This window comes from Lampetra planeri, chromosome 45, assembly GCF_965212315.1.
Source record: "Lampetra planeri chromosome 45, kcLamPlan1.2.h2, whole genome shotgun sequence".
NCBI classification, from domain to species: Eukaryota; Metazoa; Chordata; class Hyperoartia; order Petromyzontiformes; family Petromyzontidae; genus Lampetra; species Lampetra planeri.
The window spans coordinates 1,098,656-1,170,027 of record NC_136151.1 but is presented as its reverse complement, the minus strand read 5'-3'; the positions used below and the strand labels follow the sequence as shown (position 1 = coordinate 1,170,027).

Sequence of the window (71,372 nt, the reverse complement as noted above, 5' to 3'; positions counted from 1 at the left end):
AGGCGTCCGCCACCGCCGCAGCCGACTGGTTGGCGAGCGGCCATGCCATAGGCCATCGGGTGAAGTATTCCACGCCAACCAGCAGGAACCTATTTCCCCTTGGTGTAGCCGGAAAGGGCCCCAAGATGTCCAACGCTACCAATTCGTTTATACGCGAAACCTGAATGGATTGCAGCGGTGGATTAGCTGCCAATGGTGGCGGTTTCCTTTTGGCGCACCCTACGCATCCCTTAAGAATATTCGCCACGTCGTTACCCATCCCCGGCCAATAATAGTCTCGCTGGATTAGGGCGAGCGTTTTGTGAAAACCCAGATGCATGAGCCGTTCGTGAGCTGCCAGAACAACCCTACCCCGCATAGCAACAGGCACAACGAGCACGTGACGCCGGGACATGTTGTCCCACTTCATCAAAAGGCCCTGTCTGCACACCCAGGAACCGACCCGCGCCTCCCCTTCTTCGGGAGCGCCGACTTTCCGACGTAGCGTAAGTAGGGAGCTGTCGGACATCTGGAGGCGGCCCCACTCAATGAGGGGCAACGACAACAGCGAATCCCTCCCCGTGGGGGCGTCCTCTCCCGGGGTGTCAGTGGCGGCGAGCGCAACTCCCGGGGTGCCGGCGACCGGGGGTTAGCACCGCGCCTATCCCAACAAACATGTGCAGTCCATGCACGGCGGCAACCGCGACAAGGCGTCCGCATTTGAGTGTCGCAACCCCTTGCGGTAAATCGTCGTGAATTGGTAGTCTTGAAGGACCTCCAACCATCGGGACAATTGGCCCGATGGCTGTGCCACGCGCATAGCGTATTGTAGAGCCGCATGGTCCGTCCGGACCGTAAAATGACGGTCGTAAAGATACGGCCTGAATTGCTGTGTAAAAAACACAATGGCTAACAATTCACGACGAGTTACGCAATAGCGTTGTTCGGCGGGGGAAAGAACCCTACTACCGTAGGCGACCACCCGTTCAACCCCCCCGACCACCTGTGAGAGCACCCCCCCGATACCCGTATTGCTGGCGTCCGTGTCAAGCAAAAACGGTTGTGTGAAATCGGGGTAACACAAGGGGGGAGCCTGCACCAAGGCGTCACGGAGGGAGCAGAACGCAGCCTCCTCTTCCGCCCCCCAGTGAAACCTCACACCCTTAGCCGTCAAAGCGTGCAGGGGCCTGGCTATGGTGGCAAATTGCTTGACAAAACGACGGTAATAGGAGGCGAAACCAATGAAACTACGAACCTCCGTGACCGAGGTTGGCGTTGGCCATGAGCTGACGCAATGCGTCTTAGCAGGGTCCGTCGAGATCCCTGAACGACTCACGATATGGCCCAAATACCTGACCGATTCCCGAAGCAGAAAACATTTAGCCGGTTTAAATTTAAGCTTAGCGGAACGCATCCTGAGGAACACCGCTCTCAGTCGCTGGAGGTGCTCCTCGAAAGTCCGACTAAAGACGATGATATCGTCGAGATAAATCAAACAGGTATCCCATTGGAGGCCTGACAAAACCAATTCCATGAGTCTCTGGAACGTGGCGGGAGCGGAATGTAAGCCCATGGGCAAACGGTTGAATTCAAATAGGCCCCCAGGTGTCCGGAAAGCAGTTTTAGGTTTTGACTCGTTATCGAGTGGCAATTGCCAAAATCCAGAAAGCAGATCGAGTGTGGAAAAAAACTGCGCTCCCGCCAAGGCATCCAGCGACTCATCCATCCTGGGGAGCGGATACGCATCCGCCATCGAGATTTTGTTTAAGCGGCGGAAATCGACACAAAACCGCAAGGACCCGTCCTGTTTCTTTACTAGGACAATAGGAGCACCCCACGGACTAGAAGAGGGCGAAATGATATCGGCCGCCAACATATCATTAACCGCCGATTGCACATGTTCCTTCTCGGCTGGGCTGAGCCGGAAGGGATTCTGACGAATAGGGGCCGCGTCCCCTGTAGCTATGTGGTGGCGCAACAGGTCAGTGCAGCCGATATCGTACTTATGTTTGCTGAACACGTCAGCAAACTCGATTAGCAAACCCCTCAATGCTCCCAATTGCACCCCGGACAAGTTAGCAGAACCGGCACACAGCGAGTCCAACCACTCAGTCCCCTCATCACTTTGAGGATGCGACTTAACAGTGAAATCTGCTTGAGCCACGAGCCGTTCCTCAACGGGTAGCGGCGCGGCGTGAGCCAGCACCGTTCCCTGCGCAATTACGGCCAGCCGCGACCCCGTATTCAGGACCATTACGAACGGCTCACTGTCCCCTCTCACCATGGTTTGAGCCACCGCTAAGTCGAGGCCCTTACTGGCTCTGTTTGACGGCCCCAACAGCACCCCCTGTGCCTCCGCACCCACCTCGAGTGGCTTCCTGAACCGAAGGGGTACTAACATTTGCGATCCCGGGGGCACCCGTACAGTGTGAGTCGCCAGCGCCTGCACCGTCGCACAAACCGTGCGCACTTTGGTAGGGCTCGACAAGAACGCAACCCTCCGACCTGACGGAAGCTCTATGCAGGCCTGATCTATAAGAATTTTGATGGGCATTTTGGACAAAAAGTCCGTACCTAGCAAACAGGGAACGGCCAGCGATGATGATACAAAAATAGGGCCCGCCAATTTAATGTCACCAATGCAAATAGTCGCCCGAATCTGGCCGATGATCCCCAGGGATCCCCCATTCGCCGCATAAAATGGCACGTCTACTGGCAGAAGGGGTCTACTTTGGACGGGAAGAATGTTATAAATAAGGTCCGAGATGATGGTGGCCGACGCACCCGTGTCAACAAGCACCCGGACCTCAACCCCGTCAATGAACCCCGTTACCACGGACGACCCGGCCGACGCAGCCACGATCCTGTGGGCCAATTCGGACCACTCGACTGCTTGCGGGCCGCGTACGGACCCCCCTCGCCGAATTGAACCCCCGGCACCCAGCCGCGAACCCCCCACCGCGAAGCGGCGACCCGAATGTGCCGTGGTTGTGGACCGAACGTGTGAGGTGCCGCGACTTGCCGGGTTTTGTTGGGATGACTTGTGGCCCTGGTCGTCGTCCCGACGTGGTCCTGTGGCGCGCTGACGCGGGGCCCGGCACCCGGCTGCGACGTGACCCCGAAGGTTGCAGTTGTAGCAGACGACGGACGTCGTAGGTTTCGGTTGCTCCAGCTTGCGGGGCGAACGTGTGGGCGAACGACCTCCCGTTCTCCACTCCCCCGGACGCGATGCAGCGAAGGCCTGCTCCTGCACCGCAGCTGGCTGAGGTTCGGCGATCGTGGCGGCCAGTGCCGCGTTCCCCGCCCATTTGCAGACGACCCCCGGCTTGCGTTTGAGGACCTCGTACGCGTGAATGCTCGTGGCGATCGCCAGGGAGCAGATATCCATCTCGTCCGCCACGTTGATGGGGACCCCCAACTCGTGGGCCAACACCAGCAGCTGCTCCGTCACCATGGCGTCCTTCCCCTCCTTATCCATGCGGGGAAAAGCTGCGTCCGCCAAGGCGAGTAGTGCCGTGCGGTAGGCGAGCGTCGTTTCTCCAGCCACCTTCCGCCGATCGTAGAACTGGTGGCGACACGTGGAGGGCGGCCGAACACCTTCGCCATCAGGTGTAGTGCGGCCTGGAGCGTAGAGCGGGACGACCTTGCAGCAGATGTGAAGGCTGCAAGCGCGTCGTCGTCAAGCATCGCTGGCAACGCACGCAGGGCAGTGGTGTCGGACCACCCCGACATCTCCTGATGAGCGAGGAACCTTCGTTGGAAGGCTCCCCAGTCGCCCCCATCCGCCTTGAACGCCGACAGCGCGGGCAATCTTTGCTGGAGGACCCGATCGTCGTCGACGTCGGAGAGATTTTCCCGCGCTCCGCTGTAGTTGTGTAAAATGTCGGCTCGGTTGTCAGGCGCAAAATGGAGGGCTCCGGCGCGCGCTGATGACGTGGGCTGCGCTGCGCGGAGGTGTCCGGCCACGTGGCGTCCGTCTTTCCCGCCAATCGGTGGCGGCCCCCCAAAAACGGCGGCAACTTCCAGACTTTTGGCGCGAAGCGCCTTTTGGCGGGAATCCTCCACCGTCGCTTCCTCCACGACCCCCGCAGCCGTTTTTCCGCTCGCCGGAACGGAGATGTCGGCCAAGACAGCGGCGGCGGCGAGTAGCAACTCCGCCAACCGGGCGTGCGCGTCCTGGAGGCTGGTGTCGGAGGCAAGCGGAGCGTCGGCCATCACCGCGAAGTGCTGCATCGGCGGCAACTCCTCGTCCTCTACTCCCGAGGTCGGTGTCCCCGGTACGCCGTCGTCGTCCCGACCTCGCTCGTGGGTACGGGTAGTCTTCCTCGTGTCCATACTCCTTGAAGACAGGTTTACTTCTGACGCCAGTTGTAATGTAGTAACTCGGCGGGAGACGACTTCACGGGTAACACACTCTTTATTTTATCAAACTCGTTCACAGGTGACTAACACCTACTTTGTATCTCGGGTGACAAACACCCACTTAGTATCTCGGGTGACAAACACCCACTTAGTATCTCGGGTGACAACCACCCACTTAGCTACTTGGCGACTAACGCCCACTGAGCTACTCGGATGACCAACATCCACTTAGTACTTCGGGTGACAAACACCCACTTAGCTACTCGGCGACTAACGCCACTGAGCTACTCGGATGACCAACATCCACTTAGCTACTCGGCGACTAACGCCACTGAGCTACTCGGGACACTCCCTGCCCGGGGTATCCGTCTCGACTGTGGGTCCCCAGCCCGACCCACGGGGGCGTCGGACCCCGGGTCCCACAGCCTCGCCTCCGAGCCACACAGGGCCCCGGTCCCCACAAGGACGGCGGGACTAGGGGTCTCGGGGCACTAGGTCTTCAGCTCCGTCTTCGGGTCTTCAACTGGGTAACTCTCCCCGAGTGCTCCCGCGCGTCCCCCTTTATACCCCACCTGCGGACGTCGCTGCGAGCACCCACTTATTCGACCAATCGCCGGGCGCTGGCTACGATCCTCTTTTCCCACATCTCATCGTGCCTCACCACCCACGCCGCGCCGCCCCGTCATCTGTCACTCCCGGCGCGCGCGTCCACACCACGCCCACAACGCGTGCCCAACCCCGCACCCCGCGCCGCCCCGTGATCCATCACTGTCACAGTCGGCGCACGTCAATACCACCACTACACATGTAATAGGCAATTGTCTATGTTTAAGATATGGGTCCTAGTTCGATGCAAAATTATATAACGTATAGCTGAAAATAATTTGTTGTGTTAGATAAAAAAAACACAACTAATGTTATTTGCATTATGTACTGAATATTTTTATATGTAGTGAGTTCAACGGAGTTGCAGATGTACTCCTTGGAGGCACCACATTTATTTACACCAACACATGGGATAACTACCCCTTTACAAAATAACAACCTATGGTGGTGACCACAAGGCTAACTACACTAATTACACCGTAAATAGCGACAACGGACCGGACCACAGCTTGGGTCCTGGTCCACGTGTTGGTGACTCTGTAGGATGTAGAACGTAGAACGTATATTTTTTTCAGGATAACAACAGCAGCCAGTCCCTCTGGGGGACCCGGCTTATATCCTCTGTCGTGTGGCTGGTTCTGCCCTTGGCCACGACCACCTTCTAGAATCATCAAGCAGGATCTCGACCCTGACACATGACCACCCCTAGCCCCCACTTGGGGACCCTGTGTAGACTTAACCGGTCACGTGTCATCTGGGGTCAACCAGAGTGCCACGGCCTATAGTAACCCCATTTCCGTGGCCGGCACTCTCACACCCTATCCTGTAGGGATCGGCACTGTACGCCAAGCGTGGTGCCATCCAACGCTATCGATCAACGCTCACCGAGCCCCTCTAGGGCCGGTACTGCACCCTCATTCTAGTGGTGCCAGTGGTTTCAATACACCGCACGCCGTGCCTCTCGAGGGCCGGCATTACACAGTGACATCCGCGATGTCACTACATATACATTGTGTTGAAATAAGATCCATATCTCATAAATAATACCATCAAATAGAAATTGTACTTTAATTTGGTGTTATTATAATATTTAGATATTTTACATAAGTACAATGCATTTACTTATGCAAGAAACATTGATAATTTACTGCATAATTCACATACATCGATTCAAGTATAGTACTGATGACACATTGTATGTCAATATCAATGCAGAATTTGCTTATATTATCACTGCTACTGAAATGTGACTCTCCAGGCGGTAATGGGCCTGACGAGTTGTATAAAAAATATATATGCAGGATTCGTGGTGACTGTTTATCGATATTGTTATTTAAATCTCCACAACGATTCATGATTATTCGTGTGAAAATAATGTTATCAACTGAGGTGAGGAGTATGGTGTCGTCTGCGTAGCAATGGCATTTCACGCCGAAGCTCGTAATGAGGTGTTCAATAGGAGACGTGTAGGCGTGAACAGCACGAGGCCGAGAACCGAATCGTGAGAGACTCTGCATGGGAACTCGGTTTCCGCAAATGAAGAATCCCCGCTTTGACCGAAAAACTCCAGCAGCATGGGCAGTCGGACATCATCTACCGTAGGGCTGGACTGTTGATAATGAAGTGACATTCCAGAAGGCCAATAAAGGGAAGAGAGTGGATAACAGTGTAGATGGTGAAGAGATGTCAAAGATAATCTGGTGATATGAGTTCAATATCTGGCCACGTTTAACATCATTGGCGAGTTGATTATTAAATGGTCCTCGACCTCATTTCACCAACCCGGATTGTATTTTTATGCTTCTATTGTATGTTCATGAAAAATAAACTTGTGCATTTTCTTCAGTTAGGTTGCACGTTGATGAGCGTGCTGCTGACATCTTAAGGAGTCACAATATAAGTAGCTTTACATTCCGGATTGAACTCCTGTAAATGCCCACTTTGGCACCTGGAGAATGCTTGAGAGACATAATGGTCAACACGCAGCCCGACCCAGATAACCACACGTGGGATATATGAGTTTGATGGGGCGTAATGTACCTCATTCTTCCAGTAGACGATAACAAAAACTTCTGGAAATTCAGTAACATTTCAAAAATATCAGGCAGACTTCAAGAAATATCAGACAAGATGCATGGATAATATGTATGTATGTAAAAATTGTTGAACTATTTGAGGTTTTAGGCAGTCTCGATTACTTTGAAGATGATTGACTGTACCCTCATTTTGTCCCCCAATAGCCTGAAAAATGTCATGTGATTTGTTTGCTTTCGTTCCGAGTGTACAATGGAATGCTAACTCGTGCTACAACTATTTGCACTGTAGCTGTTCAAGAGATAAACACCCTTGTGCCAGTGTCTGCTCAATCATACAACTTCTAGTTGGTCGCAGGTATTTTTACCTTAAGCTGGCTGTAAGTCATCAAAGTAAAACAAAGCACTTAAATTACGTGTAGATTTAGAATTATTATTTAATGATACAGCGTTGGCAGTTGTGCACAATCATAGATAACAAACCCTAAACACATTCCTCAATAACAGCCAGAAATAGAAAAAGCATAACTGGTGACGTTTCAGGCAATGGTTCTTCTTCAAAGCACATAAAAAATGGGTTTAATAAGAATGCCAATGATATGAACGTCACGCATTGTATGTGAAGTACCGTTGATGACTCTTGGACACCGTTGGTGAGGCACACGTATTTATTTTGTACAAGTAGTCACAACTGTGGACATACAATACTAGAGGGGGTATCGGCCCCCTCACCCGGATAGCTGGGGATACTCTGCTAGCTACCCCTGACCTACCTCCTAGTCCTCCACTAACGGGCTAGGGGAGGCTTCCTGGCCCGACACTGGTCAGTCGGGCTACGGTACCCGGAGTCCCAGAGTACTATCTCTGGTTCACGGGACCACGCCGCTGGCTCGGTCCTGCGCGGCCCTGACAAGGGCGGCGTCCCAGGGGAGTCCAGGGCTCTAGCTAGACGATCTTCGGTCTTCCCTCCTTAGCTAATACTGAGCCCCGAGCTCTCCGGCTCATCCCAATTTATACCCCCCGGAGGATCACAACTCCGGGCAACCCCCCAGGCTGCCCGGTGCAGACGTCGTTGCGGGCACCTCCCCGTGCACTCACGGAGCCCCGCCCACTGTGCTTGTTTCCCGTGTGATCCTATGCATATGTAATGTAGTAACTCGGCGGGAGACGACTTCACGGGTAACACACTCTTTATTTTATCAAACTCGTTCACAGGTGACTAACACCTACTTTGTATCTCGGGTGACAAACACCCACTTAGTATCTCGGGTGACAAACACCCACTTAGTATCTCGGGTGACAAACACCCACTTAGCTACTTGGCGACTAACGCCCACTGAGCTACTCGGATGACCAACATCCACTTAGTATCTCGGGTGACAAACACCCACTTAGCTACTCGGCGACTAACGCCACTGAGCTACTCGGATGACCAACATCCACTTAGCTACTCGGCGACTAACGCCACTGAGCTACTCGGGACACTCCCTGCCCGGGGTATCCGTCTCGACTGTGGGTCCCCAGCCCGACCCACGGGGGCGTCGGACCCCGGGTCCCACAGCCTCGCCTCCGAGCCACACAGGGCCCCGGTCCCCACAAGGACGGCGGGACTAGGGGTCTCGGGGCACTAGGTCTTCAGCTCCGTCTTCGGGTCTTCAACTGGGTAACTCTCCCCGAGTGCTCTCGCGCGTCCCCCTTTATACCCCACCTGCGGACGTCGCTGCGAGCACCCACTTATTCGACCAATCGCTGGGCGCTGGCTACGATCCTCTTTTCCCACATCTCATCGTGCCTCACCACCCACGCCGCGCCGCCCCGTCATCTGTCACTCCCGGCGCGCGCGTCCACACCACGCCCACAACGCGTGCCCAACCCCGCACCCCGCGCCGCCCCGTGATCCATCACTGTCACAGTCGGCGCACGTCAATACCACCACTACACATACAGCCCTACACATACAGCCCCTCCGTAACAGCCCTACATCACCCCCCCCTGCACAGCTCGCAGCCGTCCCGGCTGCAACAATTCCAATAAAGGTTTATTTACCCCTTGAGCCCCGCGTGTGCCTCAATTTTTTCAACCATAACGCGAAGAGAATAACAACAAGAACCAGAAAACCCCGAAGGGAAAATAACCCGACGCACCCCCCCCGAATAAATACGAATTCCGTAAAAGCAACGTATATACAAATCGCAAGGAACCCCCAACACACACACAACACAACACAATGTGCCAGGAGCACACCACTGACGCAGCGCACAGTAACCATACACGTGAAAATTAAAAAAAAATTCTTCTTTTTGTGCATCACAAGAGTCTGCGCATTCTTGCGCGCGTCCTTGCCGCAGGCCCGTCACACGGGGCAACCCCGGATGGCGGACCATCCGGTGGCAGCTGTCCATTTCGAAGTGAGTCTGCGCTTGATGTCGCGAGACCCTCGGCATCCCCCGTAGGGGTTGTTGGGCGGGAGCCCGTCATTCCTGGTGCACCTGGGGGCGGGACAGCCGGCAACACGTCAGGCGAGAGCAGCAGAGACGGACCCTTTGAGTCGGCCGACCCCCCACATGTTTGGCCACGCGTGTGTGGAGTGGGGCCTCGCACCGCAACGAAGGGTTTCAGTCTAGAGGGGTGCACAAACCACCGGCGCTTCCCCCATTTGATGCGAACGCACTGAGGCCGCAAAACCTCGACCACCTCGACGGGGCCCCGCCACGGCCGCACCAGTTTTGAGGAGGTCGCGAGTGGTACCTGGGGACAGTGCAGCCATGCCCTGTCCCCCGGCTTCCACTGTAGCACGTGCGCGCGACCCAGTCTGAGGCGCTCATTCGCTTTCTGACGCCTGTCGGAATTTAGCATGGCAGCATCCCGTGCCTCAGTCAATTTCGCAAGCTTAAATTTAACATTGTCGGCCAATTTAGTTTTTCCCAGCGGCGCGGGGATCTGCAGCTGTGCCCGAACAGGTGGGTCAGGTTCGCGGCCATACATGAGGAAGAAGGGTGAAAATCCCGTCGCAGCATGGGGGGCCAATCTGTATGCTGCCAGGACGCCTTGAATTTGCAAGTCCCAATCGGTCTGTGAGTCCGAAACCTGCTGCGACAACATAGACGTGATGGTTCGATGCAGACGCTCGACCATCCCGTCAGTTTGCGGGTGATAGGGAGATGTACGAATTTTTTTCGTTCCCAGGAGCTCACAGACCTGTTGGAGGAGTTTGCCGGAAAAAAATTTTCCCTGGTCGGTCAGCAGCCGCTCCGGAGCACCTTTGTCCATGACGTAACCTTGGACAAAGGCCTCCACGATGGCTGCTGCCGACTGGTTGGCCAGGGGCCAGGCCATAGGCCAGCGCGTAAAGTATTCCACCCCGGTCAAAAAATATCTATTGCCCCTAGGGGTGGCGGGAAATGGGCCCAGAATATCCAGCGCGACAAGTTCGTTCACTCTGGAGACTCTGATAGACTGCAAAGGCGGGTTTGACTCCCGTGCTGGTGGTTTTCGCTGCGCACACCGAGGGCATGATGCCAACAGATCTGCGACATCCCTCGTCATGCCTGGCCAAAAAAAATCAAGCTGGAGCAAGGCGAGGGTCTTTTGGGTACCCAGGTGGAGGAGGCGCTCATGAGCAGCCCACACCACCCTACCCCGTAACCCAGAATGGACCACCAGCCGGTGTCGATGGGATTTCCCGTCCCAATGCATCAGCAACCCCGCGTGCATTTCCCATGCGTCGGCATCACCCGTCCCCCGCCCCGCCTCCCCGGCGCGACGACGCGACGCGAGGAGGGAGGTATCCTCCATCTGGAGGCGCCCCCATTCATTAACGGGCAAACCCAGCAGGGAATCTTTTCCCTGTTGTGCGATAGAATCTGGAAGCAATGTTTCGTCGTCGGCGGCGGCCGCCAGGACCGGAACCGGCATGTCCCCTGCTGGCTTGCAACGTCCTGACCCCAGGAGGCATGCACATTCGGAGGTGGTTGGCATGCGCGACAGAGCGTCCGCGTTGGTGTGGTGAACGCCCTTACGGTAGGTGGTTTCGAAATCAAAATCCTGGAGGATCTCCAACCATCGGGACAATTGTCCCGATGGCTGTTGAACTCGCAGGGCGTACTGCAGTGCTGCATGATCTGTGCGGACGGTGAAATGCCGACCGTACAGATATGGGCGATACTGTTGGATGAAATAGACAATTGCCAACAGTTCCCTACGGGTGACACAATATCTTTGCTCCGCTGGAGACAACACCCGACTGCCGTACGCAACCACCCGTTCCACGCCGTCAACCACCTGGGAAAGCACGCCCCCAATACCCGTGTTGCTCGCATCGGTGTCGAGCAAAAATGGTTCCGAAAAATCGGGGTAAATCAAGGGAGGAGCTTTTACCAGGGCGTCCCGAAGGGAGCAGAAAGCAGCCTCCTCCTCCTGACCCCAGTGGAACCGAACCCCTTTTGATGTTAAAGCGTGTAGGGTTTTGGCAATCGTCGCAAAATCAGCGACGAACCGTCGGTAATACGACGCGAAGCCAATTAAACTCCTGACCTCTCCCACCGAGGTGGGAGTCGGCCAGGAGCTGACACACTGCGTTTTGGCGGGATCGGTAGCAATACCTGAGCGCCCCACGATGTGCCCCAAATAACGCACCGAATCGCGTAACAAATGACATTTTTGGGGTTTGAATTTCAAATTAGCAGCCCGCATCTTTAGGAAAACCGCCCGCAACCTCTGGAGATGTTCGTCAAAAGTTTTACTAAAGACGATAACGTCATCCAAATAAATCAGGCAAGACTCCCATTGCAATCCAGCCAAAACCAATTCCATCAAACGCTGGAAAGTTGCCGGCGCTGAGTGTAAGCCCATCGGCAACCGGTTGAATTGGAACAGGCTGTGCGGTGTACGGAAAGCAGTTTTAGGCTTTGAATCATCGTCCAGAGGAAGCTGCCAGAATCCAGAAAGTAAATCCAGTGTGGAGAAGAATCGCGCTCCCGCCAAGGCGTCCAGCGATTCGTCCATCCGTGGGAGCGGGTATGCGTCGGCAACCGAAATTTTGTTAAGGCGCCGAAAATCAACGCAAAACCGCAACGAGTCGTCCTGCTTTTTAACCAGGACGATCGGCGCTCCCCAAGGGCTGGTGGAAGGAGAAATGATGTCGGCGGCTAACATGTCATCAATAGCCGATTTGACATGGTCCTTTTCGGCGGGACTTAACCGAAACGGATTCTGGCGTATTGGCGCGCTGTCACCCGTGTCAATATGGTGACGCAGCAGATGAGTGCAACCCAAATCGTATTTGTCCTGACTGAAAACGTCGGAAAATTCCCGCAGTAGCGTTCTAAGCTGTTGGCGCTCTGAATTTGACAGGTCCGTCGATCCCACACAAAGCGCATCGAGCCACCCTCCACCGCTGTCCGAATGTGGGTGCGGCCGGGGAGCAGTGCCGACGTGATTCGCAACAGGTTCCTCGCAGGGCACCGGCGTCGCGTGAGCAAGCACCGTCCCTTGAGGAACTACCACTGTCTGCGACCCCACATTGAGGACCGTGATGAAAGGGTCCCCTCTTACGACGGTCTGGGCCGGAATCAAATGAGGTCCACTAACCCCGGCCCTAGATGGTCCCAGCAGAATTCCCTGGTCCCCAATGCCCTCAGCGAAGGGCCGATGAAGTTTTAGAGGCACCAACATTTGAGCTCCCGGCGGCACACGACCTGTTTTAACGACGAACGCTGGTACTGTTACGAACGCCGTCCGAGCCGCAGTAGGGGAAGGCAGGAACGCCATGCGTCGTCCCGACGGGAGCTCAATGCATCCCTGGTCTATTAAAATACGAATCGGCATTTTGCCCAAGAAGTCCGCCCCCAGCAGGCACGGAACAGCCAGCGAGGAGGAAACAAAAATCGGGCACGACAATTTGATATCCCCGATACAAATTTGCGCTCGAATCTGTCCAATGATGCCAAGAGAGCCCCCGTTAGCAGCATAGAATGGGACGTTAACCGGCAGTAAAGGACGGCTCTGGACAGGTAGAATATTGTAAATGAGTTCGGAAATGATGGTCGCCGATGCCCCCGTATCGACCAGGATGCGTACCTCAACCCCGTCAATGTGTCCCACCACGGCCGACGACCCCGACGACGCGGCCACAACGCGATGGGCCAACACGGACCACTGCCTGGGTTCGATTTGAGTCCCCATAGTGGTGCGTGTTGGCCCGTCGCAGCGCAATGTCGGCCCCCCGTTCGTTGCGGTGTGCGAGTGTGTGACGAGTGTGTGCTTGGGCCAAACATTAGGGGTGCCGCGACTCGCCGGATTATGTTGATGGAGCTTGGGAGGAGGAGGGCCGGCGTCCTGTCGAGGCGTCGTCCCGCGCTGCCGAGGAGAGCGGCACCCCGAGGCGACATGGCCCCGGACGCCGCAGTTGAAGCAACGCGGGAGCGCCGGCGGCAATGACGGACGGTCGAAGCGGCTCGACCCATCCCGGCCCGACCGTGCTCCCGTCCCCTGCTGCCGTCGACGGTCGACGGCGCAAACCTCCTCCGCCGGGAGGGTGGCTGCAGCCACCGCACGCCCGGCCGCTGCCCTGCTGGCTTTCCGATGCTGTGACAGCAGGTTGGCGTGGAGGAGCCGCGCAGCCTGGAGGAAACTCATCTCCGTGTCCTCCTGTGCAACGACGGCGATGTCCAGGTCGTCTGCCAGCAGGAGGATTTTTTCTGTGACCATGGCGTCCACGCCGTCGTCATCCATTCGAGGGAAGGCCGTCTTCGCCAGTGCCAGGAGACTCGTCCTGTACGCCAAGGGCGACTCCTTTGCACCCCGCTGGCGATCGTAAAACTGCTGCCTGCATTCCGCTGAAGGTCGTAGACCCCGGCCAGCAACTGCAGCGCCATCTGTAGCGTGGAGCGCTTCTCCCTCGGCGCCGATGTAAGGGCGGCGAGTGCGTCGCTGTCGAGGAGCGCCGGCAGCGCGCAGAGAGCCTCAGCATCCGACCACCGTGCCATTTCTTGGTGGGCGAGGAAGCGTCGCTGGAAGCCGCCCCAGTCGCCCTCCGCGCCAACAAACTCTTTGAGCGGAGGCAGCCGTTGGTGCAGCGCAGCGGTCGCCATGGAAGCTCGCAGGCTGCTGTCCCCGTAACTCGGCTGCGCTTCGGCGCGAACGGCAGATGGTATCGCCTGTCGCAGCCGTGATGACGCTCCCTCCGCTGGCGGTGACGCGGCAGCCCCAGCGAGAGCGATGTTGGACCCGAGGTTCAGGCCGGCCACGCCCTCAGCAGCTGCTGCGGCGATGGCGGGAGATTCAAAGTTTGAATCCGTTGAGATGGCGGGAAGGCGCATCGGACGTCGGTTCTCCTCGCCCCGTGGTGGTCCACCAGCCCCCAGCCACGTGATGTGTTCGAGTGTGGCGGCAGCGGCGTAAAGCAGCTCCGCCAGCCTCGCGTGAGTCAGCCTCAGCCCTTCTGATGGCGGCTCCTCTTCATCCTGATGCCCCGGTAAGAATGCGTCCGGCCCCGGCTGCACGATGTCTTGTTGAGCCGTCTCTGGCTCGACAATTTCAGCGGTGTCCTCCACCTGCGGTACTCCGGCTCGAGCTGTCCGGCGCGTGTCCATGTTCGTAGTTGTTCTGACACCAGATGAAGTACCGTTGATGACTCTTGGACACCGTTGGTGAGGCACACGTATTTATTCCGTACAAGTAGTCACAACTGTGGACATACAATACTAGAGGGGGTATCGGCCCCCTCACCCGGATAGCTGGGGATACTCTGCTAGCTACCCCTGACCTACCTCCTAGTCCTCCACTAACGGGCTAGGGGAGGCTTCCTGGCCCGACACTGGTCAGTCGGGCTACGGTACCCGGAGTCCCAGAGTACTATCTCTGGTTCACGGGACCACGCCGCTGGCTCGGTCCTGCGCGGCCCTGACAAGGGCGGCGTCCCAGGGGAGTCCAGGGCTCTAGCTAGACGATCTTCAGTCTTCCCTCCTTAGCTAATACTGAGCCCCGAGCTCTCCGGCTCATCCCCATTTATACCCCCCGGAGGATCACAACTCCGGGCAACCCCCCAGGCTGCCCGGTGCGGACGTCGTTGCGGGCACCTCCCCGTTCACTCACGGAGCCCCGCCACTGTGCTTGTTTCCCGTGTGATCCTATGCATACAGCCCTACACATACAGCCCCTCCGTAACAGCCCTACATATGTATAGATGCATTTCCTTTTATGGCAGTGTTATTTATGAATGTGTTGATTTGTTTGAAACATGATGAAGAAGATTACAATTCGTAAAGCATAGCATTGGCAGTATGACGCTTACAAATTGCAAAGGCTTCACCACCATCTTAATTAGCATCACTCGGCGGAACCCACCTGTCTGGAAGCCTTTTGAGGGGGCGGGGGGGTGTTGTATATATGCCTTTTCCAAAAATGTATATTAAAAGTGAAATAGCCTATTTTTTACTTAATATATTTTCTTACATATATGTAGTGGCTTCACTGGAGAAACACAAGCGTGGTCAAATAATATCTCTCCAATGTGTTCACGGGTTGTATCACGTGTTGTGGAGACGCAGAACTAAATTCCCTATATCCACTGCACCCACTTTCGTTGTTGATGCCAGAGAGCGCACCACGACTCATCAGCGATGTCTCTTTTATGAATGGCCTCTACTCGAGGGCTTGTTTCTAATTCAGAAAACCCCCAATGGCGGGAAGCCAGAATATAAAAATATTATTTTCAGAATATGTATTTATACTGGAGGAAAAATCCGATTAGCTATAAAGCTCTTATTCACAGATGTCCAGTAGTGCGGGGTGGGCTGGGGAGCGGGTGAGGAAGGAGGGGGGAGGGAGAGAGGTGTGGGCTGGGAGAGGCGGTTGAGAATGCCTCGACTGAACAGTTGAGGGGTGATGTCACCGTGACAGGGGTCGGGTATAAGCTGAGCAACCATTGGAAAGACATGATTAACCAGCGCAGCGACCAGCTCCACAAACTGGTCTGACCAGTCTTCCTCCCGCCGCCGGCCCCCGCCGCCGGCCCCCGCCGCCGGCCCCCGCCGCCGGCCCCCGCCGCCGGCCCCCGCCGCCGGCCCCCGCCGCCGGCCCCCGCCGCCGGCCCCCGCCGCCGGCCCCCGCCGCCGGCCCCCGCCGCCGGCCCCCGCCGCCGGCCCCCGCCGCCGGCCCCCGCCGCCGGCCCCCGCCGCCGGCCCCCGCCGCCGGCCCCCGCCGCCGGCCCCCGCCGCCGGCCCCCGCCGCCGGCCCCCGCCGCCGGCCCCCGCCGCCGGCCCCCGCCGCCGGCCCCCGCCGCCGGCCCCCGCCGCCGGCCCCCGCCGCCGGCTCCAGCAGCTGAGCAACCATTGATTAACCAGCGCAGCGACCAGCTCCACAACCTGGTCTGACCAGTCTTCCTCCCGCCGCCGGCTCCAGCAGCAGCTGGCCTCACAGTAGCGAGCTCCACAATAGGAGCGAGCTCCGCACCCTAACACGTTAGCACGGCCATCTTTTGGATCACTAACACAGCTGCTTTTGTCACACATGGACATGCAACCACCGGCATGACTGCATCGACTTGCTCATCTCTCATTGACTTTAACATGCTATTCTCATTAACTTCGCTCATTGACTTTAACATGCTTTTCTCATTAACTTTAACATGCTTTTCTTGGTTACACATAGACTGACATTAACTTCAATCTTGATTTGAAGCTTTCGGGACAGCAGGAATCCATACTCTTTGTTTCTTTCTTTGATTATTTCGGTAAAGTCACTTACGTGATCATCATGAGGCCTCCTTTGCCAGTACCAAAATATACTAATAGGGTTTTTCCCCTTTTTTATGGCAACAAAACTGACACCTTTTGCAAGGAATCATGTTAACATTAACCACAATACTTGCAGTCAAATGCAAACAAAAAACAATACTATGATAATTTATGCATTATCCTTGAAACTGATTGGTCCACACCAGAGACAACTTTTCTTAGAGCCTAGTCTCATATGGTGTTCGACCAGATGACGTCAAAAAGCGCAAAAAAGAACCAAATAGTATGACATTAACTTGCTAATTTTTGTTTCTTTAAATTTTACATGCTTCTCTCATCAAAATACATATGCCAATACTACATGCTAATCTGAGCTCTTATGCACTAAGGAAGCTCATTAACTTTGCACTATAATCCAACATGCAAGTCTAAGTTCATTTCCTTTAACATGCCACGCTATTTATTACCTTTACACTATAATACCCCAATAACACTACTTCGGCTACCTTTGTTCTCAAAAACTTTTATATACTCTTGCTGGTAACAGCTTCTCTTCACAAGGCAGCATACATCATGCTGCTCGCAGCAGACATCGCGGCTATCGAGATTTTCACCTGAAGACGGGCGCTTGTGTTGCGTTCGAAACGTCGTGATTTATTTTGTTTTACTATATCGAAAGAACCAAAGAGTATGGATTCCTGCAGTCACGAAAGCTTAGAATCAAGATTACTACTAGAGTCAGTAGATACTACTGTAGAGACAGTTGATACTACTGTAGAGTCAGTTGATACTACTGTAGAGTCAGCAGATACTACTATAGATCAGTAGTTTCTACTGTAGAGCAAGATGCTACTGTAGTGTCAGTAGTTACTACTGGAGAGTCACTAGATACTACTGTAGAGTCAGCGGATATTACTGGAGAGTCAGTAGCTACTACTGTAGAGTCAGTATATACTAATGTAGTGCCACTAGATACTACTATAGAATCACTACATCCTGCTTTAGAGTCAGTAGGTACTACTATAGAGTCACTAGATACTACTGATTCTATTGTATGTAGAGTAGGGTGTATGCCTACAACCAGAGGTGTGGACTCGAGTCATGCGACTTGGACTCGAGTCAGACTCGAGTCATGATTTTGATGACTTCAGACTCGACTTGGACTTGCCTCATCTTTGACTCGACTTGACTCGGGACTCGAGAGCAAAGACTTGAGACTTACTTGTGACTTGCATAACAATGACTTTTTCCCACCTCTGCCTACAACATAAAAATTGGGTGGGGGGTATGAAGATGTTTTGAGAGAGGGGGACTTCTGCAAGCCTCTTATAATTTTGTTGACGCACAAATGGACAGACAAATCGAACGCCGGGTTTTCACTATAGCTTAGTATTTGTGTACATATATGTTATGTTTTTAAGAGAAAACTAGTTTTGAAATATATTTTTCTCCCGGGCAAAGCCGGGTACTTCTTGCTAGTAAAGATAAGAATAAACCTTGCATGAGACAAGTATTCTATGCATCAGATTATGCAATGCACAAAAGCAGTCCAGAGTGTGCTTCTTTAGCCAGACTAAAACATGTTTGTGTCAATGTGGAAACGTAAAATGGAGTGCTGGTTATATCTGCTTTTACAATGAGCATGTTACTAGTGTAATGGGTTCGAATTAGGTGGACACACACGCAGCTTGGAGGCAACACTATTTATTAAACGGTAAGTAACATAACGCTGTACATGAGGTGGTGACCACCTTCCTCAACTCACTAACACTCTGGAACGCGACACAGACTGGACCAGGCAGGCAACGGCCTGCCTGGCCCAGGACGACGACTCGGGACTTGACGACCGATGATGTCTTCACTTCGAGTACAGTACAACAGCCTCGCTCTGCGTTCACACCACGCTTAAATCTGCTTTCCCGTGGCTGGCTCCGCCCCGGCGTGGCTGGCTCTCTTCAGGCCACGCCTCCCTTCCCAGGACACGCCTCACTTCCCCCACCTCTGGGAAGGTCCGGATCCCTCCACCACGTGACCCACCAGGCACCCCCCTTGGGGCCCCCAGGCACACCCCTTGGGGCCCCCAGGCACCCCCCTTGGGGTCCCCAGCCTTCGTACAGGCCGACACAGTAGTGACCGTTCTATGTCACTACATCACCCCCCCTGTATAAACACACAGCCATCCCCGGCTGTAACACAACTGTGAAACATCGAAAAGGTGTGCCTCCGAACCAGCAACATCAATAAATGATCAGCGACCGATAAGAAATACAATCACGTAATATATACAGAATCGACGAGGGTAAAAGGGAACCGCATAGAAAACGGGGAATTAACAACAAATATACATGAAAACTGGCTAACCCACTTACGCTCCAGCACAGCCCCCCCTCTCCGTTAGAATCACGCATGCAATGACAGTCACCCGTTAGCACCCCCCCTCCTTTCCGACGTGGCGTCACAACCAGTAGCACGCGTCGGCCATATCGGGGGGGGAATTTCCATGTTACCACCCCACCGCCTTTCCGACGCGGCGTCACAACCAGTAGCACGCGTCGGCCATATCGGGGGGGGAATTTCAATGTTACCACCCCACCGCCTTTCCGACGCGGAGTCACAACCAGTAGCACACGTCGGCCATATCGGGGGGGGGGAATTTCCATGTTACCACCCCACCGCCTTTCCGACGCGGCGTCACAACCAGCAGCACGCGTCGGCCATATCGGTGGGATTTTAACCCAGTCTCTCTCCAAGACTCGCATCGCAGCATATAGCTGTACCGACCGAGCTGAGATGACCCAGTCTCTCTCCAAGACTCGCATCGCAGCATATAGCTGTACCGACCGAGCTGAGACGACCCAGTCTCTCTCCAAGACTCGCATCGCAGCATATAGCTGTACCGACCAAGCTGAGACGACCCATCGTTCACTCACTGCACAACATGCACCCTAACAACTGAGGGATACAGTCTCAACGTAACAGGACAACTCCACCTGAACCTTACGAATCTCCAGCCCACTGTTTCAACGCACCTCGGAGGGTCTCAACCTCCGAGCCGTCAGGTCAAGCTGTCAGCCATAGCATGACAGGACCACACTCCCCGAGCCATGTGAGCGCACAGCCCACAAGGCTAGACAAGCCACAGAGTGTCTCGATCTCCGGGCTGTCATGTCAAGCCGTCAGACACAGCATGACGGGACCACACTCCCCGAGCCATGTGAGTGCACAGCCCACTAGGCTAGACAAGCCACGGAGTGTCTCGATCTCCGGGCTGTCAGGTCAAGCCGTCAGCCATTGCATGACGGGACCACACTCTCCGAGCCATGTGAGCGCACAGCCCACTAGGCTAGACATGCCACGAAGTGTTTCAATCTCCTGGCTGTCAGGTCAAGCCGTCAGCCATTGCATGACGGGACCACACTCTCCGAGCCCTGTGAGCGCACAGCCCACTAGGCTAGACATACCACGGAGTGTTTCAATCTCCGGGCTGTCAGGTCAAGCCGTCAGCCATAGCATGACGGGACCACAACGTTCATGTTAGACACGCAACACTCACTGGGCCATCCTGGTCAGGACCTGCGCCCCAAGATAGGTGACAGCCAGCAGCACAATTCCAAATCCCTGGCAGCATGTCACCATCGCAATTTAACACCATCACAACACATACAATTTGAATTATGATCCCCCACAGAACTGATCCAATGCCGAACAGGTACGCACAATTTGTGACGATCCCGAATATTCAATGGTCACAACAATACACCTCACATCCCGTATCCGTACACATCATCTCCGAGACTCGCATTGCAGCATGCAGCTGTACCAACCGAGTGGAGAGAGCAACGCAATTTGACGGCAATTAACGGAAACGCACCCCTGATCCAAGTAGAACACAAGGAGCATTCCCGCACAAAAGCCATCATCTGTGCAACAACGGACAGGAACCAACCAGTGAGTTTGAAACAAACCTAACCTGTCATTTCAAAATCCCCTTTAACATTAACCATGGGACTCAGGGCATTCGAATTTTGAGAGCAAAAAAAAACTAGACACAAACGTCAAAAATCGCCGAATTGATTAATACAGTATATGCAGTATACGAAGTTCATACAGTCAATCAGTTGGCGCAATGCTCCATCCAGTCCCCACATGGCAACACACACAATCAATACTCCAGACAATCCGTACATAGTAAATAATCACAAGCAAGTACCCAAAAGTCCATACACTGTTAACAATTTCAAGCAAAGCTCCATACGGTCTGTACATTGGCAACAATGACGATCAAAGTTTCTGACAGTTACAAGTGACAATCACGAGCGAAACTCCATACAGTATACACAATAACAATGGCGATTTCGCAACACAACGATGTAACAACACGAGTCATTAACACGGCAACATACAGGATATCAACGGAGCTCGGGACACCAACAACGAATTAATCATTAACTACACCCAGAAGATACCGATCTCGACGCCGTAATTAACAACAACACTGTTACAAGCAGAAACCCGCATGGTCGCCGCGTCACTTTATCACGCACACAACCGGACGAACACGCTCCGCAAACCAGCGAGAAAAAAAAAACACCCGCGATCGCAACCCGGCACACGCAAGATGGGTGAAGTTATTATTATTTTTCTCGTGTCATGTCACGACTCGCCTGGCAAACTGTGAATATCGGAGGGCGGCAAGGTGGAGCACTGGGACGGCCCGAAGAATCTTGCATGGTGAATATGGCCTGCTCTTGCGAACCCCCATCCACAAGACGGGGGCGCCACCTGCACGTGTGGAACTCCCCATCCGCAGGCGTTGATGTCGGCGGGAGCGGCGCTTTGGCGGGAACAGCGCCCCGACCCGCCGCCGAAATGGCGGGAGCGGCGCTTTGGCGGGAACAGCGCCCCGACCGCCGCCGAAATGGCGGGAGCGGCGCTTTGGCGGGAACAGCGCCCCGACCCGCCGCCGAAATGGCGGGAGCGGCGCTTTGGCGGGAACAACGCCCCGACCCGCCGCCGAAATGGCGGGAGCGGCGCTTTGGCGGGAACAGCGCCCCGACCCGCCGCCGAAATGGCGGGAGCGGCGCTTTGGCGGGAACAGCGCCCCGACCCGCCGCCGAAATGGTGGGAGTGGCGTTTTGGCGGGAACAGCGCCCCGACCCGCCGCCGAAATGGCGGGAGCGGCGTTTTGGCGGGAACAGCGCCCCGACCCGCCGCCGAAATGGCGGGCCCACCGCGTGGCCCGCATACCCGGGCCTCCCCCGCCAGCCCCCGCAGCGACGATGGTGTCCTCTCCCCGCGGCTCCGTCGCTCCGTTCCCGATGGCGGCGAAGCAGCAGTGCGATGCAAGTCCCACCGCTCCGCGTGCAGCGCCATCTCTCTCTCTCTCTGTCACCGGGGCTGCCATCCCCGGGGCTGTCCGAAGGATGGTCGTCACACCGTCCCCGTCGTACGAAGGCATCCAGGTGAGTTTTATATTTGTTTTTCGTGTGCCCATTTTACTTCCCTAGGATAACACCTAGCAATATTTATTTTTCCACAACTTCTGACACCAAATGTAATGGGTTCGAATTAGGTGCACACACACGCAGCTTGGAGGCAACACTATTTATTAAACGGTAAGTAACATAATGCTGTACATGAGGTGGTGACCACCTTCCTCAACTCACTAACACTCTGGAACGCGACACAGACTGGACCAGGCAGGCAACGGCCTGCCTGGCCCAGGACGACGACTCGGGACTTGACGACCGATGATGTCTTCACTTCGGAGTACAGTACAACAGCCTCGCTCTGCGTTCACACCACGCTTATATCTGCTTTCCCGTGGCTGGCTCCGCCCCGGCGTGGCTGGCTCTCTTCAGGCCACGCCTTCCTTCCCAGGACACGCCTCACTTCCCCCACCTCTGGGAAGGTCCGGATCCCTCCACCACGTGACCCCCCAGACACCCCCCTTGGGGCCCCCAGGCACCCCCCTTGTGGCCCCCAGCCTTCGTACAGGCCGACACAGTAGTGACCGTTCTATGTCACTACACAAGTTTCAAAAAGTCTCGTCATGCATTCCATTAGCACTCAACAGCATAACGCAACCGATCATTTTAATTTGCAATTTTATTGAGGGACTGCGTGTTGTGTTGGTGAGGTCTGGGAGTCTTTTTGCTGTTTTGCTGTTTTGCCTAAACTTGGTCATTTATGTATTTATGTAATTAAAATTTAGATATTTTATAAGTGACTTGATGACCTTTCCTGTACTTTGTTTGCTGTTGTAACTTCCTGACTGGCCCCTACTGGACATCTGTGAAAAAGACCTTTTTAGGTCATCGGATTTCTTCAGGATAAATAAAGATTCTGATTCAATGATGAGAAAGGGCAACTGAGGTCCCATCCCACCCCGGTTTCTAAGACAGCTCGAATTGGTCTGAGACGCCGCCACTTCTTTCCCGTGGGGACTCGGGAGTCCGATCTCTACCCCTGAGCATCGCTACTCCTCAGCAGTCGACATAGCAAACATTATCGAGTTTTCTTCAGCACTGCCTGCCGCTCACGTGAACTAAAACCTCTAGGTCAGTGGTTCTGAACATTTACTGCAGCATTGCACCCCTTGTTTCTCAATCGCTAAAAGTAGTATAATGTTAATAAATACTTAGATTTAATAAAACAAAGTAGTTGTACTAACGTGCCCGTGCTTAATTTGTGTTTCGATTATTTTCTTTCTAGAACAATATGGCCATGTCTCGCACCCCCAGAAAGGGCATCTCGCACCCCCAGGGGGTGCGTGCAGCCCAGGTTAAGAGCCACTGCTCTAGTTTGAGATTTGTTTCCATGCAGAGCATAGGAATGTAAAGTAGAACCGGTCGGAGGGGTTTTAATTTGGTTGTGCGTGACAAAACAACTTTGAGTGACGATAGCGTAACCTTAAGAAAGCAAGACTGCTGTGTGATACTCAAAATGTGGTTGCTTTGATTACAGCACGAATTATTACATTTAGTGAATGTGCTATTCAGAAAACCGTCTGATGACAAATTGTTCTTGGAGGATTGACATACTATAGACGAAGCTTAGGCATGTGTACGTCAAAAACATTTAGTTGAATACAACAGCATTATTCACTCCGATCGAGTACATATAATTATCTCTATTAAAGTGAACAACATGATGTTATTTTACATATAACTTAAACATCATTGCAACATTAGTTTTAAACCTTCAGGGCGATGTATTTACAATAATTAGATAACACAACTGCTAATCCCGTTTATTGGATGTAAATTAGCATCTTGCGGATGGAGTGGTGGCCCAGTGGTACGCGCATTGCACTGCCAATCGGGCCACCTGAGATCAATATCTGGCCTCGTCTAACATCGTTCATCCCTCACCCAAATTCAACACCCGCATTGTTTATTTATGCTTTAATAATGTTTACAGTATTATCACAGACGACTGTGTGCAGGTTAACGCGTAATTTTTTTCACAGCCTCCTGTCATTCAAGGGCGGCTTTACAGGTTGATCTGCGAGTCTCGAATGGCTGAAGATGCCTGGGGCAATTCCGTTCAGCATTATCCCATTAAAACTCAGATAACACAAGAATACCGCAACACTATTGTTTTTATTAGGAAAATATATTACCTCGTCAAGCATTCTTTCCTTAGAAATAACGTTTAGTCTCTCAAATCAAGAGGAACTTTTGCCAGGCCAGTATAGTATCAAATGGGCATTTACTTATTTTGCTCATGGTAGTCAGCATACATTTTTTCTTCCAAATGGACTCTTTCAAGTTAAACCCTTGCCCCCAAAACTCGCTTTCCTCCTCCACCCAAGCAGTTGGGCTGTGAGCAGCTCAGCATCGTTGCCACTGCTCCTCACGTCCATTCTCATTGATGTATGCACACTCCTTCAATTATATATTTTAACTCGTGTGCCTAATTTTGGAGGTTTCTGTCACTCGTGGTTTTTTTGATAAAAAAGTATCTATTCTCCATTATTGATATTTCCCCTATACTTTATATTATATTCAATGGGTGGGGAGCCATAGTTGCGAATGAATAAATGTATCCAAACTGTACCAGGATTGTTCACCCGACGCTGGGGGGACGAGCCTTCACCCTGCCACCAGACGTCCGAAACGCGCCGAGTGTCTCTCAACTCCGTTGTCTGTACTAGACGCAACTATTCAGAATCGTCTTCCTATAACATTCACAAGTTAAGAAGGGGGGAAAACGGTTTGCTGACGTATTATTTCTTTATTGTATTTATTAATTCATATTATTATGCTATTCGTTGCACTTTATTTCGCTCAATCGGTGTTAGCCGCTGAGGTTGTGACGAGTTTATTTTTTCCATTCCTGTTGCTCTATGCCCCTCCATTCCCGTGCTGCTGTAATGTGCACTGATGCCTCCTTTAGTGAGGGCGATATTTGCACGTAAAGTGAAGATTTATTGATTGATCAAAAATGAAAAATGCAAGTCTCTTCATGGCGAGTAAATGTTTTGTTATTTGGACATATATGTTAAACCTTACCCTTTGCTCAAGAGTATCCTGACACTAATTAAATAACGTAACCATTATAATTGCTATCTCAGCTTCACTGTAACATAGACTGAAGGCTGCCACGTTAATTATTCAGTGCGCCCTGCGAATCGCTGCAGTGGAGTGGTAGCGCCCTCACGTGGCGCGCACCAACACCGTTCCAGGCACTGCTGGGTTCCAAACGATGTCTGGAAATGTTCACAATTCGTGACTCCGACTACAACTCTGGACCGGTGCTGGCAGTAAAACTATTACCCCCCGACATGCCCATCTACCCACCCCGAGATGCCCTCCTTTTCGTGAGAATCCCCAAGGTCACTTCAAACCCATCCCCCCCCCCACCAGCACCCTTCTCTCGCACCCCTCCCCACATTCTCACAGGACACGGCCTCCTGACCTACCCACGACTCCTGTGCGCTCCCCCATCCTCTCGCATTCCCCGTGATTTGCTGGTCTCTAATTGATTAGGGATGGGGTAGGCCGAGTACTCGCTGCTAGTTAGATGACAGTCAAATACCATTTAGTGATTCATTCATGCAGTCCATTATTACCGGTCAGTAAGGCCACTCACTCAATACAATACGTCATATTAGAGGCCTTTCTCGCTCAACGAGCGTTCTTCATAGGAAAATTTGCTAGACAAAGCAATTTGAATTTAGATCACCAATTTGTTCGCAAAACGAGCAATTGCTCGCATAACGAGCAGAGACCCATAGATCGAATGTGTTCTGTAGTGGCAGGTGGTGCGCCATAACCTGCAGCTGTTTGCTTACCAGCTGTTCTGTGTGCGCGAGATTCGCCATGTGGGGGAGTGGGGCCTCAAGTTGGAACTTTAATGGGTGGTAGGGAGCGGTGGGGGTGCTAATTATAAAAAAATGACAATTTGTATTTATCCCGTTTAAAAAGATGTTCAAGAGTGGAACATTTTAGGGCTGAAACGGAACTGAGACTTTAACATGAGAGTCCTTGGGAAAACGATGATCGCTTCACGAATCTTTGCTTAACGTTGAATGTATCACTCGTAAGGCGAGACACGGCTGTACGCTTGTCCGTCTGTCTGTAGGGTAACAGAAAAGAAAAAGAAACAGTTTGCCCAGGTAGTGAGTGGGAGGGGATTTTTGATGTCACGCTGTCTTGGGGAGAGGGAGGGGAGGGGTTGATTGGCCTCAGGTAGTGGTGAGGGGCTGATGACCTCAGAGACACTGGGCTGTGGGGGAGAGGAGTACCGGCAAGATTGGGGTGATGTTGTGAGTAGGGGGGGGTGACGCAACATTGGGGAGTTGGTGCAGAGGAGTGATGAAGTCACACTTGATTGGGGTGCATTGGTGAGGAGGGGGGGGTGTGATATCACGCGAGACGTGTGAGGTGGACAGGGAGTGATGACGTCAAGAGACGCGGGAGTGGTGAGAGGGGGTGGGTTATGATGTCACGTGATGTTGGTGAGGCATAGGAGAGGGATTGATGATGTGGTACCACGACCTCCCACCCTGAGCACACGCACACATGCAGCACTTGCACCCACGTAGAGTCCTGGCGGGGGATTGCCTGGCACATCGGATTTTAATCTGAATGGGCCCTTAGAGGGGGTGTCCCACGGTTGCTCAGTGCCAGGAGATTGGCCGACCCTCACAGGACAGGTTACATTAAATTGGCTGAAAATGTTATGGGCACAGAATGAAAAGGTTGACTGGGCCAACCGCAATGAATTATTCACGACATTGGGAGAGGCGGAGCGTGGGATATTAGGCAGAAAGGACAGACCAGTAGGTGAGATTTCGATTTAAAGCTTTCGTGACTGCAGGGATTCATCTTCTTGGTTTATTTTTATTATTTTATTACTTCCCTTCTACGTGACTTTACCGAAAAAACCAAGAAGACAGTAGGTGAGAATTAATGAGCACGGGAGAACAATGGGTGAGCGGAGCAACAGCACACTCCGTGGCACTCCATGTAGACGGCGCATGTAAGCGCACGATTGGCTGAGTGGTACGACGTCACCCTGGGCCTTTTAAGTTAAGGGAATAAAAACAGTAGCCGGGGACGATTTTAGTTCAGTGGCCGTCAAGACCCACTCCCTGCCGTCCTGCCTCCTCGAGCCGCTCACAATATCCGTGTGATGCCAGCGAGTGCTGCTACGATAGGTAAAGTTTTATCTTGTACTTCTCCCTCCGACTCTCACAGCGTCCGTGCGATGCCGTGAGAACAGCTTCAAGGTACGTGGTAGGACGCTTGAATGACTCGGTTCGTAGGCAGGGTCAGGCTAAGCTCGCAAGATATTCCCCCTCCAGGTAGTGTGTATTTGCGCCGTTAATAAACGTTAGTACAGAGTATCGGTGCAGTGTGATCTCTGTGTGTGTGGGTAGAACATCGGCGTGGTGTCTGCAATTTGTGTGGTGCGACGGTGCGGGGGGGGGGTGTGCACGAGAGAATGAGCGTAGATCTACAGCGTGTGCGCAGGTGCTGAGAGGAGATCGCTGCAGGCGTGGCTGCGGTCGTGCCGCAGTACCCCGCATTAGGGTGAGTGACGATGTGCGCGGGAGAGCGATCACAGGGCTGCAGCGTCGGTGTGGTGTTGGTAAATTTGAGTGTGTGTGCGAGGCGCGCGCGTGTATTAAAACATAGACGGCCGTGTACGAGCAGCCGTGCCGCGCGAGTATTAGGGTGGGTGCGGGGTGTGTTAAACCCGCTCGCCGACGCTCGCGCGTGTTTACGCCGCCGCCGCAGCGTTAGCGTGTGTGTGGGATAACCCCGTGCGGTGGTGAGCCAGCCAGTGAGCTATGTCCATCAGAGAGGGCGCTGGCGCGGGGGGGGGGCGATCACCCGATCGGCGGGGGCCCGGCGAGAGGCGACCGACGAGGGGGAGGAGGGAGTGGAGGGGGCAAACGTTGCACCCTACCTGCCCGGCGAGGGCGGTGCGGCGGACGTCGGCCCCCACAATAGCACGTACTTATTCGTTACCCTTTTACCGCAGTTCTACGTGCTCCTGCTAGTGTTGTTATTGTTGCACCACGGTGGCGAGATGTTAGCTACCTCGCCTGGTATACAGGCAGGTCGTGGGTTCGATCCCGACCCTGATGCTGTATATTTGGAGTTTGCATGTTCTCCTCGTGGTCGTGTGGAATTTTCTCCGGAACCTCCGGTTTTTCCTTCGCATTTAGACTTATTCTTTGGTTCTTTCGGTTAAGTCACGTCTAAAGATAAAATAATAAATTAAATAATAGCATATTACGACGTTTCGATTGCAACACAAGCAATCATCATCAGGCATAAAAGAAATAGCAACAAAAATCTAACTAGAAAACTATAGACAGACATACAAGCAGACAGACATCACAAGGACACAGAGAGAGAACACATATCGGCACAAAGAGAGAGGTCGTTTCTGTGACGGGGCCTTAAATATAGAGAGGGGGGCGGGGGCGGAGAGAGGGAGGGGGCAGAGAAAAAATTAGCATATCAATGCGTGGACGACAACGTGATGCTGCAAGTAAGATTACGACGCGGCACGGCACGCAAGCTTGAAAATCAGGAGAAAGACACACTAAAATTAAATAACCTAGTAAAGTATCGAAATGTAATGCAACACAGAGAGTCGGTCAACACACAATTAATGCATAGCCCGGTTGATTACGTATTTCAAAGATTGCTAAGTTAGAATTAAGTGTGAAAATTCCAAAGAGAGGACCCAGGCAGAGAGAACAGACAGAGGTAAGCAAGATGACGACGTGTTACGGTACGCAAGCTTGAAAATTAGGAGAAAGGCACACTAAAATTAAATAACCTAGTAAAATATCGAAATGTAATGTAATGCAACACAGAGAGTCGGTCAACACACAATTAACTTATAGCCCGGTTGATTACGTATTTCAAAGATTGCTAAGTTAGAATTTAAGTGTGAAAATTCCAAAGAGAGGACACAGGTAGAGAGAACAAATAGCCAGAGAGAGAGAGAAAAAAGATAAGCTTAAAACTTCCCCGTAGAAGTGGTTCAATCTTAATTTTGGAGCTTTCGTGACTGCAGGAATTATTATTTGGTTCTTTCGGTTAAGTCACGTCTATCTTTAAACGTGACTTAACCGAAAGAACGTCTATCTTTAGACGTGACTTAACCGAAAGAACCAAAGAATAATTCCTGCAGTCACGAAAGCTCCAAAATTAAGATTGCATTTAGACTTTTTGGCGGCTATGCATTTTCACGTGATAAGCCACTTCGTTTAGCTATCATTTGGTCAGGTCGCTTCTGAAAAACAGCTATATAGCTCAGTGAGCCTTACCTTGTAAAATAAAAATAGTAATTGTTTTATTTCACAATTTAAACATCTCTTTGTGTTAAGTGTATATGTGGATCTGTCCTATGCTGCCATCTAATGGTAAAATAATACAACTGCGATTTTTACCGCTATAAATACCATCAGGGGATTGATGTGGATGTTGGTTGCTTTGGAGCAGAGGTCGCAACCGGGTACCCGATACCCGGCTACCCGTACCCGTTTGCGACCCTGGTGCGGCCGGGTACGGGTAGACCGTGAGTCCCTGGTGAGTAACTGTTTGTCACTCATTTCCCAACGTCTTGTCTCTTCTCACAATTTAAGTTCCTAGAATCAACCCACCCGCGCCTGCAACATGGCTTCATCCCAGAGGTCTAAATCAGGTACCCGATACCCGTACCCTACCCGGCCGGGTACGGGTAGGGTACGGCCGGGTATGGGTACGGGTACCCGTTTGCGAATCTGGTGCGGCCGGGTACGGGTAAGGAATCAAAACCCGTTTGCGACCTCTGCTTTGGAGACACGAACCACACAGATGAAATTCGATTATTTATTTATTTCACAACCCCCCACGCATGTAACATTTAAAATGCTTTGGTGGCCACTCATCTAAGTACTGACTGGCCTCAAACCTGCTTGACTTCTAGGTTTGTTGACTGGGTCCTTTAAGTAACATTTTTTTTCAGACAACCAACTAAGTCAGGATTATCAACAGTTTAGTGAAAACTGAGGACGCGAGTTTGCCACTTTATTCTTGAACGTATTTTAAAAACTGTAAAATACAAACATATTATTTTCATTTCATTGAAAATATTAATATTATATATGATTACACTATTTTTTTACCCCCGAATTTGCTGAGCGTCATTATCCTCTGCTGCCCTCATTCCCATGCATCCATACAATTGACTCCCTACCAAAATCCAAGTCAAGGGCTCAATATCTTCCTTGTCTTCTTCACATAAGCCTGCTCGTTGTATACAAATATGTCGGCTGTTTCTGCACAGATGCGTAAACATTTAGATGCTCAACAAATCCATGCTGAATTGGATATTTTTGTGAAAATATATCCATAAGGAAATGTCATTTTACCTCTTAATCCTTAGTCAGGGCAGACATTTTATAAGTTAATTAATGTCACTCAATACCATGAGTAAAGTGTCAGTGAATTTAGCCCAATTAAGTGATTAGTGATCGGGCTGACACCATCCACTTACTATACTTGAGAATTCAGATTAATAAATGGATGATGACACCAATAGCAGGGACAGACTAAGACTAAGATTTTACGCCAATATTTATTTTAATCACAATAAACCCAAGAAACAAATTGATTCCCAAGAAACAAAGACAGAAACACCAGATACCAATACAAAAGCAACTTAATTTGTTACAGCAATCAAAAGTGAAAGGGGCATTCCGGTCAAACCCATTTGTCGTTACGGTCACTGCCTGTTTTTATCCCTGAGCTGTAAACTAGGGCTGCGATTATTCATAGGGTTTATACCGGTCCTGGTTTTTATAGTTTCCACATCCACATTCCTCTCGGTCAAGACACATGGCTCAGATCCACAATTGTCACTGCGTTACCATCCTTACCCCAAACTGCCAGCCCAGGATAGATAGACTGAGCAAAGTTTTGGTGAAACGAGTGTAACAGAGCCATGGAGTCGGCGCTGTAAAACGACAGGAGCCCTGCGTCCCAGTCCAGATGAACCCCAACTCTCTGGGGAGGCTCCGGCACCAACAGTGAGGTCCCTCCCCCTCCATGGCGCATTGAGTATCTGTTGTTATTTTTTCTTAAACTCCAAGACTCTTTGTTCCCTCCCAGGGAGCAGGCTTCACTACTCCCTTTCCGTGGGGTCGTCTCGTAGGCGACTCCAACCCGCCAAGACCCCGAGCCCCCCACATCCACCTCCCAGTAGTGCTGGCCCGATGAGAAGCTCTCAGAGCACAGGGCTTGTGGCCATGAATCAAACCGGTGTGGGTGATGGGGACGCGCCTGGGAGACATTGGTCCACGTGACCGTCCTGAGATCCGAGGATACCTGGACATCGTTATTGACTGAGTTTATATCCAGAGTTGGTGCGTGTCCATCTGTAGTAATGACAGTAAAATATGCATAATAGTGATAATAAATATATAATAATACAACAAGTAGTATAACAATAAGTGTAAAAATAATTTCTTACTAATTAACGAGTTGGAGCTGCAGTTTAAATATCTAGCCACAGAAACGCCCCGTATTCAAACGGAAAGTCATTCAATTCGTCAGGCGGCTCGCGATAATTAGATGGTTAATAGGTTATACATCACATCCACCCTTACATATGTATAGTAATGAGTATGGACCATCATAAAACATGTGTACTGATCGCCCCCTACTTCAGAAACTTGGCAGAGCTCTCCTGAAACAAGCCATGAGACTCAAGGAGGCTTTCCAGGCTAAACAAGCCAAATACAAATAAGAATAAAAACATAATATGAATAAAGTATCTAATGACATGTGCAGTAGAAATAGAAATATTCACAATCCAAAAATCTGTGAATCCCCGCAATCCACAACCACTCCACAAGCTGGGAAATTACATCTCGGTTTTTTTTCTTAAAATGTCTAAATGTAGACACATTTTGCATATTTGCTCCAGTTGGTTCTCAGAAACTAACATTACTAATGTTAATAATAGAACAGCATTTCTTTATATAATATGTATAGTAACATCATCCAATAGTAATATACATTTATAATGTTATGGATTTACAACTCCTTGTCAATCCACTACTGGATAAAGACCGCGCTACACTGTTAGTTAATGTGGTTGCTTGATCAAACTTTACCATACCCAACACATTCATCAATAGTCCTTCTCCAGAGCTTCACTCTTCCTACCCCACTAATTTCTCATGTAATAATGCGCGAGTATTGTTCGGTGTATGTGAATAATCGGACTGTAGTCATCTTATTCTTGGTTCTTTCGGTAAAGTCACGTAGAAGGGAAATAATAAAAGAATAAAAATAAAACAATAAAATTCTCACAACGTTTCGATTGCAACACAAGCAATCATCATCAGATGTTTGGATTGCAACACAAGCAATCATCATCAGATGCAACACAAGCAATCATCATCAGATGATGATTGCGTGTGTTGCAATCGAAACGTCGTGATAATTTTATTGTTTTTATTTGTATTATTTTATTATTTCCCTTCTACGTGACTTTACGGAAAGAACCAATAATATGAATCCCTGCAGTCACGAAAGCTTTAAATCGAAATGTAGTCATCTTATTCTTTATTATCCGAGAGCGATTTTAGTCGCCGCAGCCCTACCTGTGTACCACCCACCACGAGATGCTGCTGCCGTGCACGAACACTCGTAGACCTTTTACAACCCTCGCCACTACTCAAACAAGCCCAACCTGTGTCTGAAGGACGAAACAGGATGGGGAGGGGCCCTAAGATGAAGGAGGCTGGGCCTAAGCAGCTGGGGATGGAGGGCAAATCAGGAAGGGTGAACGAGACATTCTAAAAAAGTGATCTCCAATTTAAACAGGAAGCCCAAAAAACTGCAAACCCACAAAATCATAATATGACAACTTAAAAGAAAAAAAATCCACATATAGAGGAGTGCTTCGACTGTTAACTTCCCTATTGACTTGAGGAAAAATGAAAGCAGAACATCAAACCAGTGTAACTGGCAGAGAAAATGATATGGTGTAGTGTGGCCAAAGGCCAATTCGTTTAATTTACTTGCAGAATGAGCTTGTGATTGAGTAGTGATGTTGCGGTTTGTGCACTGCAAGATGAATTTTGCAGTTTGATTCCCCGCCACGGCTGAAATGAGTGGCCAATTATATTAAGTATTCCTAGGCATGTCCTTCACCAACCTACACTGGCGAGTGTGGTAAGGTTCGCTAAATCAATCAGCTGTCTGAAACGGCATAATACAGCCTTCATTCAGCAATGGATTGATGAAGAGCTGTACATTTGTTATGTTGCCCCCTGAGTTCTGCTTTTGAAGGTTGATGTGCTGTGATGCAATTGCTTTCAGCATCCATCTCGCTCTCCTTTTTATTTCAATAGTTTAATACCAATGCGCACAAATTGCTCAAGTTCTGCTGTGTGAGAGTTGCATGCCTTTACAATAACCACGTTATCTTGTTTTGCATATCTGCAACACGTGCCATTTGTTTGGCTTACGTTTAACTTAATTCCAACTCAGCAGCCATTATTATCACAACATAAACATGTTCTCCCTACGATAAGCGCCACAAGAGGGCTAATGAATGCGATATGAACGTTATTGATTTACAGCTTACAAAGTTACATTTTGCATTCAAGCAACGAATGTCTCCGTGCTTTTTGCACCTCTTGTCGTTTGAGGACCAAGTCAGTGCCATTTACAATATTTCATTCTGTGCCCTTGGACCTGTTGCTCTGATTGAATTTGTCATAGTTTTCCCTTGCAAAAGCAGAAATTCCAAATGCGTTCACACCTGATTTTACGAAGACATCGGCCTACCTAGTAGTACTATCTTAACCACTCTGATTGTAATGAAAGCGGGAAAAAAGAGTGCAGGAGAAAGACCTACACAAAACAGCCAGGAGATTCGTTTTGATGCCTCCAACTGAGATGACCTTTGCCAAGTCCAGGTGACAAGAGACTGGACCAGAATCATCCTGAGTCTCCTCAGAAACCGAGCTCCTGCACTCACAGCACAAGACACACCGAGTCTAACAAGGGACCACTTGAAAGAGGATTTAAGATTATCAAAACAACAACATCCACTCTTCGCCATTAAATTGGTGGAGATGGCACCATGGACTTGTGCCAGGCTAGAAATATCTTGAGGCCACGTGAAGTGTCGAAGGCTTGCTGGCAGCTCATGCAACAAATCCAGTTGCCATGGCTTGCGAACAGAGATTACTGGTCGATGCACCACGTCTGATCATGACTCTCAACTTTCTGCATTTAATCCGCCCTGCACTCCACTCGGTGTTGTGAGCATCGCTCCTCCGCCCTCCATTCTTGCTGGAAGGCGAATGCCTCCAACTTCCCTGTAGTATCCTTCATAAGCCTTGTCCACAGAAGCCGATTTTGACACTGCTGGCCACGGTCATCATCAAGTCAAATCAGCTCCACAACCATCTGTGCCGCATCTGCCCATTTTTTCTCTAGCCCTTGCCAGGGCCGATTATCCCCCTCTATCCAGCCAAACATAAATTGCTTGGGAATGCAATAGCTGGCCATGTAGGCTACATGACCCAATCAATATACCCTCCCCTCACCTATCTGGGTATTTTGTGTCATCAATCACTCTCCACCCCATCAACTCCGTATTGCTGATGGGGCAGTTCTGGATAGAGTAAAAAGGTATCCATACCTAGGCAGTGTGCTTATAACCAGCTCTGGATTGACAGCAAAGGTTTCACTCCGAATCAGTTGAGCAGTGGTAACTTTTCATCGGCTGCATGAGGTTGTGTAGAAGCTACCTGGTCTGTCACCCCACTCAAAACTTTGGTTATTTTCGGCTAGAATAATGCCCTCCCTTTTCTATGCTTGCAGAAAGTGGACCCCACCCTATTGGAACTTCTTTCAAAGGTAAGAAAAATCCCAGCAGGCCTGCCTACTATCCATCCTTGGTTTAACCATACTGGATTGTGTGAAGAGCTCACAAATCCTTGAAAGATCTGGACATAGGCCCATTGGTGAGCTCCTCTGGTAGGCAAGGATGCATTAGCTGGGCCATGTAGCCCGCATGCCCAGCCACTGCATGCCAAAACAGCTTTTGTTCGGGTCAATAGAGGGGAATAAATGGGCACAGAACGGGCTAGAGAAGAGATGGAATGATGTGGTACAAGATGATATGGAGCTGAGTAGACTTTCCAATGACTGGTACCAGCAGTGTCAAGATCGGCCTCTGTAGAGGAAGCTCGTGAAGGATGCTACTGGGCAGTTGAAGGCAGTCATCCTCCAACAAGAACGGACGGCAGAGGAGTGTCACTCACAACAATGACCGAAGCGCCAGGTACAAAAACACAGCAAGTTGACACAGTAGGGGGCACAGGTGGTGCACTTGCCAGTCATCTAAGTCAGTCAATCCATGGAACCTGGGTCTGTCCCTTCACCTCCTGCCAGCAGACGTTTGACGCTTTACATGGCCTTAAAATGCACATAGCTTGGCACAAGCGCTGTGGTGACATCACCGCCACTTCGTGGCAAATGGCGATTGTTGTGGTTTTTGTGTATCTATGCCTTTCGTGTGTTAGTGAGTAAGCATGATAGTGTTAGTTTCTCTGTGTTAAGAAAACAAATATTTGACTGATAGCATTAGTTATGTTTTTATACACACACAGTATGGGACGCACATCGTATCATGAGGGTCCGGGCCTCTTAGAGACAGCATAAGACACACAGCATCGAATGCATAAGTTACATTTAGAAGGAAAAAAACATCACGATCATTCACTGATTAGTTCACCACGGTAGGCAGTGTTAGAGTTTGAGTCTGGGTTGGTACTGACCTGAGCTTCTCATGCATGGGATGCTGAAAACACAAACCCACATTTTACATTAAAATGTACATCCAAAGCAGTTGTCCCACCTTCACAGTTATCTGCTGTTAATCCGTATTTAGAGACATCAGCAATTATTTAAACAAAACTCTTCAAACACAGAATCGTGAAATATAGGACGTCTTTCACTGGACACTGACAGGCCTTGAGAGCTGACAAAACCACTCTTAAAACATGGTTAAATAACGCTTAATTACTCTAGTATTTGAGCTGCCATTACATAATGTTTTACCAGACATGATTTAGAATTAGTTTTGTTGAGTCAGATCGTGTGGATATACTATCAATTAGAGTTAAATCAAATCATCACTGCGACAAAAATGGAAATTCATTTTTTTTACCAGCCAGTTGCGTTGAAAACAAAGCAAATTTTGAAAATACATGTGATGTTTCACTGGAAATTACAATCAGTAAAATTCTGTATGAACATTTGTTCAGATCTCGAGTGTATTTGGGTCCTGATCTTGGTCATTAAGGATGTGCACTGACAGCCATGAAGTTGAACCGGATTTAATCATGAGAATGAATTGCAAATTGATTGGTTATAATTTACAGATGTATTAAACATCTCCAGTAGTTGCATCATGAGGCCTCCTTTGCCAGTACCAAAATATAATAATAGGGTTTTTCCCCTTTTTTCTGGCGACAAAACTGAAACCTTTTGCAAGGAATCATGTTTACATTAACCACAATACTTGCAGTCAAAATGCAAACAAAAAAACAACACTCTGATAATTTATGCATTGTCCTTGAAACTGATTGCTCCACACTGGCTAAACGGGATCATCCATGTAACAAAGAAAGTAACCCTGATCTTAAATTGATAGACATCATATCAGTCTCAAAAAGTGTCGAGTATCACCTAGTGATATACAGAAAAAAGCTGTAGTAATTGGTGTGAGTAAACAGCAGTTCAGTCACCTGGAGGAAGGAAAGTGGGTCCTGCACATTGATTGCGGAGAGTAGCTCGGTGATTTCCTGATCCAGGTCCCGTGCTCTGTTCTCGTAGCGAGCGATGTCCGCCTGGATGCGGGACAGCACGGAGCGGCCCTCCTCGTCCACGCGCTCCAGCGCCTCCCTCTCCTCCTCCCTCAACTGCTCCCTCCTGCGCTCAAACTCTCGGCGGATCCGCTCCTTGGTCCCACGCAGAGATTCCTATACAGACAGAAATTATGATGCATTGTTGAATCACGAATAACAATGCCACGTCGCATTATTCAGCTAATAATTATTACCATACTTCTAGACTCTGAACATGGAGGTGGGTCTTGATTTTAAGCTTTCGTGACTACAGAAATCCATACTCCTTGGTTCTTTCGGTAAAGCCACTTAGGTATAAAATAAAATAAATCATGACGTTTCGGCCGCAACACAAGCGGCCGTCCTCACGACTCGATCATGTGAGCCTTCTTGTCTCGTAGTCTGTTAAAAGCTCTAACAGATGTGTGAATATCCTCCCCATAGAGGCAGTTCAATCTCGATTTTAAGCTTTCGCCTCTACGGGGAGGGTTTTCACACATCTGTTAGAGCTTTAAACAGACTATTAGTTAAAAAGGTTCACATAATCGAGTCCTGAGGATGGCCGCCTGTGTTGCGGCCGGAAACATTGTGATTTATTTTATTTTATACCAACGTATTTATTGAGAAACGGGAATGCATGGCAGCAGCTTATTCAGCCACGTCTTCCCCAGCAGATGTGCACATGCGTCATGTGTGGCTTCTCATTAGAAATTGTGTGGTGGGAACCCAGAACTGGCGCATTACCGCATTTTGCTTTTGTGTTTCAAATCTCAATTGTCCACCTGCACGCATTCACACTTTAGATGAGAAAACTGTCTCTGATCTGAACAGACACGCAGCTGTGTGTCTCCCTCTGTACCTGCACCTCTCTATGTCTCTATCAGTAGCTGCACGTGTCTGTGTCTCTCTCTGTACCTGCGTACGTGCATAGGTGCCCCTGAGCTGCTGTGTCCATGATGCCACCTTCTCCTTGTTCTTCTCTCTCTTTGTCTTCTCCAGGCAGATAATTTCCTGTGTGGGGAAGGTGAAAACACTGCTCAGTATCCTCATCTATAGAGACATTTCGTGCCAATCGGTTCTAACCTCGCTGAAAAGTCCCGTTTAGCTCTGATGAAACCCAAGCTGTTGTAACGATATGGATTGCAGCTGAAAATGACACTTCACCTGTTTTGTCTGTTGTGCTGTCTCCACTGCGATGACCTTGTGTCCGGAGTGGTCTCCTGCAATGGTGCAGACTGTGCAGGCCAGGCTCCCGTCTTGTTCACAATAGAAATTGAGTTGCTCCTTTCTGTGCTCCTGGCACATTTGATCCTCTAGGTTCACAATGCAATACATCAAGACAACGTTATTTAGCCCTGGATTTTCCAAGCGACACTGAAATTTCCTTGCACAGTAGGTCTTCACTGCAGGAGTCTTACCGTCACACATGGTTATCGTGGCCATCCTGTCTCCAACTCTGAGCTGCTCCGCCAGATTGGAGAGCGCCACATTCCTCCTCAGCTGGGGTCGCACCGGGAAGGTCTCTCGGCACTGCGGGCAGCTGAAGCTGTTCACTGTCTCCCAGGCAGTCTCCAGACACCGCACGCAGAATGAGTGTCCACAGCTCAGCGTGCAGGGGCACACGAACGTGTCCAGGCAGACGGGACAGTGCAGCTCACTGTCTGCACTCTCATTGGGAGTTGCACTTGCCATTTTGGAGACCCAGGTCTCTCATAAATGAGACTGTCCTGACCTGTTGTGTTCTCACCGGTTTAAACAAAATCAAATACAAATTTGATCTTCTGTGGCTTCACGCAAAGAGAGTTTCTGACTGTGGCTCAGAGAGACGCTGAACCAATAATGATCATGGCGACGGTGAAAGAGGAAGTAAAATAATTTCAAGTTCGTCATTGACATCACGAGACACACCCTTGAATGTGACCTGTGGCCTCGATGCATATAACAATATGTAGTGAAGGAATCTATTCTTCAAAAACATCCATCAAAAAAATAATAGTATTGTTCATATACATCAGAAATACTCAGCTGTGATGGCTCTGTTGTGAGATGACATCGATATAACAGGACCCTGCGGGGTGGGCTGGTAGGAATAATACTTAGTACCGGTACAGGGATATCGACCGGGTATAGAGGAGTTAAAGAAAAAATTACTGTATTCTAGTGTAACGTTAATTAAAAGTGTTTGTTTTGACAAGAAACGCTGTGAGATTTAAAGACTCGTAGTCTTTCATTTCCAAACGATCACATCTGAGATTAATTGACCTTAGATGGGGAAACTCGAATGCATTTACTAGTATAAAGGTGAAATAAAATAGAGGGAATAAACGGCACCTTGGTGCATTTTATGTCGTCTACATAGAGTTGAATAGACGGGCGTTTGGCATATTCATATAACAGTACTACATTGAGCAGTGTTTGTTTGGCACTTCGAGCTTTTATTCGCGCGCACGACATGGATACCGAAAACAACCACGACTTTGAAGACCCCAATGGTTGTCTGGACGCCCACGTTGAAAAGATGCTTGCTGAAACAGAGACCGCATTTGCTGCTGGAACCCTTTACAAACTCGCAGTGAAAAGCGTCGTTTCCATGGACCCAGAACCAACCGCAGTTGGTGCTGCTATAACGGTAGCATCGCCACCAAACATGCAGCCAGCAGCTAAATAATCAAAGATTGCAGCACAAGTAGAAATACTTGCGTGTGAATACGATGTAGTGAACACGACAGAGATGTAGTGAACACGGCAGAGATGTGGTGAACACGGCAGAGATGTGGTGAACACGGCAGAGATGTGGTGAACACGGCAGAGATGTGGTGAACACGGCAGAGATGTGGTGAACACGGCAGAGATGTGGTGAACACGGCAGAGATGTGGTGAACACGGCAGAGATGTGGTGAACACGGCAGAGATGTAGTGAACACGGCAGAGATGTAGTGAACACAGCAGATGTAGTGAACACAGCAGATGTAGTGAACACAACAGATGTAGTGAACACGGCAGAGATGTAGTGAACACGGCAGAGATGTAGTGAACACGGCAGAGATGTAGTGAACACGACAGAGATGTAGTGAACACGGCAGAGATGTGGTGAACACGACAGATATGTGGTGAACACGGCAGAGATGTAGTGAACACGACAGAGATGTAGAGATGATAGTGAACACGACAGAGATATAGTGAACACGACAGAGATGTAGAGATGATAGTGAACACGGCAGAGATGTAGTGAACACAGCAGATGTAGTGAACACGGCAGAGATGTGGTGAACACGGCAGAGATGTGGTGAACACGACAGAGATGTGGTGAACACGGCAGAGATGTGGTGAACACGGCAGAGATGTAGTGAACACGACAGAGATATATTGAACACGACAGAGATGTAGTGAACACGGTAGAACTATAAGCGAGTGAATAGCAGCAGCAACGAGGCCTCTCGCTGCCTCTGCTCTGCCGCTGCCGGGCTGCAGATTCAGCCGAGTCAGGCACCACTGCCAATATGCACAACAACAACAATAAACGTGCTGCGTTTCATCTCTGTGTTAATAAGCCTCCCGCACTAGGCCTCGCGAAGCCTGCCGCACTAGGCCTCGCGCCGTGCTTTTCGTGCACAAATAAGGCGATTAAATGTATCTCGTCTCTGTGTTAATAAATGTTTCTTGTCTCTGTGTTAAAAAAACGTCCTGCATTTCAGTAAAGTAATTTTTTTTAAAATAAACGTGCTGCGTTTCATCTCTGTGTTAATAAGCCTGCCGCACTAGGCCTCGCGAAGCCTGCCGCACTAGGCCTCGCGCCGTGCTTTTCGTGCACAAATAAGGCGATTAAATGTATCTCGTCTCTGTGTTAATAAATGTTTCTTGTCTCTGTGTTATAAAAACGTGCTGCGTTTCAGTAAAGTTATTTTTTTTTAATAAACGTGCTGCGTTTCATCTCTGTGTTAATAAGCCTGCCGCACTAGGCCTCGCAAAGCCTGCCGCACTAGGCCTCGCGCCGTGCTTTTCGTGCACAAATAAGGCGATTAAATGTATCTCGTCTCTGTGTTAATAAATGTTTCTTGTCTCTGTGTTAAAAAAACGTGCTGCGTTTCAGTAAAGTAATTTTTTAAATAAACGTGCTGCGTTTCAGTAAAGTAATTTTGAAGCGAAGTTTAAAGTTTTGCCGTGATGCGCCGGAAGCGACGGCCATCTTGTTTAATTCACAGATCGCAGGGGGAGCGGGCGGCCATCTTGTTGGACAGGGTCATGCCAAGTGTTTGCAGTAGGGAGCGATGTCGATACACGGACGGACGGACGGACAAACGCGGACGGACGGACGGACAAACGCGGAAGGACGGACGGACAAACGCGGACGGACGGACGGACGGACACATTAATCTATTGGTGGTCTGGTCCACTTCGTTCCTACCAGTATAAACTCATCCTTCCACAAGCTTAGGGCGTGGTGTCTGTGCCGTTAGCGCTGCGCTACGAACCCGGCAAAGACCCGAGTTCGATTCCTGCTCACAGTTACCACCACCAGTGACAGCAATTATTTGAACCGGTTTTTGGCCTCCCCTAGGTCGACTCAGCCTCAAATGAATTTACCTCCTGCAGTGTGTCATAAACATCGCCACAAAGGATACAAAGGTGGCCGAGCGAGGTGCTACAGCCCACCCACCCCATCGTGTGCCGTGCCGGCCTTCAAAGGCGCTGCTGCTACTCACTACCTGCACTTGCCCTACAGTTTGTTAAGGGTACATGGTGGATCTTTGTGTAATCTGTTTGCCTATATTGTATAGTCTGTGTGTGAACAGCCTCTGCCTATGTGTGTCTATGTGGTAGACGTACTGTCAATGTTTCTGTGCGTCTCTAGTCTGTGTATATATACACAGTGTTGTTTGTGTTTCAAAAATCTGAAGTTTGGTAATGTGATTGGCAACATGAAAGTTAAACTATCATGTGCCTCGCTACGTTATCCATTACTGTACATGTTTTAATTTTCAAGTTAGATTCTATTTTACCCGCTGATAACTCAAGCGACTACAAATCTCAAAATTGATCGAGGGTAATTATTTCACTGGTCAGTAAACAGACGTGGAGAACACATTCCTGCGGAGAGAGCTGGTAGGAACGTTGGGTTGCTCGGTCAATGGCCAGGGTCAACAGCGGCGTGGTGTATTCCGCAAATATGCCCGACTGTGAGGGCGGGCACAAGCCGGCGTGAGTAGGTTAAACGTTGAGTTTTATACGGGCACCACGGGATGACCAGCTCCTCCCCACCCAGCCCCACCTCTCCCACCCCCCACCCAGCCCCACCCTCCCCACCCTCCCCTCCCCACCCAGCCCCTCCCCTCCCATTTTTGTATGCACGACGGACGGACGGACACAATAATCCCCTGTGGACTGGTGTAACCAGGAGGTTCCTACCAGTATATGTCAAATACTATACAGTTGCAAGTAAAGTTATCACTACATTGCAGAGAAAGTACATTTTCTATTCCAGTCCCTTTCCTAATAATGATCCCTGTTTCACACCTTTCAGCCTTGTCAACGTTTGAAGTGCACAACGCAACGCTTCGACAGCAGAACGAGAATCTGGGGCGGAGAAGAGCGAAGCTGCAAGAGGAAAACACGACGCTGCGTGCAGGGATGGAGGTGACTCGTCAGGAGTTTGTGGCGATGCATACGGAGACGATGCTACAAGAGCGAGCGATGTGGCCACATGAGATGCTGCGTCAAGGAAATGAGAGGCTGCATTTGGAGAATGTGACGCTGCGTCGAAAGGAGGCGCTCCTTCAGGAGATTGAGACGCTTCGTCTCGCCACTGCCGCCGCCACCGCCGTTACCAACGCCACCACAGCCAACACCGACACCAATGCCAAGACAATCACCGCCACCACCACTGCCACCACCACCGCTATCAACGCCACCAACAGCACCCCCATGACCAAGAAGAAGAAATCCAAATTTTATTGGTTCAAAAAACACTTTGATTAGTTTTGATAGCGTTAATTTTAGGAAAAATGTAGCTGTAAAATTACCCATTAAAAAAGTCACGCACACTTACACACAAAAAGTCAACAACCTTCCCCATAAAATACCCATACAGGTGTTTTGTTTTCGTGGGGCCGAGTGATGGTTGAGTCTCCACCCCTGAGTGACACTCTTCAGGTTCATCCGACTGGGCATTTGCTCTCATCACGAGACACGGAGAAATACGGAGATTGACATGGAGACAGTCAAAGAGACACACACACGGACACGAAGATGAAGACAAAGCCTTAAATAGACTTTGGCAATTGCTATTCGCGAGAAACAATGACGGCCAACATAGCACATGAAGCGGATGTTGGACAATGCCACTCTTGACCCTCTTTATCTTCCCACTGATGTTGGCACAATGCATAAAGAACTGAAATGAGGCTGAGTTGACCGAAGAGAGTCTCAGGACGACTACCAATATTCGTAACTGTTATTGTTTATGAGTGGGAATCGGACTCAAGTGGCTGGGTTAGTAACACTACTCTAACCACAGAGCTATAGAGCTCTTGTTTAGAATATAAGAGTATAGAATATAAGAGATCGTTAAACCGTGTTCTCCGGAGAGTTTTGCTCTGGCCATAAAAAAGCCGTTATTGACTGTCACATCGACTCTGGCATGTTGCAAAAACCGCGAGTCGGCCCTCCAGGCCCCTCTATACAGAGGATCAACGCTGTGAGATAACCCGTCACAAAAAGTGGGGGGAAACTCCATAAGATGGAGCAGCTGGAAGTAATATGGCCTGGATAGGTTATTTCAGTGGTCCGTCGAATGGGTGCCAGCCACTTATATCCCCCAATCCCAAATTTTTAAGTATCTCCAGATCAATGGGGCCTTGGGCCCAAAATCACTCTCCTTTATCCCCCCCTCCTCCACTTCCCTGAAATGGCTCAGTTGCATTGGGATTGTTTTATTGTGAACTATATCTCCTGGTTGAGTACACTATGCAGTGTACCGTAACGGGCCTGCGTACCTGTCCTTATCAAATACTCATTGTATGTGCACTGACATAGAATGGGTCACTACGGCACATAGTGCTGGTTACTCACAGAGAGGGGAATTGTGGGTATAGCAGCTGATCTTCCAGCAGAGCATACAATGCCATGGAATGGGTCTCTAGGGTGTGTAGCACTGTTTGCTGGCAGAGAGAGGACATCTGAGGATGTAGCAACCTGGTCGGCTAACAGGGCACGTGATAGGCCTGGGTAAGGGATGTAGGGCAAAGGTGACAGAGGGGACACGTGGGGTATAGCCCAGAGCCTTCTGGTAGGTTCCAGAAGGGGCGTGGCCGAGGGCGGAGCCGGCCATGCCGCAGCAGTTATACGCCTTGTCCCGAGAGGGAGCGGGGCTCTTCAACTCCGGGAATGAAGACGCCATCAATGGTCCTCGGTCTCTGGTCTCCGCTCGTGGACCAGGCAGCCTGTTAAGCTGTCTTGGTCCCGTTATGTAGTTTTCTCTTGAAGTGTTAGTTAAGTTAGGAACCGTGGTCACCACCTTATATCGTTATCCTGTTGACATCCGCGTTATCTGTTACGTTGGTTAATAAAGTGTTGCCTCCAAGTTTAAGTGTGCGCCTCAATTGAACCCATTACACATGTGTAGTGGAGTAATACATAGCAGTGATTGGCTGGCTACAGATGCAGGCGCGGAACAGGCGCCAGGCAGACGGGAGATTGGACGATAACAATTAAAGCCGCGGGCGCGAGGCGACGGTTAGGAGCCACTTAATTAATGAAGAGTTAACGAGGAGGGGGATATATACGGGAGCGTGAGAGAGGGAGTTGAGTTCGTTGCTGGGAGTTGGTCGGAGAAGACGGGGAGCTGGCTGGAGGACAAGAGCGAAGATCTGAAGGATGGAGCTAGCTAGCAGCGGAGAGTTGGAGAGAGCGGAGAGTCGGAGAGAGTCGGAGAGAGCAGCGAGTTGGAGAGAGCGGAGCGAGTGAGGCGAGCGGAGCGCGGCGGGCGAGCGGCGGTAGCGAGGCAACACGTCGGAGTCACGGGTGTGGAACGAGGGGAGGCCTGTACAATAAAAGTGGCGGCGGAGAGAAAAGAAGAAGTTGTCCGCGTGAATTTAACCACTACACATGTAATAATCATATGAATGTGTTAAGCGAATAATGTATTTTGTATTGCAGTGTTAGAATTACATCAATAATAATAGAACACACAATGTGTATTTGTACATGCTACGTGCAATGTTCGTGCTGCTACTGCGCACGTGTTGCTGTGACTGCTGTGCGAGCATTGTCGCTGCCGTCACCACAGATGGTCGCACACTGACTCTGTACACAAACTCAGCCCATAACAAACTCCAGATTTCCGCAATCACCCACACTAGTTTGATGTCTATGAACCAGTCCTGTGCTCCGAGAGCTTCTCACTGGGCCAGCACTACTGGGAGGTGGACGTGGGGAGCGCGGGTTCATGTTGTATTGGAGTCGCGTATGAAACGATCCCACGGAGAGGGAGGGTTGCTGAGTGTGGCCTGGGAGGGAGTGACTACTCCTGGAGTCTACGGAAAGCTGACAACCGCTTCTCAGGGCGGTATTGCGGGGTAGAGACCTCACTGTCGTTGCCAGAGCCTCCGTGGAGAGTCAGGGTTTATCTGGATTGGATCACGGGGCTCCTGTCGTTTAACAGCGATGACTCCATCACGCTGTTTTACTCGTTTTACCCAACCTTCGTTCAGCCCCTGGGCTGGCAGTGGGGGGTAAAGTTGGTAACTCAGTGACGATTGTGGATCTCAGTCGTGCGTCCTGAGAGAGGTGAACCGGAACACCATAGAGAGCAGATACCACAACGCACGACACTCGCTCCGTCGTCACCGTTACACGCTGTGCCACGCCTGTGACTGGTTAGTGAGTACAGTGGTTAGGAGGTGTCGCTCTCCATTCGAATTTGGGCTGAGCACAAATACTCACAATCTTCTAGGGTTATGGTTGGCAAACCAACAAACAAGAAGATATTTTTCTCGAATTCGGTAAAAACAACTCAATATTAAAATAACCATTGGAATGCATGTGGTAAATACGAGGTGGTGAAGGTGGTCCCTTAATAAATATCGTAACGAAGCACTCCCTTAAAGGGTTACGTGCGGCTCTAGAGCCACAGGTTGCCAACTCCTGGTCTAAGGGTGATAAAATATGTACCACTCTCTGTGTGTGGAGCCAACATTGATGTATTCACCCTGCCAGAGATGTGTGATTATAGTGGAGGGGTGCAATGATTAACAATGGGGAACTGGTATGTGTTTATACACTGGTGGTGTAATGAATTGTGGGAGAGATAAAATAACACAAATGTTTAAAGTTTAAATGTCCTCGTACAATAAAATATAGAATACAAATAATAATAATTTAGTTTTATTCATGCTAATTATATCCCACAACGCTGTACATTAATTAAATGACGACCAATTCTTAATTCTAGATTTTAAGCTTTCGTGACTGCAAGGATTCATATTCTTAGGTTTTTCGGTAAAGTCACGTAGGTAAAAAATGAAAATTAAAATTAATAAAAGTAAAATAAAATAAAAATCACGACGTTTCGGAGGCAACACAAGCTTCCGTCTTCAGGTGGAACCGTCACAGCCACGACAGCTGTATCAAGTAAATGAGAGATTACAAGAGCTACCACTCCGTATATATAATGGTTGCAGAGGGGGGAAGGGCCAAGTACGGCACACTTTTTATTAATATGGTAAGGTGAGGCTCAGTCTTTTGTTATGCAGTCTAATCTTGGTCTTAAGCCTCACCTTACCATATTAATAAAAAGTGTGCCGTACTTGGCCCTTCCCCTCTTCAACCAATATATATACGGAGTGGTAGCTCTTGTAATCTCTCATTTACTTGATACAGCTGTCGTGGCTGTGACGGTTCCACCAGAAGACGGAAGCTTGTGTTCCCTCCGAAACGTCGTGATTTTTATTTTATTTACTTTTATTAATTTTAATTTTCATTTTTTACCTACGTGACTTTACCGAAAAAACCTAAGAATATGGACCAATTCTTATTTGCAGCCACGACCATGAAAATTAATGAACAATTAAAGAAAAGGCACCACCGACGATAATCTAATAAAGTTCGAGTTTTTCAAATGATCTGCTACCGAGTTATCGGCCCCTGGCACAGTGACGTCACTACGCATGCTCCCCGGCACGGTGACGTCACCCCTCAACAGCTAGGTCGAGGAATTCTCAACCGCCTCTCCCAGCCCACACCTCTCTCCCTCCCCCCTCCTTCCCCACCCGATCCCCAGCCCGCCCCGCACTACTGAACATCTGTTAAAAAGAGCTTTATAGCTCATCGGATTTCTCCTGCAGTATAAATACATACTCCTTGGTTCTTTCGGTAAAGTCACGTAGGTATAAAATAAAATAAATCACGACGTTTCGGGCGCAACACAAGCGTCCATCATCAGGTGGGAAAGCATGATGATGGACGCTTGTGTTGTGCCCGTAACGTCGTGATTTACTTTATTTTATACTTACGTGACTTTACCGAAGGAACCAAAGAGTATGGATTCCTGCAGTCACGAAAGCTTCAAATCAGTATAAATACATATTCTGAAAATAATATTCTGATATTCTGGCTTCCCGCCACTGGGGAATTTATGAATTGTAAACAAGCCCTCGAGTATAGACAATTCATAAATGAGACATCGCTGATGAGCCGTGGTGCGCTCTCTAGCAGACCACCACGTCAGAGCCTGGCATCGTCAACAACGAGAGTGGGCGCAGTGGATATAGGGAATTTAGTTCTGCGTATACACAACACGTGGTACAACCCACAAACACATTGGATAATTGCTATTTGACCATACTTCACCATGCTTGGAAGTAGACATTGGGGAAGGAGAGAAGCATAGACAACGCACCCCATGAGAATCGACACCTTATTCTGTGTGCACGGTCACCCATCCAAGCAATATCCAGACTCGCGCTGATCAGATGAGATATGACGAGATCGGCGCATTCCTGGCTGCTGCTGTTGCTGTGTGGGTGGAAGGCGCAGCACTGAGGAAGGGGAGACGGCGTCAGGAGGGGTGGCTATGGGGGCAATAGGGCGCTGATCATACGGCGGGGATTCCCCTCAGCATGTACGTGCGCCTGTATACGACTCCGTGTGGGAAGCAGTGGCACAGTGGATAGCGCACTACGCTACGAACACAGCGATCCAAAATTCAATTCCCGCTCATGGCCAAATAGAGATCAGTAAAGTCGGGTGTTTCTGCTTTGGACGGAGCTATTCATCTGCGAGCCACACATTTGAATGTATGCAGTTGTTCAGCATTATATATGTATTAATAACTATTGGACAGCATCCGCAGGCCGTCCGTGTCATGGGGTTGTTTGGCCATACTCCACCACGCTGGCCATCACGGGTTGGTGGTAAACGTGGGATCTATAGACAGATACATATTGCAATGCAAAATTATATTTTTTCTGCTCTACCCTGTTCTACCCACAATGTCCAGCCTAGCAACTGTAAACTAACTGACAGACGGAGGCAAGGCACATATGCTTCATGTATAACATCTGGCTACTTTGCAGCTTCAGCTATTTTTGAGTTTCACAAATATTCGTTATCCACCAACCCTCCCTCAAAAGGCTTCCAAACAGGTCGCTTCCGCCGAGTGATGCTATTTAAGATGGTGGCGAAGCCTTTGCAACTTGTGCGCGTGTTCTACTGCCAATGCTATGCTATACGAATTGTAATAATCTTCATCATGTTTCAAACAACTCAACAAATTCATAAATAACATTGCCATCAAAAGAAATGCTTCTATACATACAATGCGTGACGTTTACATCAATTTACATTCTTCTTAAACCCATTTTGTATATGCTCTGAAGAAGAGCCATTGCCTGAAACGTCATCAGTTATGCTTTTTCTATTTCTGACTGTTATTGAGGAATGTGTTGAGAGTTTGTTATCTTTCATTGTGCACAACTGTCAACGCTGTATCACCAAGTAATAATTCTAAATATTCAAGTAATTTAAGTGCTTTGTTTAAAGTTGAGGATTTACAGCCAGCTCTAAAGTTAAAATACCTGCGACCAACTAGAAGTGGTATGATTCAGCAGAAACTGGCTGAAGGGTCACTACCGTCCAAATTTGAGCACCTTATCTCTTGAACAGCTACAGTGCAAATAGTTGAAGCACGAGTTAGCATTCCATTGTACACTCTGAACGAAAGCAAACAAATCACATGACTTGTTTCAAGCTATTTGGGGACAAAATGAGGGTACAGTAAATCATCTCCAAAGTAATCGAGACTGCCTAAAAGCTCAAATAGTTCAACAAAATAAGTTTAACATACATGGATCTTATTCTTTGGTTCTTTCAGTTAAGTCACGTCTAAAGATATAATACTAAATTAAATAATAGCATATTACGACGTTTCGATTGCAACACAAGCAATCATCATCAGGCATAAAAGAAATAGCAACAAAAATCTAACTAGAAAACTATAGACAGACATACAAGCAGACAGACATCACAAGGACACACAGAGAGAGAACAAATATCGGTACAAAGAGAGAGGTCGTTTCTGTGACGGGGCCTTAAATATAGAGAGGGGGGCGGGGTGGAGAGAGGGAGGGGGCAGAGAAAAAATTAGCATATCAATGAGTGGACGACAACGTGATGCTGCAAGTAAGATGACGACGCGGCACGGCACGCAAGCTTGAAAATCAGGAGAAAGACACACTAAAATTAAATAACCTAGTAAAATATCGAAATGTAATGTAATGCAACACAGAGAGTCGGTCAACACACAATTAACGCATAGCCCAGTTGATTACGTATTTCAAAGATTGCTAAGTTAGAATTTAAGTGTGAAAATTCCAAAGAGAGGACCCAGGCAGAGAGAACAGACAGCAGTAAGCAAGATGACGACGTGGTACGGTACGCAAGCTTTAAAATTAGGAGAAAGGCACACTAAAATTGAATAACCTAGTAAAATATCGAAATGTAATGTAATGCAACACAGAGAGTCGGTCAACACACAATTAACGCATAGTCGGGTTGATTACGTATTTCAAAGATTGCTAAGTTAGAATTTGAGTATGAAAATTCCAAAGAGAGGACACAGGCAGAGAGAACAAATAGCCAGAGAGAGAGAAAAAAGATAAGCTTAAAACTTTCCCGTAGAAGTGGTTCAATCTTAATTTTGGAGCTTTCGTGACTGCAGGAATTATTATTTGGTTCTTTCGGTTAAGTCACGTCTAAAGATAAAATAATAAATTAAATAATAGCATATTACGAAGTTTCGATTGCAACACAAGCAATCATCATCAGGCATAAAAGAAATAGCAAAAAAAAATCTAACTAGAAAACTATAGACAGACATACAAGCAGACAGACATCACAAGGACACACAGAGAGAGAACACATATCGGCACAAAGAGAGAGGTCGTTTCTGTGACGAGGCCTTAAATATAGAGAGGGGGGCGGGGGCGGAGAGAGGGAGGGGGCAGAGAAAAAATTAGCATATCAATGAGTGGACGACAACGTGATGCTGCAAGTAAGATGACGACGCGGCACGGCACGCAAGCTTGAAAATCAGGAGAAAGGCACACTAAAATTAAATAACCTAGTAAAATATCTAGATGTAATGTAATGCAACACAGAGAGTCGGTCAACACACAATTAACGCATAGCCCGGTTGATTACGTATTTCAAAGATTGCTAAGTTAGAATTTAAGTGTGAAAATTCCAAAGAGAGGACACAGGCAGTCTTGCGTACCGTACCACGTCGTCATCTTGCTTACTGCTGTCTGTTCTCTCTGCCTGGGTCCTCTCTTTGGAATTTTCACACTTAAATTCTAACTTAGCAATCTTTGAAATACGTAATCAACCGGGCTATGTGTTAATTGTGTGTTGACCGACTCTCTGTGTTGCATTACATTACATCTCGATATTTTACTAGGTTATTTAATTTTAGTGTGTCTTTCTCCTGATTTTCAAGCTTGCGGGCCGTGCCGCGTCGTCATCTTACTTGCAGCATCACGTTGTCGTCCACTCATTGATATGCTAATTTTTAATCTGCCCCCTCCCTCTCTCCGCCCCCGCCCCCCTCTCTATATTTAAGGCCCCGTCACAGAAACGACCTCTCTCTTTGTGCCGATATGTGTTCTCTCTCTGTGTGTCCTTGTGATGTTTGTCTGCTTGTATGTCTGTCTATAGTTTTCTAGTTAGATTTTTGTTGCTATTTCTTTTATGCCTGATGATGATTGCTTGTGTTGCAATCGAAACGTCGTAATATGCTATTATTTAATTTATTATTTTATCTTTAGACGTGACTTAACCGAAAGAACCAAAGAATAATTCCTGCAGTCACGAAAGCTCCAAAATTAAGATACATGGATCTTGTCTGATATTTCTTGAAGTCTGCCTGCTATTTTTGAAATGTTACTGAATTTCCAGAAGTTTTTGTTATCGTCTACTGGATGAATGAGGTACATTATGCCCCATCAAATGCATATATCCCACGTTTGGTTATCTGAGTCAGGCTGCGTGTTGACCATTATGTCTCTTAAAACATTCTACAGGCGCTAAAGTGGGAATTTACAGGAGTTCAATCCGGAATGGAAAAAAAATCTACTTATATTGTGAATCCTTAAGATGTCAGCAGCACGCCTCATCAACGTGCAGCCTAACTGAAGAAAATGCACTTGGATTACAAACGAATGTGAAAACTTGAAGTTGAAAATGCACGAATTGCTTTCTCATGAAAATACATAAAAGTGTAGTGTAATAGCGCCGATTGTTGTCCAGCAACGGCATCTGCGGTGGATGAGCGGTTACACACAACGGTGAGCATATACACGGGTTTGTCGGCAGGGCGGAGTCACTGGGGAAAGGGTCATGGATCCCATCTGGAAGCCCCTGGAACCTGCTAGTGGGTTCGAGAAGGGAGGTGCGGCCAGGGCGGAGCAAGGCTGCACCGGGTAGCATAAAAGCAGCGGAGAGCAGTAGCTCGTGGCTGCCAGTTCTGGGAGTAAACTCGTCTCGTCGTCGCTGTCATCTTCGCCGCCTTCGTTGCTGCCATCTTAGCTAGATATTGCGCGGCCGGATAATTGTTGGCTGTCTCGGTCGACGTCATTGGTGTTACACGGTCAGGGTTGTATTAAGGCTAGGCTAGACGACGAGGGAGAGTGCGAGGGCGAACCTGTGGAGGTGTTAATAAAGAAGGAGCTCCTGAAAAACCTTGCCTCCCGCTCCGCTGACACTACAGAAGTGGGGTCGAGGATAATATAATCAACTCGTCAATGATGTTTAACGTGGCCAGATATTGAACTCATATCACCAGATTATCTTTGACATCTCTTCAGCATCGACACTGTTATCCACTCATTTTATTGGCCTCCTGGAATGTCACTTCATTATCATTGGTCCAGCCCCTATAGTAGATGAAGTCTGACTGCCCAAGCTGCTGGAGTCTCTCGATCAAAGCGGGGATTCTTCATTGTCGGAAACCAAGCTCCCATGCAGAGTCTCTCACGATTCTGACTTCGGCCTCGTGCTATTTACGACTACACATCTTCTATTGACCGCCTCATTACGAGCTTTGGCGTAAAATACCATTGCTACGCAGACGACACCATCCTCTTCACCTCAGTTGATAACATTATTTTCACACGAATAATCATGAATCGTTGTGGAGAATAAAAGTCATAATATTGATAAACAGTCACTCCAAATCCTTCTTATATCTGCCACTCCAAAAAAGCTATTTTTTTACAATTCATCAGGCCCATTGCCATCTGAGAAACTCACATTTCAGTAGCATTGATAACATTATGTAACAATTTTTGTTCCTGGGTAGTAAGTGTTGTAGCGTAATTGCTTATGCCTAAAAAGTATTAAAAAAAAGTCTATTATTCACCACAAAATTTCATTTTGTGACCAGGACAGTGATATTTTGAAATTTACCGATTTTGAATAACAAAACGGGCGAATTTGTGTATTTTAGTTCACATGAAGTCAGAAAATAACAACATATGAATCAAAATTAACATGTATTTATACTAAAGTAATACAACAATTACTACAAAAGATTTAGAAGTGAGTCGTTTTTCGAGATTTACGATTATACTGTAAATTATTTTCACGAATCAGCTCCCAAATGTAGTCTTCCATCATGTTCTCGTTATATTGTCCTTGGTAGCGGATTTCAAATTCCAATATATCCTGGTGGAAGCGCTCGCCTTACTCCTCCGAGTCCGCTCCCATGTTCTCCTTGAATATTATCAAGATGAACATCAAGGATATGGACTTTGAGGGACATCCTACAGCCCATTGTGCCAGAGTTCTTCACCAGACTCTCAACCAGCTCCATAGTTTTCGACCTTCTGATTGCCCAGGAAGCCACGAACAAAGCTGTTCCAAGCCGCTTTCTCCTTACTAGTGAGCTTCTTTGGGAATTCATTGCACTCCAGGATCTCCTTTATATGTGGTGCGACAAAGACACTGGCTTTGACCTTTGCGTCAGAGAGCTTAGGGAAGTCTTGAAGGTACTTGAAGGCTGCCGACTCCTTATCTACAGCTCTGACAAATTGTTTCATAAGGCCCAATTTGATGTGCAGTGGTGGTATCAGCACCTTCCGGGGGTCCACCAGTGGCTCCCACTTGACGTTGTTCCTCCCCTCAGAGTACTCGATCAGCAATGGCCCATCCCGCCTGTGGTAGTGCGCCTTGGTGTCTCTGCTGTCCCAAAGGCAAAGATAGCAGGGAAACTTGGTGAAACCGCATTGGAGACCCATCAGGAATGACACCATTTTGAAGTCTCTTATGACCTCCCAGCCATACTAATCATAATTCAAAGGTGTCCAGCAAGGTCTTGATGCTGTTGTACTCCTCTTTAAGGTGCACCGAGTGAGCCAAGGGAAGAGATGGGTACAGTACTTGTTACCATTATGGAGCAGCACGGCTTTGAGGCTCCTGGATGAGCTTCAATGAAGAGGCACCACTCATTCTGGTTACAGGCGATTCCGATTGCCTCGAACAGACAGGTCACAATGTGGCAGAAGCAGAGCCCATATTGACGGGTGAAGAATCTGCAAAAAGGTTTATGACGCTGCCTCTGATCTGCGACTTGCACACTTTTATCCAAAAAGTTCCACTGCCTGAGCCTCTATGTCAAAAGCTCCGCATTGGACTTGGTGAGACTAAGATCTCTGATCAAGTCGGTGAGGTCTTTTTGGTTGGGGTAGTATGGGTTTCTCTCCTCAGCTCCACCTCTGAAATTGTCATCTGGATCTGAAATGTCTTCCTCGCTCTCTGACTTGCTGCTCTCTTCTAAAGATGGCTGCTCTCTCTGGATGAGTGGGTACTGGGAGCTCATGGCAATGTGGCACCATGGCGATGGATGATGAAGGTCCGGATACGTGATAGCAGGTGCATTCTTGCCAGTCCGACGTTTGGAAGGGTCCACCATGCAGAAGTAGCAGTTGCTTGAGTGGTCAGCGGGTTCCCGCCAAATCCTTGGGATAGCGAACTTCATGGCTCTCTTTTCCCCTCTGTACCATCCTACGAAAATTAAATTTGTTTCACCCATGACTAATGTGTAAGAGATTCTCGCAAAAAATTTCATAAATGATCAATTTTTTCAATAACATTGAAAATTGTAAAACATATTTAAATGAAAAAGTTGAACAATTAATATTTTTTTTACAAATTTTATAATATAAATATCCGAGAAAATTGTCCATCTTACATTCAAAGGTTTTTTTGCATTGCTCACATGTCAAATGAGGTGCCCAGGGTTTGTGTTGATCCCCGACAGGCATGCAGAATATGCCTTGTAGGCCTCACAGATCTTATCAGATGCTTCCACAGAGTAAATTTCGATTTAAAGCTTTCGTGACTGCAGGGATTCATCTTCTTGGTTCTTTCGGTAAAGTCACGTAGAAGGGAAGTAATAAAATAATAAAAATAAAATAAAATAAAACATAATAAAATAATTCTCACGACGTTTCGGCCACAACGCAAGCAGCCGTCCTCAGGTGAAAACCAGGTCTGTCGAGGCGACAGCGTCTGAATGAAACAGCACCATGCGTGGAGCATATATTTAAGCTGGGTTGGAAGGGGGGGAAAGGGCGCGTGACTTTACCGAAAGAACCAAGAAGATTCCACAGAGTACTTTTTCACTCTTGTCTTGATAAATGGGCCGCAGACATTGCAAATGCGTCTGCCGGATGTTTGCAGCCTCTTGATGCCCTCTCAGAAAAATGCAGATATGTATCTACTTAGGCAGCTCGAACTAAACTGTACTGGTGGGCTTAAGGCTTAAGGCCCCTCTATTTATACTACTATTTATATTACTGGAAAGTTATAGAATGTTCTAGAAGTTACTCCAAGTTTACTCTACACTGAATCTATCTGGAATGTTCTGGAAAATAGGTAAATTTCAAAATATCAATTTCTGGTCACAAACGCAAAATTTGTGGGTGAATAATAGACATGTTCTGTATTTTTGAGGCATAAGCAATTAGGAAATAACACTTACTACCCAGGAATAAAACCAAAAAAATTGTTACACAGTGTAATACAAGCAAATTCTCCATTGGTTTTGAAAGAGTGTGTCATCAGTCGTATACTTGAATCAATATTGGTGAACTATGCAGTTAATTACCAATGATTTTTGCATGAGTAAATACATTGTATTTATATAAAATAACTAAACATATAAAACATCAAATAAAAGTACAATGTATGTTTAATAGTATTATTTCTAAGATATGGATCCTATTTCAACGCAATGTATATGTAATAATTCTCCGGAGACGGATTCGGAATCGGTCTTCTTTATTTTCACTTCACGGTACACTTGTTCCCACACGCTCCGTTGCTGGCAGACAACGGAGAGCGGCAGACTCCCACAACTCCCACCGCGCACGTGGCACCCGGAGCCCCGTTCGCGCGTGGCTCTCACCCCGTTCAGTTCCCCGTCTCCCTCTCGATCATCCCTCTCTCCTCCCTCTTAATCCCTTCGTCACGTGGTCCCCCCAGCCAATCCTCCATGGGCAATCTCGACCGTTCTCGATGGTTCCCTGTCACTCCCGGGACCACGCCTCTTATCCGGATCCCCATTAGCTGGGGCCCCAATGGCTGGGCCAATCACCCCTGATGACATGCCGTGATCACGCCGGCCCCACGCTCCCTATCTCGACCCTTATTGGCTACAAGCAGGACCGGCAAGCCAATCCCCCACGTGAACCCACTATAGCTGTTATTACATATATATAACATGCATTAATACTAAATAACATTAGATATTTTTTTATTTAACACAACATATTATTTTCAGCTATATATTATATAATTCTGCATCAAACTAGGACTCATATCTTAAACATAGGTAATTGCCTATTACATGTGACAGTTCACCAGCATTGATTCAAGCAATCTTGACTGATGATATGACGCTGTTATATAAAAAAAAATATCTGGAATTTGCTTGCACTGAATCAATGCTTCTGAAATAATGCACTCCCAAAAGTCTGTTGGACATTTGGCTGTTGTAAAATAAAATAAATGTATGTGCAGAAAAAAATATGAAGAGACATTGGTCTGCTTATCTGTTTTCTTTCTGAAAATGTTTTGTGGTCACGCGCTGCTAAATGAAAACCCCTCCGACCTGTTCGGTTTCAGTTTCCTATGCCCTGCGTGAAAACGTCTTAACTTATATGTGCAGCTCATGTGAGGGGCTGGCAGTCTTGAAGAACACGCGATAATATTTGCTCTCTAAACTGCTGAGGAGTAGCGCTGCTCAGGGGTAGAGATCGGACTCCCGAGTCTCCATGGGAATAAAGTCCGGGCGTCTCAGACCAACTCGAGCTGTCTAAGAGACGGGATGGGACATCAGCTGCCCTTTCTCGTCGTTATCGGTTGCGTTATGCTGGTGAGTGCTTTAATCATGCATACACACTTTATTAAATAAAAAAAAGATATAAGTAGGACTCCATTCTAAGTTTCCACATAATAACACATATTTAGACTGGCTTTCCAAACAAATATCAAATATCACCAAGCAATATTTTTTTTAATCCAACTCTGGATTCGTTATTTGTGCTGTTTTAAATGTGTACAGTTCATGTCTCATGCGAGATGTATTCATGGCCGTTGGAAGGTTCTTTGTAGGTCCTGCAGGGAAAATAACCTGAGGCTGCTCTGCCCTTTCTGTGGCCTGGAGCCCATGAACACTGCCTTACCCACAGTGTGTACACTTACAAGTGTAGGACTTGAAATGTCACGCGCCACGCGTTTTGTTGCTATGGGAGCGAGCAGCGTACAGTGGGGGCAACTGAGGATACAGTTGTTGTTGTGTGCCATTAAGGGGGAGGTCATTAAGAGACACCACAGGTGTTAGGGGTAACTGAGGACGCAGGCCGGTGATTGATCAGGAGGGTGAGTGGCTGATGACTGGCGCCGGGCTGACGGCGATAACATGGTCACGTGAGGCTGGGGGCCTGGGGGCGAGTAGCGAAGCGGGGGAAGAGATAATTAATTGGGGCTGATTGGTTCAGGTATAAAGGCACAGCGTAAAGGAGAGACGGGAGTCTTGGTTGGTGTTGGAGTCGGAGTGGTTGATGCCCGGGACAGAGACGGAGCAGCAGGGAGCAGGAATAGATACGATAAGAGTAGACAGAGAGAATACGGATAGGGTAGCAGTGGATAGAGAGAATACAGCATAGGGTAGCAGTGGATAGAGAGAATACAGCATACGGTAGTAGTGGATAGAGAGAATACAGATAGGGTAGCGGTGGACGTAGCGAGTACAGAGTAGGGTACCAGCGGAGTAACGCACCCTGGGGAGAGAGAGAGAGAGAGAGAGCGAATAGAGAGACATGGAGTGATGATGATGGCGGGTTGTGCATTGGAGCGAACGGAGAGGCATGGAGTGATGACGAGGAGGAGGTGTGAACTATATGTGTGAATAAAAGAGAAGAGAAAGACAAGGAGGCTGTCGCGCGAGTACGAGTCCTACACAAGCACTATGCACATGTACTTGTGTGAATACACTGCTGGATGAGGACCGCTCCACGCCAAGCATGCCGTAGGGGTTATCTGACCATACCTCACCAATGTGATCAGTGCGAGTTGGTGACTGCAATATATTGGAGCGGCGCACAGGTCAACAGTGGACTTTGGTGAACTGCCCTCAGCTGGCAATGCAGCCCGCATAAGCCTACAGGACATTGTTCATGCATGGTGGTCGTCGATCCAAGCACCATACAGCATGGTTGCTTCAAAGACCTTGGCGCATTCCGGGTGATTTTCTATGCATGTGGATCGTTATCTGTGTACATATAGTCGTATGTAGCTATGCATATTATAGCTGTACATATGGGGTGAAAGGGTGTATAGTGGAGTGGTTTTTTATGGTAGCGGAGAGGTCAGGATGGGTATATAAACATACACTAACTGGTATTAAATATCTCAATACCCCAAAAAACACCTATGAATTACTCGATTGGAATTCCTAAGAGCAACATCAGCACGACTGTAAAAACACTGCAATGTATGTGAAACATGGCGCCTTTGTGATAACCTTGCACAATAAGAATGGCACCAACACCGAGTGTTCTGAATAATTTTTGATGTGATGGGGGGAGTGGCAAGCCGAGTGCACGGCGGGTATTCCCGTCTGCCTCTACTCAATGTGTGCAGCATGCCTGTGTTTGCATGGGTCACTTTAGAGCAGAGCGGAGGTATAGTGGTTGGCGCACTGCGTTTATAACTGTTTACCTGAGTACAGTTCCTACCCGCATCCAACATCAGTGATGAATATCTGACGTGATTCTGCACCTTCCCTAGGTCAACTTAGCGTTTAATGAGTTACTTGAAGCCGGCGAACCTAACGGCTTACGCTTACATACAGAGTACATCTCTTTGGTCAATTCACTGCTGAATGGCAGCCTCCCCCAGGTCGCGTGGGTCATGTGACCATACTTCACGCTGGCCATTACTGGTTGGTGAAGGCGTCATACTTCTGTAATGACAGAAATTAAGAAGCAATCACCTCAAGCAAATGTGTAGCCAAACAGACATCCAGGAAGTAAGCCAAGGCCTCCTATTGGTTTAGAGAGGTCCTGATGATGATTGGTCGGGAGGCAAGGTTTCAGAACGACCCAGGAAAGTAGCACCCAGAGACCAACCTCGAGTATGCAGGGGAGGCGATGACGGCGCTGGTGGAGCGAGAGATACAGCAGCAGCAGTGGCCAGAGTGTTTGCTCGCTCCGATTCCACTGGTGACCGGCGGCTGGGAGTGGCTGGAGGGGTGGATCAACTGCCTTACAGGTGCGGTCTCCCAGCTGGTGACAAAGCTCACCGGGAGGCCAGGAGTGGCGGAATTGGTGGCAGAAACCATGGAACTGGTGTTTCAGAACTGTCCCGCCGTCAGTGGTCAGAACTGAAGAATTGGCAACACTTGCGGCTGCCACGGCGCAAGAAACAGCCCCAGCAGCATGTGAGAGAGCGGCCGACCGAATCGCCAGCTGGGGCCGGCGCAAGAGTTTGTGGCAGCGGGTGTCAACTGGGGAGGGTCTTCGTCCACTGATTTTAAGCCATGCATCAGGCCTTGAACTGGTCGAAAGCTGAAGCGCTGAAGGCCTTGCCAACAGACTTGGATGACGAAGCCCTCGCCATCTTCAAGGCGATACTAATGGAAAGGAGAATCACACTTCAAGCAGCCTGTCTTGAGATGGCGAAGGTCTTTAAGTCGTCATCAAAGGCTAGGAGAAAATGTCATCAGCACAGGCAGGAGGAAGCCGAGTCGCTCCTCACATACCACAGTGCTCGAGCAAGCAGCTTACCCTCAGCTGGACGAAGCAGCACTGGACTCCCTGGTGATGGATAAAATGCTGCCATTGATCCAAGAAATGGCCATGGTGCTCCCTATATTGGACGAGGAGGCATATACGTTCTTGTGGGTAGTCCGGTGTCTGTGGGCTCAGGAGGAGATGAGCCGGAAGACCCGGGTGGTGGCTCGAGTGGACGAGAGCCCGGACACTGTCGGAAACCACCTGCACACAGTTCACAGCCTCCCTTACAGCCGATTGGTGTCTCTAGAGTCAACGAATTGGTCGCCCTCGATATTCTCTAGCCTTTCCCATGCTCATCAAGGGGGGATAAATGTCTCCTGGTGGGGGGGGGATATCTCACAAGGTGGCCGATGGCATAGCCGCTGCCTGACCAAACATCAAGCACGCATCGACGAAAGCTGGCGCGCCGAGTAGTAGCAGCAGTGGCTAGCTCATTGGTAATAGTCGGATTTGTACAAGGAGTGGAAGTTCGTGTCTTGGTTGACACAAGTGCCTCGGCTACTATCATATTTGAGGTTATTTTTAAAACGTTACCCTTTAAAAATCGTCGTGTAACGCCGGTGGTGAATGCGTGCTTGGCGGCAAATGGGGGAAGTATGGGAATTGTAGGACAAATAGAAGCACACATCAGATTGGGGGAGATTGAGATGTCAGGGCTGGTGTTGCTTTCAAAAACACTGGCTGTGCCCTGCCTCTTGTGCACAGATTTTTTGAGCAGGATGCCCATACATTTTTTTAGCAACCAGGATTATGTTCAGATGCCATCGAGCAGCTCCTTACGGACCAGGGAAAGAACTTATCATTGAAGCTGTTATGCGAAGTGTGGGACGTGCTAGGCACAAAGAAGATTCAGACGTCGCCTTACCATCCTCAGATAGATTGCATGGTAGAACGCCTTCACAAAACCCTAACATCGATGTTTTTGCCAAGCAGTCGATGCGGCGCAGGCAAATTGGGACCTCCCTGGGGTCCAGGCGGCATATAGGATGGCCCCTCATGCCTCCACGGGATTTTCCCCGTATTTCCTGATATTTGGTCGTGAAAGTGAACCCACAAATGATGTCCAATTGGGTCTGTCCTCTGGAAGGAAGAGTCATTCTCTGCCAGCAACCTTGCAGGTCACGCTGGATCGTATATCTGAAGCACATGAGACAGCTAAAGAAAACACTGCCAGGGGGCAAGCCACTAAAGAAAAGAACGTGCACTGTCGTGGGCACGTATTGACATGGGTGGTAGGGGATAGAGCATGGCTGCACTGTCCACAGGTGCCATTGCACATGTCCCCCAAATTGCACCGGCCATGGCAAGGGCCGGTGGAAATCATTGAAGTTAGACGGCCACAGTGTGTGCAAGTGCAGGTATAGCGCCGCCACTGGTTTGTCCACCCATCGCGCTTAAAGCCGTACGTGCGTCCCCAAATGGATAATTCATTCCCAGTATCTGCACGGTTAGGGTCTGGCGTGTTGAACAGGCCGGGGCGGTTGGCCGAAGTAATTGGATGCCGAGGAAAATATGTTGTGCCACCCGTAGTTCTCGAGCCCTTCACCCCGAAGGCCCACCACACACAAGGGGCCACCAGCAGAGGACCTGTCAGCCTCTCCCGTGAAGGCCTCCAAGGACCTCGACCCCCCGGGGCTGGTGGCCAAGCCGTCGTTGGCTGAAGAAGGCCAAAAACCCGCCCGGAGAGATGGGCCGGCATCGAGGACTCGTCAAGGCTGTTGATATTTCGGTGACGGATCGCCTGTGAAATTATGTTTTTGAGTTGTGTGTTGATAGGCGACCGCATGTTCGAAATGTCCATTGCTTGTCGTGACGATCGCGGGGGTTGTGTTGCATGTGATGTACAAATTTTGGCGTTGTTGTTGTTATGGTTGTCTGCACTGTTCTTCTGAGGAGTAAGTTCCCTTTCCTGCTCTTCGGTCCTAAAACATTGGTTATTTGTTGCTTGTGTTAAGTGTATGGTTTGGCCTGAGACAGGTTATTTTAAAATTGTGTTAGCCAGGACGGCTATATTTTTAAGAGAGCGGGGGGTGATGTAAGGACAATACGGGGTGATGTAGGGACAGTACAGCTCCCCGGGACCATCGTTACTAATTAACGTAACGGAACAAACAGGGTCATGTTAGGGTAATGTGGGACCTAAGTGGTTGCGTTGACAAGGTCGCGTGAGGGGAAGCATGGGACCCAACGGTCGTAGAGTGTAATAAGCGCAGAGATTGACAGGGCCAGGTGTGGTGAGCGAGAGTTCGGGAATAGGGGCGTGGCCAGGTCATGAGAGGGATAAGAGCCGGTGCGAACCAGACCTCGCGGGTGTTGTTGTGGGGAATCGTCACCGTCGTCACCTTGGAACGGGTCGTCCTCATCATCCTGGAGTGGGCACCATGTAGTCTTGAAGGGCTGGAGTTACGTTGTCTCAGAATAGAGTATTTAAATTACCCAAGTGTATATAGTCACTCGCGGTTACTCGTTAAGTTGTCAGCGGACTTTATTCATAATAAATATCTATCAAAGAACAAGACGGTGTCTCTGAGAGCTACATTACAGTTGTACCAGAGGAGTTTCCATCTAGAACAGATTCAATGAGAGGCTGATCGATGACCTTATTGGTTAATAATGAGTGTGTGCTCATTATCTCGTTACTGCTGCTCAATCTGGGAAGGAATTGGAGGCTTTCATGCTCAACCTGGACCATGCCACTAAGAGGTCGGTCCTGAATATGAGACTGACCAAAACTAAGCACCTGCACTGTAAAAAATATCCGTAATTTTACATGAGAAAATACTGTATTTGCTCACGGAAAATTTACTGTAACGATAATTTAAACGGAATATCCGTTATATTACAGAGTAGTGCATTGTGGGATAGCTCGAGGAAAAGGCGGGAAAAAAATGGAGAACAACTTAATTTTCAACACACAGCCATATTTCTATTCCTCGGTTTTTGCTGGTAAGACTCTCTCTGTGATGAAATGTAAAGGCATATAAAACACATATACTTAAATTATCATCGACAGGACTGATTTTTTTAATTTTTTATTTATAAAAAAACAATTGGACAAAGGCCAGGACCTCAACAAAACGCAAGCAGCCTACAGTTTAATAAAGTGTGATTTTAACGGGTTGCAAAGCGTTGTTCCTGGAGGGCTTAACTACCTAATTTAACTAATTAGTGTTAATTGGACCATTTAAATTTCTCTTCTCGGTTCAGAAGGTGTTGGTCATTTTGGGAGACCTAGAAAACATGCTAGACTGTGGCTGCCAGGACCAGGGTTGATAACCACTGCTGTGGAGATGCTGCAGTGTATAATATGATGCTGGTTTGTTTAGACTTCTTTTCTAAGCCATTAAAGATTAGCCATTGCACACACAATGTTCAGGTGCTCAATATGTGACTTTAGAAATGCCTCAGTCACTGCTTATATAAGACACTGCAGACAGCATAGAAATGTACATAATGCACAGTTTCTTGTGGATTTCCAACTTGTGGTAGTAGGTTTTCAACTTTTAATTCCTTTAATAGTCATGTTACAAGAGTTCACCATAACTTGAGAGCAGAAGCATGTTCAAATACACGACTATTTGAAATGTTCCTGGGATTGTTGCGGTAAAGAATGTGGAACCTTTAAAGAGCTTGTGGGTCACTTTAATTATCATCTGCAGGAGGGCCTAGCGGTTATTTGTCCATTCGAGGGATGTGGCAGGAAGTTTACATTGAAGTCATCATTTACTTCCCATATATCTAGATATCACAAGGGCTGGGGCGTAACAAATATTTATTCAGCTTACCTGAGTGATGCAGTAGAACAGCCTCATCTACATGAAAAACAGCCATATCTACATATAGAACATCCCGCAGAAACTGATAACCTAGCTGAGGTAGGAGAGGAAGAGACATACACACAATTTAGCTCAGTTTTACTTAAGTTTACAGGCAAAACATCTTGTTCCAGCCTCAACGATCACACATGGTGAGTGCAATGCACTTCATATGCAAATGGTTTGCTTGTTGTACTTGATTATGATGTGGGATACTCAAGGCTGGGGCAGATAGCATGCATCATAGTGAAAAATTAAAGTGAGGTGCTTGTTGTTCTCCAAGAAAAGATGGCTAACATTGTACCTAATATTGGTGTGTATGAAGTAGAACACATTAGCCAGAGTAATGTAATTTGTAAAAGCTCTTCTATGATTCATAACTACATGCCTCTTACATTTTATCACAGAGGGGAAAACTGTTTTTACCATTGAAGCACAAACCTGTAAACGATGGAAAGAGTAAATTTCGATTTAAAGCTTTCGTGACTGCAGGGATTCATCTTCTTGGTTCTTTCGGTAAAGTCACGTAGAAGGGAAATAATAAAATAAAATAATAAAATAAAACATAATAAAATAATTCTCACGACGTTTCGGCCACAAAGCAAGCAGCCGTCCTCAGGTGAAGAACAGGTCTGTTGGAAAGAAAGTGTCTGAATGGGCACCACCAGGCTTGGCAGCGTATATTTAAGCTGGGTTGGAGGGGGAGGGGGCGCCTTGACAAAGGAATTTGCATATCAAGAGGAATTTAGCATATTTATGGGAAATGCAGATATGGGATTAGTCACTACTTGTGGAATGCGTAGGAGGTGGGGGGGGGTTTCAAAGTCATATTATGCCCGTGCATCATGCAGTATGCAGGATTAGCAGCATGAAAGGGAGGGAGTAGGGTTAGCAGTAATAGAGGGAAGGAATTTTAATAGTAAGGAGCTGCAGCAGCTAAACCACCACGTAAAAAATAAAAAAATAAACTACATCAGTATCTTCTTGGTTTTTTCGGTAAAGTCACGTAGAAGGGAGGTAATAAAATAATAAAAATAAAACATAATAAAATAATTCTCACGACATTTCGGCTACAACGCAAGCAGCCGTCTTCAGGTGAAGAATGATACACTGCCAAGCTAGGAGCTTATATATAAGCTGAGTTGGAGGTGGAAGAAGAGCGCATTAACAAAAGAATGTGCATATCAAGAGGAATTTAGCATATTCATAAAAAAGTACGTAGGAGGTGGGCCAGGGGGTTTCAAAGTCATATTATGCCCATGCATTATGCAGGATCAGCAGCAGCAAAGGGAGGGGGCAGGGGGTAACATTAACAAAGGGAGGGAATGTTAATAGTATGTAGAAGCAATGAAACATGTGAATGGGAGAACGGTGGCAGGAGACCCGCAGCGGAGCAAATAATGCATTCCCTGTGGAGAACACAAGATACACAGTTAATGCCAGTGAGTGGACTGCGGTCTGAAAGTCACCGTAAACGTGAACAACAATCAGTTAAGATCCGAAATGGTTTATTACGTCCTTCCAATGATTGCTGAGCCAGAATCCATCTTCTCGGTTGAAATTGTCTCTGTGTTTGTATATGTGGATCGCCTCATGAACGAATCTCTCATGGTAGCCAGATGGCTTGCAGAGAACCTCTGTCTTGGAGAAGTCAATGTCATGTGAGCCCACTGAATTGTAACAGTGATCTGCCACGGCTGAGGTGTTTGTCCTACCGTGTTTCAGGTCTGCTTTATGTTCACGGATGCGGTCCGAGACATGTCGTTTGGTTTCTCCAATGTAACTGCTACCACAGAGGCAACTTAGTTTGTAGACGCCAGGGTACTGTATGTCTGGAACCACGTCTTTTACAGACGGGATCAGATCACGGATTTTATGTACTGTGTTGAATCGGACCTGAATCTTGTGTTTAATCAGGATTTTGGAGATCTTTTTTATGACCCCAGCAATGTAGGGTAAGGTGATGGTTTTGAAAGGCTCCTCAACAGGATCCTTCTTGATGGTTGGAGTGATGGCTTTTCGGATTGTGTAGTCGGAGTAACCATTAGCCTTAAGAGCTTGGCGTACGTGTTTGAGTTCACTGGCAATGTGTTCCTGGTCGGAGATGCATTGGGCTCTATGGTATAGAGTCTTGATGAGGGAGTTCTTCTGGGATGGATGGTGGTGGGAATCCGGATTTAGGTAGGCATCCGTATGGGTGGCTTTCCTGTAGACAGAATGGCTCATTGAACCATCAGGTCTCCTTTTAATTAGGACATCCAAAAAGGGTAGCTTGCCATCTTTTTCGACTTCCATGGTGAATCTGATGGCTGGGTGTATGGAATTGATGTGGTCGAGAAATTGGTCTAGAGCAGGCCGGCCATGTGGCCAGATGACAAAAGTGTCATCTACGTACCTCTTCCATAAGGTCGGGTGTAGAGTGGCAGTCTGGATGGCGTCAAATTTCTCCATAAAAATGTTGGCTACAACCAGAGATAGGGGGGAGCCCATTGGGGTGCCCTCAGTTTGCTTGTAGAAGGTTCCATTCCAGGTGAAGTATGTATTGGTTAAGCAGTGTCTCACCAGGGGGGGGTACACCAGTATTCAGTCCTTGATGAACCAAGTCTTCAATGATTGCGATGGTGTCAGGCACAGGAACCTTGGTGAACAAGGAAACCACATCAAAACTGACAAGCAGGTCGTCTGGGGACAAGGAAATCCCCTTGATTGTCGATACCAGGTCAGTAGAGTTTAGTACCGCACAGGTGGTTTTTCCAGTGAAAGGCCGTAGGATTTCAGACAAAAAACGAGCCAGTTTGTAAGTGGGGGAGTTGATAGTAGAGACAATGGGACGAAGAGGTGTATCTTCTTTATGTATCTTTGGCAAGCCGTACAATCTTGGTGGCCTGGCTGCAGAAGGTTTCAACGATAACTGTTTGGTCTGATCAATGAATGCAGTTGAAGCAGAAATGATTTTGTTGGTTTTGGAGACGAGGCTGTTGGTGTAAGGAAAAAGTTAAGCTGGAGGCATATTATATTTTTTTGCGACATAGAATTGTAATGTATGACTTACTGTTAGTAGCTCAGCTTATTGGAGAGTATATTTAGTATATTGATGATATTGATGTAGTTTTTTACATGGAGGTTTGGCTGCTGCAGCTCCTTACTATTAAAATTCCTTCCCTTTATTACTGCTAACCCCACTTCCTCCCTTTGTTGCTGCTAATCCTACATAATGCACGGGCATAATATGACTTTGAGACCCCCCCCACCTCCTATGCATTCCACAAGTATTGACTAATCCCATATCTGCATTTTCCATAAATATGCTAAATTCATCTGTTGATATGCAAATTCCTTTGTCAAGGCGTCATTCCTCCTCTAACCCAGCTTAAATATACGCTGCCAAGCTTGGTGGTGTTCATTCAGACGCTGTCTTTCCGACAGACCTGTTCTTCACCTGAGGACGGCTGCTTGCGTTGTGGCCGAAACGTCGTGAGAATTGTATTTTATTACGTTTTATTTTTATTATTTTATTATTTCCCTTCTACGTGACTTTACCAAAAGAACCAAGAAGATGAATTCCTGCAGGCACGAAAGCTTTAAATCGAAATTTAATAGTCAATATTCAACAGGGGATTAAATAATGACAAACTAATAACATGCTCTTCCACAGTTACTGATTGGAAAAAAATACCTCATTTCCCCTGAATATCCTTCTTTAGTATACACGGTAGGCATACGTCTGGGATTTACTCTGCATATATGGTTATTGTGTTGATATATTCGCGTGCGTCAAAAGAGATGCCTACTCACCAATAAAATACGTAACAAATAAGAAAACCCCATTATAGCAGAATTATACTTCAATCTTAAAAACGATGAGCTTCAAACACACAAGCATGTGTAAAGAAATAAAGCACATCTGAACATGTGGAAAACCACCAGCAATTCCTGACGTGAATTGTGGGTCCAATTCCTGACGTGAATTGTGGGTCTCTCAGGTCGCCATCAAAATGTATTTGATCAAATGCACTTATTCAAATGTAGTTGTATGGTCTTCTAAAATAGGAGAGTCATTTGTTGCTCAGCATATCAGCAGGTTGTGCTGCTCAGCAGGTTGATCTTACTCCTGTGCAAACGTCGCACGACCACATAAGTCCATATTCAATGCCAGTTGTCCAACGATTAATGCTGCGCTCACCAGAGGTGGGACAAAGTCATTGTTATGCAAGTCCAAGTCGAGTCGCAAGTCATCAAATTCATGACTCGAGTCTGACTCGAGTCCAAGTCACATGACTCGAGTCCACATCTCATAGGTGGGACAAAGTCATTGTTATGCAAGTCCAAGTCGAGTCGCAAGTCATCAAATTCATGACTCGAGTCTGACTCGAGTCCAAGTCACATGACTCGAGTCCACACCTCTGGCGCTCACTGTCAGTCTGCTGACCCAACCTTACCGAGAATGTAGCCACCCGCTTGATGTGGCATACATCTGCGAAAAAAGTTCAACGTACCTACATCGACCTGAAGTCCCCGTTTAGTTCAGTGGACAGAAACCCAGTGTCTCTGACGCTGAAGAGGGTACCAGGACCACCCATGAACTTGCTTTGGGACCTCCACACTAGCACTGGAGCATGGGTTCGACTTGGGAAAGGCCTGTCTCCAAAATTTGCAACTATATATGAAATATGGCAAGGATGCATCCTCATGCCAGCCTTATTTTATAGAACTATTGACTGGCAGAAGGAAGAGCAGTCCTAAAAGACCGGAGGAGCACAGTGCACATCTTTAAAACAAATTCTGATGATTTCTGCATATCTCGAGGGGTTGTTTACTTCCAATATCTGCTACAGAATTATTATATTTTACAACACAGTCGGAGCAGATGGTTTGGTTTGCTTGTGAGCATGTTTGGATTCCCGCTCATGTTTAAGGCATGTACCCTTCATGAGAGTAGGAGGACTGAAAGATTGGCTATCTTATACTTAGAGTTTTCACTTTGTATGTTGGTAATTCATATTTTAAGAACGTTTACATATTATATTATAAGATGCCAGCTCGTGTAATCAATCGAGCATTTAGCTGATTTATAGACGAGTTCTGGATGTGCATCCAGACGCGGTAAAACCGCACACATGCACCATGTAAGATCTCGAGCTGGCTTCAACAAACTCGGTAGCTGTCGTTTCCCCAATTCAGGACCCGTCTCTAAGTCCTTACTGTTATTTTGCCAGCTTAGAATTGTTGAAATTAACTTGGCTTATTCATATATACACTAAAACATACACAGAGAGCAGCTATATTTTAAATCGCTGGCCTAAGTAGTGTTCCGAGTAAGGTTAAACGTTTCCCTGCTCACACAATTGTGAATTGCTTCCAACATTTTTCGGCCATAAATCTAGAATGGAAATGACACATTAATTTGAGTTGTGATTATCTCTCTTCGACAATTACAGTTGACTTTCTCCTGAGTTGTACTCATTGTATTGACCTTGAAGGACGACAGGCCCGTGGTTGATCATTTGAACAGGAAGCTCTCGAATTGAAACGTTATCACTTTTCAAGTGTCGTAGACTGTAATAGCGCAATTTGTAAAGGAAGTAACGACACAACAAATATTATTAAAGTGCAATGTTCACATCCAAGCAATTAACATCATTAACAGGAAATGATAATGAATGTACATATGTAACGTTTCCAACACATTGGTTGTTGAAAAGGTGTGAGACGATTTTATCATCTGCAGCGTGCGTTCATGTAACGGGCCTCTCCGATTCTCTTCTCCTCTCTCTTTCCCATTATTTCTTTCCCGTTTCTCTCCATCCAATCACTTCTCTCCTCCCGTCCCTCGTCACACCTGACCTCTCACCTTCCGCGCCGGGAGGTACGTCTGACGTCATTCGTCTCCCTCCACCAACGGCAAGTGAGATTATTCGTCGGTGCGCTCTCTCAGCCAATTTCAATAGATTCTCGAATAAGTCTCGGCCAGTAATAATTCGTTTTACGCAACACTTCAACGTTAACAGGTCCCTGCGGGGTGGGCTGGTAGGAACGAATAACCAAAGAATATAAACATAATGTATTATTACACTTGTTTAGCCAGGAAAGCCTCACTGAGTCTAAAGGTTTTTGTAGGGTCCTGCCAAGTGTTTGCAGTAGGGGGCGATGTTGCTACACCTAATCGGACGATACGAAGGGAGAGTTTGAGGCCGAGTTCTATGCTTTAGGCCTAGCTGTAGGCTTTAGGCCGCTGTGAGTTAATTTCTAATTTCAATGTTTTAATTATTAATGTAAAAGCTTTAAATATAAATGTTTCTATTTAAAAACATCAGGGAATGTAACATAGTTAAACATTAACTCCCTTTCACACACGCGGGGGTACGATACGAAGGGAGAGTTTGAGGCCTAGTTCTAGGCTTTAGGCCTAGCTGTAGGCTTTAGGCCGCTGTGAGTTAGATTTTAATTTCAATGTTTTAATTATTTATGTAAAAGCTTTACATTTAAATGTTTCTATTTAAAAACATCAGGGAATGTAACATTGTTAAACATTAACTCCCTTTCACACACGCGGGGGTACGATACGAAGGGAGAGTTTGAGGCCTAGATCTAGGCTTTAGGCCTAGCTGTAGGCTTTAGGCCGCTGTGAGTTTATTTTAATTTAAATGTTTTAATTAAAAGCTATCTCAGGGAATTATAAGGGAATGTTACACTTGTTTAGCCAGGAAAGCCTCACTGAGTCTAAAGGTTTTTGTAGGGTCCTGCCAAGTGTTTGCAGTAGGTGGCGATGTTGCTACACGTAATCGGAAATCGGACGGACGGACGATATAATCTATTGTAGGCTGGTTCACTTCGTTCCTACCAGTATTAAAATCAATTGAGTGTTCTTGTTGGCCAGCATATTCTGAATTCAGATTCGCATCATAACCTCACACAGAAATCCTCTCTCATAAAGATGCTCATACATCGTGCTAAAACAGTGTCACATGGTGAAAGTCTGAGGGGAGAGATTAATCATGTTAATGAAGCACTACGATTAAATGGCTACAATAATGCTAAAATTAACACAGCATTGAATGCCAAACGACGATCGAACATCAATACTCTTGAAAGCGATCAGGTTATTAAAACAATTAAAATATCATATATTGCAGGAGTAACGGACAAATTCGCTAGAGTTTTGGAAAAACAAAAAAATCAGAGTAAGATTTGGCATGGTACACAAAATTGTACTAAAGATGAATCGCCTAAGGTGTGTATCAGATTAACTTATTATGTGGCAGGTGCTATATTGGACAAACGGGACGTAACATTAACGCAAGACTAAAATAACAACGAAATATTAAATACTCTCAAACACAACTGTCAGCAGTTGCAGAACATGCTTGCCAACAAGGACACTCAATGGCTTTGATAACGTTGAAGTGTTGTGTTAAACGAATTATTACTGGACGAGACCAATTCGAGAATCTTTTGAAATTGAGAGAAATACAAATAATTTTAACCACTCTGACAGCTACAGGCTTAGTACAGCCTGATAGAGTATCATTAAGTAATACATCTCCCAACTGTATTCTTATAGAGGAAATGCATGCTAATTAACTGATTACTAATCTATTATA

General features: G+C 48.1%; 1 protein-coding gene across 2 annotated transcripts; it reads right to left on the bottom strand.

Annotated features, from left to right (window-relative positions):
• Positions 1–30,046: 30,046 nt before the first annotated feature.
• Positions 30,047–38,980, bottom strand: LOC144732972 (zinc-binding protein A33-like). Of its 2 annotated transcripts, XM_078614641.1 has the most exons (7): positions 38,525–38,979; positions 38,271–38,419; positions 38,022–38,117; positions 37,008–37,241; positions 36,036–36,058; positions 34,103–34,215; positions 30,047–31,607 (listed from the first exon to the last, which is right to left on the bottom strand). In XM_078614641.1, the coding sequence occupies exons 1-7, from the start codon at positions 38,796–38,798 to the stop codon at positions 31,060–31,062; spliced, it is 1,437 nt and encodes a 478-aa protein (XP_078470767.1). In that variant the 5' UTR covers positions 38,799–38,979; the 3' UTR covers positions 30,047–31,059. The 2 variants fall into 2 exon arrangements, with proteins under 2 accessions (XP_078470767.1, XP_078470766.1); XM_078614640.1 differs by having other exon boundaries at positions 38,271–38,980.
• Between the last annotated feature and the right edge of the window lie 32,392 nt (positions 38,981–71,372).

What these genes read in the sequence shown, in the direction of transcription:
- LOC144732972 (XM_078614640.1), bottom strand. Translation starts at nt 38,798, where the DNA reads ATGGCAAGTGCAACTCCCAATGAGAGTGCAGACAGTGAGCTGCACTGT. An exon ending in ACCCACTTTCCTTCCTCCAG is followed by an intron (nt 36,059 to 37,007) that starts GTGACTGAACTG and finishes TTGTGTTTTCAG; the next exon opens with CATCCCATGCATGAGAAGCT. An exon ending in CCCATGCATGAGAAGCTCAG is followed by an intron (nt 34,216 to 36,035) that starts GTCAGTACCAAC and finishes CTGTGAGTGCAG; the next exon opens with GAGCTCGGTTTCTGAGGAGA.